Genomic DNA, 72,089 nt, shown 5'->3' on the forward strand with positions numbered 1-72,089 from the left:
AGGCTGTTTGCAGGTGCTGTGCATTCTTGAACAGCTGCAGCACAGGTGTCACACACAGCATTATTTTTAATGACTGTCCTCACCACGTACCCACAGTAATAGTCAAAGCTATTCTCTTCAGGATGTGACAAAGTTAATTCCACTTCCTCAAGCAAAGTGTCAGTGGGCACAGTGGGCAGTACATTTAGGTCTGCGAGGTCTGTCAGGTAGAATGAAGCATCGTCCAGTTCGTAGGACCCTGCCTTAGAAACCTTAAGGTACTGTGACAGGGTAATAATCTTAAGGGCCATCTTAAACTCCAAGGGAGTTGGCAAAGGATTTCCCTGTCGTACCACTGAAAACAGGTTTTCCAGGCAATCCTGCGTGAACCTGGATGTCAAAATAAATGAAAAGGAGTGCCTCTCAATGAGGTTCTGCTGCAGGTCCAAAATGGACTTAGTTGACAGCATTACGCCCGCTTGTACAGGTTTGAACACTCCATCCCCGATTGTCACACGGAGCAGCAGGTCCTTAAAATTGCTCAAAAAGTCCAGTGTGTCTTTGTAGCGGGCCTCATTCTGTCTACTGATTGCAAGGACCGGGTGCCTGCTGCTCATGAGGTCAAACCACTTATTAACCTGTTCGAAGAACCAGGCCGTGGTGAGGAAGTCCTTGCTCCATCCATGGTTCTCCACCAGGAAGCGAAGGGCGGTGGCTGTCGAGTGGCTCAGCACCCGCAGGGCAGTGCTCACCTACAAACAAAGAAATGCAGAGTTTTAGATTCTCAAGCCAATGCAATGTTTAGTAAACTCAGCTGAAGGAACGAAGTCTGAGGACACCTAAGCACTTCTTATGAGTTGTGAATGCGAAAGTATGAATGTCGTTCTTCTGCTCCCTTGGTTCGTCTGCGGCGTAGTGGCCTAGACGGCCGAGCGCGTGCTCTCGTGAAGTGGCCGCGCCGCGCTGAGCTCGGCCGTGGAGCCTCCCCAGGGTTTGCCTGAGCAGGCTGCGCAGCCAGGCCCGCACCGCCGCACCTCTTACCAGCGGCCGGGCCGCTGTGTGTGCTGCACCGCCATAGAAAGGGCTTTTCTGGTGGCAGCCCTTGAAACTACGCCGTGCCAGGGAAAATGGGAGCCTCGTTCATTGATGATGCGCAACAGCTAATGGCAGCGTATCCATCAGATTTCTGTTACAGACGACAGGCTTTGCTCCATTGGGACAGGGGAAGGTGCCATTTGACATGGCTTCAAAGCTGATGACGTCGGTTTGTCTATGGAACAGTTAATGCTTTTGCATTAAAACCTAAAATCTGGAAACTGCACCCTCAGCCAGTCGAAGAACTGCAGGAGGACATATGGAGGTAAAGGTCAACAACTTCTGCTCGTATTGTTCAAACAAATAGTTTTTTGCACTTATTATGAGTTCTTAAGATACTCTTAAAGTTGTTGTCACTTGATGAGGACAACGCTTTTGCATTTAAATTAACAGTGTTTCTCTGTGATCAATGCCCACACTGCAGTAAAGCACACACTCCATTGTCACTTAGCTGGTTGTAGTGCTATAAATGTCACTGACCTCGATTTCAAAAGCACTGTTTGATTTTGTTGAAATCATTTTAAAGGGATAGTACAACGAAATTTTGGCGCTTACTTTTTGGTCTATACATGTTCAAAGGAGCAGTATCACATTGGACACACCAATATCTTGTTAAAAAAGATAAGAAAATAAATTTTAAGACAAATGAAATGATTAGCGAAGAGCACCTGGTGGATGTTGCTAAAGCCTTGTTTGTAATTCCCGTCTAGGAACCTTGACAGGTAGTGACGATAACTGTCTCGCCTAGAGCTATACACATACATGCTTTGAACCTGACATCATCCCAACAGCCCTAGAAGATTAAACCGTCACTCAAAATTCGTAGGAAAATAGTTTTGCGGTTAGTTGCGGTGACCCGATCGTGGCGTGCTTCGACTGCTTCGGTGGCTGGAACGGCTAGGAAATCCTGACGACGTCAGCCTCGCCGCAGCTTTGCTCATTTCGAGACAAACTATGTCACGATTGCACCGGATGTAATGTGCTCTTTGCTGGCTGCTCTCCGAGTGCTTTCCAGAGTGGGCCGTTTATAACGATAAATACAGCCATCAGGCTCAAAATACAAACGAGCAATTGTCATTTACGGATAACGTAGATCATCATCAGCCGATTTCTGAACACGACGGGTATATTTTCAGTTTCGTTGAAGTATCCCTTTAAGGGTAGCCCAGCTATTTTAAATGTGATAGCATTTGCAGCCCCCCGATTTCTTGGCCTTGAGCGTGCCAGTACAGTCGCCATCACCAATACCGGCGGGGACATGTAAAGCCATGTCAAGATACTAAGCATCTGATTAATACAGGCAAAGGTATGTTGTAACGCATCTCTGCAAGCGTTTCACGGGTTGACGCATGTAGAAAGAATGCTCCTCGTTTGTCTACCAAAAAGGTTTGCCTCTGCTCTGCACGGAAAACTTGTACATAGTCCCCTTCTAAAGGGTCACCCTTGCAAAAGCTCGCAGATTTTACAGCAGAATACATTATGATGAATCCCGAAATGTCTGCAACCAACGAGCCGACCAACCAACCCGAAAATCCAACTGCACAGAAAGTGATGTACCGGAAGGATACGACGTCATTTTTGGAAGTGATGTCACTGACAACGTCATGTCGACAGGTGACGTCGCCCGTCACGATTTCAGTTGCGCCGGCGCGACCTTGGGCGCCACGAGCTTTATAATTATGTCGTACGGCTTCATTACAAAAGACGCTGAGACGCCATGAAGCAGCAGGCTGAAAACGTCGTTCAACGCGTCAAGTTCATAGTCAACGTGAATCATCAGACCCGAGTAGGAGCTCGGTCGGAAGCGTTCGAGTATGCCTCCGAGGAGAAGGCGATGCCAAGCGTACTTGCCGGGCTGCTATGAGTGTGTGTGTCAGTGGCGTCGGAACAGGGGGACTTTGTTCCCCCCTGCTGTCTAGACTTTTCAGGCATTGAAAAGTAACGGTGCTGGGGAAGAGCGACCCGGAGCTCTTTCCCAGCACTGTTTGCATAAGCGTCAAACCAGGGCCGACTTGCTAGAAACAGCGTCTCAGCCGAGACGGGGAAAGAAAGCACTGCCAAAGCCAGTGCACAAGCTGAGCAGGTCTCCGCGTCTCAAGACGCTCGTGCGCCCCACCCTTTGCACTGTTTTCTTTCAGTCAGTCTCAGCTGAGACACTGTTCTAGCAAGCTGGCCCAGAGCAAACTGTCAGTGGGAGGCCGAGATCGAATGCTTCTATTTCACGCTTTAAATGTTGTTCGCAATATTGTGACGTCGCGGTCTGTTGACTGGTCGACGCTGTGTCGCACCTTTAGCTTACGCTCTAACCGCGGGGGGAGTACTCGGCACTGGTGCTGCCCTTTGCTCCGCCCATTGGCCAAACTCTCCTAATATACGGCTCTGGCCCCAACCACATCTTTGAGGGTTTGTGTGGTTGGGAGATGCTTGAGACTACTTAGGGGAACCTCTAGGCTACTTAAAACCTAGCTTGAAAATCCGTGCCTTATAAAACAGCAAGGCAAGACCTGCTCATCACTATAAACATCTTGCTCACCTTCATCTTCTCGAAGTGGTTCGGGTCCAGAAGCTCGGGACGAAGCTTGGGGGCCAACTTGAAGGTGAGGTTCTTCTGGAACTCGACAAGCTGGCGAACCGGCTCGAGTGATACAGCTGAACACGTCAGCCCGTTAACGGCTACAACGTCTGGTGGCAGTGTTATTGTCTGGCCACGCACAAGATGCCCATTCAAATTCTTCATAAGGTGGGGAACATCGGCCAAGAAAGCGATCTGCTCCCCAGGAACTTGTGGGTGGGGAGTCATGTTGATGACTCTGCTGTGCCTGCCAGCGTTCACACCAAACTGTTTCCACATTGCACGGTTGCTGCTTCCCATATCACTCGTGACGGCCACAACCTGAAGCCCAACATTATGGCACCGCTTGATCAAAGTCTTCACTTCGGCAGCAGCGTCTTCTCCACTGAAGGAGCTGCCTACACCAAAACAAATATAACAAAAAAGTAAAGATATAGTTCAATATACAGAATCAAAAACTCGAAGAAATACAGAAAGGTGGCAGCAGTTACAGTCTGTTACAGGTTAAGAACAGCAAGAAAAGTGTCTCTCCCTCTTTCTTCACATTAGCGGAGCAAACGCCATAGAGGAGAAATGGAGATGAGCAAACCATCAATCACAAAGACGGAAAGGTGGTTTCATCCTTCCCTCCCTACTGCTCTTGACCTGCAACACACTATTGTATACTGGTGTGTTGCAACCCAGAGCTGTCAAGAAGTTAGAAGAGACAGGCAACAATTAGACCGTCCACTTCTCAGAGGTGAAAAACAATATAAAGCTGTTTCCAGGTTTAAAGTGTCACAAAAAACCGTTGCAAGATTACTACTACTCATGGTGTGCAGCAACTAAACCAACTGACAGTAAACAGTATATAAAGAAATGCATAAAATAAAAGTAATAATTAATTTAGTTGCATTTTAGTCACTTATAACAATACAAACATCTGTTTTTCACCATGAGTCTAACCAGGTGTCTTGGGCTCATGGGCCCAATGCCCTGTGCCTGTTCCAGCAGAGCGATGAAGGAGAGCTATGCTATAGACGCTTTGCAGCAGCTGCGCATGGACGCCGCCATAACTGACCTTCAGTTTTTGTTTCCTCTTATTTCGTTTATTTCACTTCATCATTACCATAGCAGGCCAGGTTATTGCCACATTAGACTCAACGGTGTCCTTTTCTAAAGCATCGGCCTTTGTAGAGGATCGTCAACTACCGTTTCAGTTGCTCGGCATCTCGGTAAGACAAGAGAAGGTCAGCAATGGCGGCTGTAATTTGGCGCGTGTGTAAATCGTCTATAGCTGTACTGGCTGTATGGTTTGGGTTAGGACTAAAAAAGGATACCCATATAAGAGATCACGCCACCTCTAGTCAGGGACGCTGCGACTGTGGTCTTCGATTAAAAAAAAGTCTTTAAATGTACCATGATATTTCGAAATAAGTCGGTTGGAATGAGAAAAACATAGTGCTTGCACCAGCTTGTCAGCACACTCAAAACTCGCCGTACCACTACATTTCGCAAACCGTGTCGCGTGCAAACCGACCAACAACCGTGCAGGCTAAGTGTTTGCTTCCCCAAACATTTCACATGCATGGCACGAACGTAAAACAACTTTCACTGTAACTTCTTTGCTGTTTGTGGGCAAGAAAAGCACCATCTTTTGTCAGTTTCTACACGTCGATCTGTGGCCAAGGGGGGGGGGGGGGGGGGGGGGTGTTCTGACCCCTTGAACTTACCCCTGGCTACACTGCTAGATCTAACCTACTTTAATCGGTTTTCTTAACATACACTTAAATTTCATTTCAAGGATGGTGTTTTTTTTTTTTTGTTCCAATACCAATAGATGAACTTAGCTCAATAAAAAAAAGAAGCAACATAACCGCTGATTAGCATCTTTGTAATCCAAGGCATTTCTTAAAAACGGATCAACCACAAAACCAATTTTGTCCTAACTCCTTAACTGGGGAGTTTTTTTCCACACGTCTACACACCTTGAGGCTTTTTTCCAATACTAAATCTTAAAAATTGCTTATTAAAAAATTCAGACGTGTTTTAATAGGAAACTTTTATCCCTGTACTTTAAATAGGAATTAATTCCTAGGCTCCCCTGTCGTGCCACGGCAACTTAAGCACGCGGATATGCTCAGCATCGACAAATACCATGTAAGCCAATACTGGCAACTCCCGCGGATCGCGGGCGAAAAGTGATCGCAGCGCCCCTGTCGAGCTCAGAGTCTCCGCTAGCAGACAAACTCTCCACAGTGCATTGGTTTTGCCCATCTCCGTGCGTGGTGACCAATGAAAAAAAAAATTGTCACGAGTATTCGCTGCTTTGAATGTTAAAAAATAGGTTCCACCTCATGAGTAAAGGACATTTTCTTTGCATGGGAAAGATATTACAGCTCGTAGGGTGCAATTTTCAAGGTCTCCTCAAGAAAACAATCTGTCAGAATGTATGTATGCCAGGCAAAACACGAATGCACCTTCGCCCTGTTCCTTTAAAAAAGGAAATGTAAAAAAAAAATTAATAAAACATTGCTACGTTTCAATTTTTTTGTTCATATCAATCAATTCGTTCTGTCGTTGCAATTTCAATTTCTCATGAATGTATTACTTAAAACCGTTTCGTTGAATAGCCAAGCTGGCTAATCTCAATCGTCTCCGGATGAAGAAGCAAAAGGCAATTTTGAACCACGTACGTTAGTGCGATGTCAGCATGCTCTAGAAGAAGATGATTGTTCATATACACATCTGACGCTATTACTGAAACTAATAAAAGCGGAGTTACAAAAAGGACACCCGATAAACGGTCGTCCACCTCCTTCAATTTTTTAAAGTCTACTTTCTTTTTATGTTTGAGGCGACGCTACGCCACTGTGGTCTTTCTTCCTCCTGCGTTTATGTTTTTTTGTTTGATTTTTTCTTTCTTGTGTTTGCGTAACGTTCGAACCATCACGTATTTTGCTTTGTCTTGTTTGGCTTAGTTTTTACTTTCTTTCCTTCGCTTTGTCGCTTACTACCACCGGTTTGTCTGCTACGCTATGCCCGGACATTTGGAGGGCCGTCTGCAACTTTGTTGTTGTTGTTTTTCCACTGTCGTCTGTGATAACATCCTATGTTCGCCTTCGATCGAGGTTCTGACGCGAAATCTTCATATGTTCTTTTTGATAGTTAATAAATATATTAAAGGGCAACTCCGCTCAATTCCGAAGATTTCAGGATAATGATTGATTTCAAATTAAAAAGCCCTGGTAAAACACACTACGTCCTTTGCTTCGCGAAAAATGGGATATATATTTTTAAATCTAATTTTAAACACGAGCGGAAATCGAAACCGAAACTTCGGCTCCGCCCGGCAACATTGGCCTCGGGTCGCCAAGTACATGGCCATCACGTAGTACGAGATGTCACGTGATTCTCGGCCCAACGACGGGCGGGATTGGGGCGGGCGCGTGGCAGGCGCGAGTGTCGTCTGCACCGCACTCTTCGCCACGTTTTGGTGTCTACGGCATTCGACGACGTCTGCACAACTGCGGCATAAGTCTGCGCACGTGGTGTCCGTAGTGTGGACGAAACTCCGAGAGACAATAATCACAATCGGTGAGACGACGACAGCGGTTGTGACGCGGAAGACGGCGGTAACGGCGGGACCACGGCGGGCGGCCGGACGGCTCCCAAGAAACGCGCTGCGCAGGCGCGTTACGCCAATCACGTGGACACTGCTGAGCGCTGAGAGGCAGCGTTGCTGAGGTCATGCGCTACGCTCACCCGGAGAAGTGAAAACAAGCAAAAGGGGGCCATGTAGATGGCGTTTAGCTCAATGTTGGCTCCGCCCATGCCGTAGCCTTGACTGCGCTGTTGGTTGCGCCTGAATTCGCCCGCTTAAGTCAGTCGATTTCGGCAACTTGGCGAGTTGCAAAGTTTGCCGGACCGTTTAAGAAACATTTAGACAGAACTGCGTCGTAAGATTTCACGTGTGGTCTTCCTAGGCGATACTGAAGAGGACTGCATTGTTTTTTCAAAACCAAAAATGAAGCGGAGTTCCCTTTAAGGTGCTTAAATTGCACGGTTTGATTCTTATTTACCAGGCAGTGTGAGCTGGACTACGTTATTCCTTTCCCTCTTTTTTGTTCTTACAGTCGAATCTCTTTAATTCAAACTCGAGGGGGACCGAAAATTTGTTTGAATAAAGCAAAGTCTGAATTACCAAAAGTTTCCTCCCATAGAGACGCATAGGATGGGACCTGCATGTTAGTTTGAAATATCCGCAAGTTTGAATTAATGAGAGTCGACTAGTTCCTACCAACGCCGCAAAAGCAAATGAACAAACGTGCAACGTGCAGCTAAAAAAAAAAAAAAGCGAAGCCCTTTTTTTTTTAATAGTTTTCTCGTGTTGCTTCCACTTTGTTTGCTGTGGACTGAACACCAACAGCGGGCACCACCTGCTCATTTTCTATGCTCCTACCTACGCCCCATGCGATCGTCGTCGTTGAGGTAGGTCTTTGCTGGGAGATTTGTAGGTTTGTATTGTCTGCTAACTTCTTTGTTTCATTCGCCATTGTTCGCAACTGTTCCCCGTTTCTTTTTATTTTCGTCTGGGATTTGGACCCCATCTTTTCTGCAAAGTTCGGAAAGTGTTTGCACGGTCAATCTTCTCGTTACATTTTGTTCTTGTAATGCTGCAGAGGATGGTGTGCTTGCTCTGGTAATTTTAACATATTATTTGTGCACGTTTTATTAATCACCTATTCAGGTAAGAAAATCTGAGAACACAGTTTGTAACGGATAGACAGTAACTTCTTACGACGTAGTTCAAGTAACAAAACGCCTTTTTCCCGCTTCCCAGATGCGCTTGAAATGCGAGTGATCCCCCTGAGTGGCGTTTGAGACCTCTAAATAAACTGCTCTCTCTTTGTTTATGCGCGCGTTGTTGTTTGTTTGTCGTAGCAGTTGCGATCAGTGGATTCCGCTTTGCAAACGGACTGACCGAAATGAATTGTTTCAGCTGTTAGGGTGAAAAAACGGGTCTCGCAAAGGTCGTGGACGTTGCGGAGCCTATACTTTTCCATTGCGCCGTCTGCTCCTTAGACTCTGAGTCCGCTAGAGGCACCACTGTCACGTTCGCCGTCACTCCCAAAGGTTTTCGGAGGAGTTTCCAGTATTGGCGAAGCTATATCGTATTTGGCATCGACACGTCAGGGAGGTCCACTTCATTCTAAATGTTAAAAAGCGACGAGGTTATCATTCTCGCCAAGCATGTACCCATCAGAATTTTTCTTGTCACCTTGCTCAAGTAATGCCATAATTTGTTTGTCCGTCAAAGCTTTATACATGGTAAAAAACAAGAACAAAAACAGAGATGTTTCTGCGAGAAAAAAAATTAAATCATTTCGCCATCTAGCAAACGCAAAGAAAACCCAACGTTATCATACTCTAATCGGCAAATGACAGCACCTCCATACTCAGGCAAAATTAAGTGACGCGTGTTTAGAGGTGTGCGGCTCCACCCGAAAGAAGCTCCGTGCATCCAAAGACGCACTGCTTAAATGCTTTCTTTAAAACTTTCATGAGATGTTGGGGGAGACAATGGGGAAACTGCTATACACAGGGTGTCTTTTTTATTCTTTATAGAATATTTGAAAAAAAAAGAGGTGATACCCAGATGGATGCCATCTTCACTGCATATTTGCGGGGCTCGGCGGCCATTACATGGCTGAGCAACCGTTGCAATACATTCATTAATTAAGCAAAATCTGTTAATCATTTTCTTAAGGAATGGTTTGATTGCCCTTGTGGTAATTGCAGTTTTAAAGCCTAACCCAAGTGAGGCAATTTGCAATAAGGCAACAAGCTGTGAGATATTCAGTTTTAATTTTGCTTTCCCTAGCCCAATTCAAAACCGTGCAATGAACAGCGCGACTGAGCAAGAAATGATGCGTCGAAGAGTGACCAATGTTGCTTCTCTCCCTCCATCACTAACTTGGAAGTGTGATACTGGCGTTGCCACCAGAGACACGCTGTCGAGAAAGTGACAAGGGGCTTGAAACACCTGTGGCACTCTTCTACGCGTCGTAATCAGGCGCGTCTTCAGCTAAGAAAGGCAAAATTGTAACGATGAACATCTCAAAAGTTGTTTTTAGAGCGCAGCTTTTAGGCGCCCGTTTCTGGCTTGAGCAGCGTCGGCATTAGCATAACTGTATTGTGCATGATGGGAAACGTCCCACAATACACCGCGGTGACGCGCGCGTTGTATTATTATGGGATGTTTCCCATAATGCACCATGCAGGAGGGAGGAGGGGGAGGATGGGAAGGAGGAGAGAGGATGAGGAGCAGAGAAAGGGAGGAGGAGGAGGAAGAAAAGGAAGAGTGGGAGGAGGCGAGGAGCATGGGAGGTGTAGATGAGGAGGGAGAAGGAGAGGGTATGGATGAGGAGGAAAGGCATCCCGTCCCCTCAGTACCCCCCCCCTCCTCCTCAAGAGCTGCGCTCTAACTCGGTGTTACAGGGAGTTGTAAACGGCTTTCACTTTTTTTTTCACAAACTGTCTCATTTGGATTCGCCTTTAAAGGAGCACTCCGGAGCTTTGAGAGATGATGTCTTTTTTATGCCTGTATCCCAATCTACCTGCTCTAAGCATTCCAAAGATCCAAAAGTTACAATCACGTGCGGCCTACTTCACTTCTAAAAATGTGATCAAAGATCATTCATCTCGGACCTACAGATGGTGCGCCACTTAACCCGGCCGAATATGGTCAAACGATGAACTGCGCTCGTCAGCCAATCGCAAATGATGGCTTCTTGCGCAAACAAGCAGTCGACTAGTCCTGCTCATCTACACAGGAAGTCATCGCTCGCAAGTGACTGATGAGCGCATTCGATGTTCAACAATATTCGGCTGGGTTCGGTGGCGCCATCTGTAGGTCTGAGATTCGTGATCTTTAATCACATTTGTGATAGTGAAATAGGCCACACAAGATTGTAACTGTTTAATTTTTGGGAGGCTTAGAGTAAGTTACGGCCATAAATATGCCATCTTCAAAAGCTCTGGAACTACCCTTTAATAATGGCTTCCCTTAAAACTGCAAATATGACATGGCCCATTAAACCTTTAAATAATAAAGTTAAATAACAGATTTTGGTTGATTAGTCAACACACTGGATACTTTATTCATTCACCTAATGTTTGCAGAGCCCTACAGATGTCTTGTGAAGACTGCATCCAAATATCTACCACCTCCTTTTTTTAAACTTTGGAAAGGATAAAAAATAATGCCCAGTGTGGTGCACTTTAGGTGATTTTCTTTGAGACACTCTGTAATGAAACAACACACAGTAGAGGCCTATGGATGCTAAAATAGCTGTCAAACTTGCCAACTGCAAGGTTGTTGATCTGTCTCATGGCAACACACACTATGACACTTTCATGACGTGTTGTGAAGATCACCCTGCCACTGGCTAAGCAGATATGCAACACCTACTTCAAGAATTTGGGCAGTAGTTCATTCTCCGGCTCCTTGATATTGAAATCTACGACTGTGATGGGCATGTCGCATGAGTCTGTCAGTCTCATTGTTCACTTGTTACACCTGTGACAGTTACATAGTGCAAGCTGTATGATATGTCCAACTATAATCTATTACCTTCTATGAAACAATGTTGGGATGCTTTTTTGCAGAAGTAAGACGGGCAAAGAAAGTGCACGTGTACTGAAATTGTTCTCAAAAGCTACTGGTGATGGCCAAGGAGAATGTATGGTCGATCTCACAAGTCGGCCTCTCTGTCTAGTCAAGCTTCGAGCCTACCTCGGCACCATTTTTGTCCAAAGATAGTCAATTTCTATGCTGCCAAACCAACCGTACAAACTATCCAACTGACTGACAAAATCGGAGGTGGGGGGGGGGAAAGGTTGTCAAGAAATGTTTTGCAATTCAAACCTGCTTTTGGCAATGCACAATGCCAGTCAGCAGACAGTGCTCACCTTATTGAAGGTGCTGCACACAGATGTAGGAGGCAATCATGCTAAGGGTGTGCAGGGCGCATGGAGCTTCCATTCCCACAGAGGGCTGTGGGTGTGGGCTCTATACTCACCCTAGCATTGACTAACTGCATAGGCTCTGGTAGCGCAAGACGGTACTGACCTGACTGGCACTTGCACTGTACGAGCACTCGTGCAACCGCCGAAGCATCATCCAAAGCAATTAGCCCTGCTTTTAGCACATGCGGCCGACATTAGTTCATGCTAAGGTGAGACGAAGTATTGACAACTTGTACGGCCAAAAGCTTTGCTGCAATCGGCCCACTATTACTGGTCGAGAGCTGACTGCGATGTCGTTAGTAGGATCTAATTGAAAATAATAAGTGTAGCTCCTGACCGTCAAATTGCACCATGTTGCATTGAGCAGTTGATGACTACAAGTTTCCACCATACTCTTCATTTGCACTATTAGGCTTGTAGTGCCCAATAGGTGACCAGTAGCCACAATCTCCATTTCTGAATTAAATCCAAAGTCACTGGGTACGGAAAAATTAATAAAAGTGCCATCAGCCTGGCGCACTTGATCAACAGTTGCGCCAGGCTGAACGTGAAAGTTTGCGATGGCTCTGGCGGCATTGAAAAATGATATTAGTGTGGCAAAAAAGTGGAGATAAGCTTATCTGTGGAGATAAGCTAGATTAAGAGATAAAGGGTGTCTGCAATGCCGAAGACGCTGATATTGATGATGAACGCTTTCAGTGTACTGACGTATCACAGTGATCTTGTGGTCACGCTTTCAGAAGGACCCTTTAAGTACTGTGACGTCATGAGTAGAAACCATTAGAGAGAACCATTGCGATAAGCCGCCAATAGCAGGAAATTTCCCGAAAATTTCTGATGCTTCCCTCAGCACAGTGCGAGTCTTTGTAATGTACGCTTTTTAGTATTTTTTACCCATTTGCAATGTGGGACGTGATCAATCAAGGTGCCGTGCTGCATCGTCCAAGTAGGCAAAAATTTTCTGTTAATGGACAGACTTTTTTTTCTTTTTTACTGAGGTAAGTTCATAAAATCATATTTTCACTGATAAAATTCACCACTTAGCCACGCCACTGAACAAAATGCAAGTGCGATCCGATGAGGAAACAACATTTCGTAGTCCATTTACACTGAGCAACATCTATTGGGTTCATGTCATACAAACCTCAGGTTACCATTCCTTTATAGCATTCTGAAAGGCTGGAACACCAGTCTGTTGAATCTGACCTACCATGTTCATTATGTTTTCCTTCTGATGCTTAGCACCACCATAGTTGTATGCTAAAATATATGTATATCATGCGGTAAGTATAAAATTATTTGTACACTGAATAAGCAATGGGGGAGTTACCGGTGTACTGGTAGCAGATGACTTGCTTCCATCGTGAAGATACTCCAGCGATCATGTACACGAGGGCATGGGTTGCGGCTGGCGGCTCGGTGGTCGGTGCTTCAGGCACGCCCATAGTCACGTGACCACGGATGGAGCTGGTGCTGGGGTCATACTCAAACTTCTCGACGATGGCCATCTCGTCCAGCAACAGTACGCATTTGCGCTCCTGTGGCTTGAGGTGAGGCACCTTCTTCTCTAGAAGCTGGAATACTTCTCCCAGCACCCCGGGCTCGAAACGGATGCCTAAAATACAAGATTTTGCAGTTTATTCAGATTATTACATCCACTCATACTAGTATCTTGGGAGCTCAAAATGGATTCAACGAAGTTCGAAGGACTAGACACGGCGGTCCTTCATTTCACCAAGCTTTCAATCTGTTTAGCGGAATTATAATCTTCATTACGACATTTCAACACTTAAACTGACAAAGGCAAGGGCACAAAAGGCAGTTTTATCTTTTATACGCACTGAACTCGACCCCAAACAGACAAGCATGCCAGTAATGCCACGCGCGTTGCCGAGCAAGGACGTACGTGGCCAAATGGTTACCGCACTTGGCTGTCACACAGAGGCTCCAGGTTCGATTCGAGGGAGCTGAATGCTCTTTTATTTATTCTTTCAACTTGGCGTTCTTGTAAGTTCGAGAACATTGTCGTCCGATTGAGTTTCAGACGTTCTGCGAGACGAAAGTTCTACGCAGAATGTTCCAGAAACTCACGCGGGTACAAGAGGTGCTCTGCGTGGTGAGCCGGAGTCAGTCTCGACCCAACGCTTGATCCTGCCGTCACGCTGCCATCAACGCTAGGCTTTCTCATATTTGTTTTGGGCACAAGTTCGCCCCATGAAACATTTAGTTTGTTTCAGTTTTCGTCGCCTTATCAATTGTCATTCGTGACAATATAATAAGAACCAACCACCTTGATTTGAAGTTAAAATTAAAAAAACGGTAGCTGTGAAACACCAAGATAGAAGCTAAAGCAATCCCAGAAATATACAATTGTGCTCTCCGGTATTTTAATTTTCAAGTAAACTACATAGCGTATAATTTTAATGGAACAGGATAATGCCATGCAACAATTTTTTCGCTGATGATAAATTCTGCATAAACATAATCCTTGATGCTCTTAACCTACAAAACACAATTTTTCTCTCCACACTATGGTAGTTGCAAAAAAAAAAGACTAAAACAAGCAGCCTTCTCCCACTTAACTTGCAGCCAGTACAAGTTGCCATGCGATCTGCTATTACTTATATGCCGTTCATCAAAGCCATGGGCTGGGGATGGTAAAGCATGTAGCATGCAGCATGTGGTGAGCTCCAAACAATCTTCAACGTTGGCTATTCTTGTGCAGAGGTTAGCCAAGAGCCACTACCCAAATGCACCGATTGTCAAGAGCCCAGCTCGATTGTTCATGCAGTTCTCCTCAAAAACTCAGGTGTCTCATTTAGCTATCGTCACCACATGGTGCTCCCCCTGACTGTAACCAGGGTTATCTTCGGGGCGATATTATATAGCAAATGACGTTTTAGCAAATAGGCTGTTCATAGCCTTCGGCAAAGTAGGCTTCCAGCAGACCATGCTACATGCACTCACCCTTTACTGTCGCTTGGGGGAAATGAGATTATCAAGCTCAAGCGTGAACCACCTAGGGCAGGAATAACCAAACTGCTCTTTGCGGGCCGAAGTGCGGCTCTCGTGGGGCTCAAATTAAAATAGTTTGGCTGAAACACGAAACTTTATAAAAATGTTACAGTGGGGAACAGGTGGAAAACATGACATTAATAATACTGGGTTTGAAGCAGGCACGTAGCCAGGAAAGGGACCCATGGAGTTGCCTCTTCAATCTTCAATTTTGCTGGGGCCTCCTCTCCTCTCTCCCCCTCATACAGGATTTTGTCCTGTATGATGGGAGGGAGTCAAAATCCTGGCTACGAGCCTGGGTTGAAGTTGCGATTTCGTTGTCAATACGCATCTTTATTGGCCTCCTGATCCAATAAAGATCAATATAAATTTTACATTAAGTTGTACTAATGGTCAGGTGGAGGCAAATCAGCTAGAACATAATCTATTGCTTTTATTTTCTAGCTTCTTTGCAACATCCTCGCATGGTAAGATGAGGCAGCATTAGCTTTGTGTGAAACGTTCTGCCCAAAATTGTTTACAACCTTTGCTTATTGACCTACATTTTCATTTCATTTCATTTATTTACCTCAAGGGCGTCTTTGAGGACGCATTACATGAGGGGGGTAGGTGGTACATGCATTTGTAACAACATAGTCACACAATTTTCAAACACAGTCATTGTTATAACAAAATCATTGCAATCAGCCCAGCACAGTTTACAAAAAGGAAGTCACATCGTACGTACACAACTGCAATTTTGAACTGGACGTAACTATATATAAAACAACAATTTCAATATGAAAAAACGGAAAGTGACTATGAAAACAACAAACAAGCATGTACGTGTACTATTCATGCCACAGGCGCTCGCACATTGTTTTAAATTCAACGGGATTTGTGTTAGTAACCATCTCGTCTGGCAAGTTATTCCATTCAGTAATCAATAATATTAAGGGTGAAAACAGGAAGGAATTAGTGTGTGACTGGTATTGCTGCACCTTACAGGAATTATCGGTTCGAGGAGAAATATAATGTGCGGAATGACAATGGGTGCTTTTAAAGCACGAGTTGCTGTAGTACAAGTCATGAAAGTAACATATGCGGTAAATATTGCGCCGGGTAGACAATGGAGCCAGACCCAAATTTATTTTTAAAGCTGAGACACTAGTTTGAGGCGAAAAGTCGTTTGATATGAACCGGGCTGCTTTGCTTTGGACAGATTCTAATTTGGAAGAAAGATAATTTTGATGCGGATGCCATATGATACTTGCATATTCTAGTTTAGGGAGAATAATTGTTTTATATGCTAGCAGTTTTGTTGAAGTGGGGGCCAGGTGTAGGGTGCGCCTTAAGAAACCTAGAGATTTAAATGAGTTGGTGACTAAGTTATCGATCTGTTGTTTCCATGAGAGAGTTTCAGAGATGTTTACTCCTAAGTATTTGTATAGTGAAACACATTCAAGTTGCTGCATGAGTAATGTATATTGGCTGTATGATTTGTTTGATTTCATAGTAACGGTCATTTTGGAGGACATTATGGTCTGTCGGGTCTAAGATTTTTCTATAAATAACACAATCATCTGCGAATAGGCGGATGGTTGAGGTAATCGAAGAGGGAAGATCGTTGATATAAATGACTTATCGACCTACATTTGCTTATTAAAATTGTTCTTTTACAAATGATGCAATGCAGCAGCCTAATGAAGAAACGAGGTCACTGTTCCGGGTATGCACACAATCAGTAAAAGCTACTAAGCCGAGTCATCTAATATATCCTCTTGATGAAAGCGTTTGGTTATAGCGTGAAATCAAAGCACTACGAAACATAATTTCAACATTTTAACCAAACTTTAAGTATGATGAAGAAGGCTTTATAAAATAATGCCAAGAGCACATGAAAGAAACAATATTTCCATCATGTACCTACGCCGCCGCCCCGCCCTGCCCGCCCTCCCCCAAACCATATGTAGAGCGAGTTTGGTCAATAAAAGGAACGGGCAGAGCCAGGGCGTGCGCCAGACGCAGAAAGGAGGCTTGACGTGCTCACCCAATCAGAAACCGAAAAACACCCCTAGCGGTGGTAGCGAGAAACAGTTTTAATAGGCGCATAAGAGTTAAATGTAGTAACTCTTTAAAGTTGAAAATATGGTCCACATGATGTTTCAATTATGATCATGGAAAAAGATGTAAGAATTGAATGTGCCGCTTGAACTCTGTTTTGCTCGGACAAAGTCTGACCGCTCAGACGGCAGATTCCCGGCTCTCGGCCCCTGGCATGTGGATTATATCATTCATTCTGCTAGGTTTTTATTTTGCATGACCATGAACGAAAAATCACGTGCAGCATATTTTCAGCCACCAAAAGTTACTCCGACGCACATATTTATTTTGTTTCTCGTGACCACCAGGGTATGATTGGCGGCTTCTGGCTGGCCTCATTCGAATTTGTGAAGGTGACCTGGAACACACCCAGCCTGCTTTCGATCAATGGCGCCACATCATTTACCTCCTATACATCCTACCTTACGGCGAACTCTCTCTAAATACAACTCTTATCCCCCTCCCCTCCCCCTCCCACCCCGATGCAGCTCTCGAAACATGAACAACTTTGCTTGTGGCTCTTGGACATTGTCAGTGTGGCCACCCCGGACCTAGGGTTTACCGCAGAGGGTTCAGTAAGCTAACCTACCAAACCATAGAGCCATTGCTAACATGAATGCCACCATTAGCTGAAGTGCCGTTCAATGAAATGTCGTGGTTTTGTTTTCGTTTCTTAAAACATTTTTCGATCAAGTGAATGCCTCCTATCATCTTCACAGTTACAACAGTGAGCTTAGAAAAAAATAATAATGCAAAACATGGCTTTCTTTTAACCTTAAATTCATTTCCCAACAGAAACTTCTGGGTTTATCGTGCTACATGGAAGTATACTGAGGACAAACTAGTGCTAGTATGCGTGCAATGAGATAAGCATTCGAACCCGATATGTTTGATCTGCCCCTTTATATCACACGGAACTAAATAAAAAAGAAACCACGACACCACTTCATTACATCCAGAAAGTTTGTGGAGACTGCAAAATAGTAGAGTTACTACAAAGATATTACATCTGCTAACAACCAACAGGGAGCTTTGAGGCAGATGAGTAACCCAAGAACAAACTTGCCTTCAAGTCTCCGCCTCAGCGTTCTGGACGATGGCAATGGGAAGCCCCCCTCCAGCATCAGGTCGTAGCCCGTGCTGCCACAGGCAAATCGCATCTGCAAAGACTTTTTAACAGTCTCGTTAGACCACTTGGATCCCCTGTTGCTAGTTCTTGACAAAGCTAACAGTTGATCCGCAGTGAAGATCTTGCGCAAGTGTGTGTGGAATGTAGCTTCCCGTGTCTTCTGCAAAGCAGCCTGCCTCACCAAGCGGCGGTTCTCATTCTCCAGGTGCTTAATTCTCCTCTTCATCTGAAGAATTACATCTTCGGTGAGTCTAGGTGAAATGAGCGATGGACATACAGGGTGCAGGGTCCTTGTCGACGTCCCGGCCACTGCTTCCTGGAATCATGGCATGGGAACCAAATGATTCTCCACGTCACAAAATCAATCCAAGCTGCGTAGGAACCATGGGAGTACATACCCTGCTGGTGGAGGCTCCGTCGCTAGATGCCTTCGCACCGGTCTGGAGATGCTGCATGGCCTCTGCTGCCTGCTGTAAAAAGTGTGGTGGTGTCATTTCACAGCTACGCAGGTCTCATGAAGACACTTACGTAGCACAACCCGCTGGTTGTGGTGAAGGGCGCTGTCCGAAGACAGGCCTGCAGGGTTCCCCTTGAGGTCCCGGCCGCTGCTTCCTGCAACCACGGCATGGGGACCGAATGATGCTCTGTGTCACAAGATCGATGCCAGCTGTGCGAGAACCATGGGACATACCCTGCTGGTGGAGGCTCCATCGCTAGATGGCTCTGCACCGGTCTGGAGATGCTGCATGGCCCCTGCTGCCTGCTGTAAAGAGTGCGGTGGTGTTACCTCAGGGCTACGCAGGTCTCTTGAAAACACTTACGTAGCACAACCCGCTGGTTGCCGTAAAGGGCGTCGTCCCAAAAGAGGCCTGCAGGGTTCCCGAGGTCCTGGCTGCTGCTTCCTGCAATCATGGCATGGGAACAGAATGATGCTTCGCATCACAAGATCTATTCAAGCTGTGCAGGAACCATGGGACATACCCCACTGCTGGAGGCTCCGCCGTGGAATGTTTCCGCATCAGCCTGGAGCTGCTGCATGGCCCCTGCTGCCTGCTGTAAAGAGTGCGGTGGTGCTACTTCAGGGCTAGACAGGTCCCCTAAAGACACTTACGTAGCATATCCCGCTGGTTGTGGTGAAGGGCGCTGTCCGAAGACAGGCCTGCAGGGTTCCCCTTGAGGTCCCGGCCGCTGCTTCCTGCAACCACGGCATGGGGACCGAATGATGCTCTGTGTCACAAGATCGATGCCAGCTGTGCGAGAACCATGGGACATACCCTGCTGGTGGAGGCTCCATCGCTAGATGGCTCTGCACCGGTCTGGAGATGCTGCATGGCCCCTGCTGCCTGCTGTAAAGAGTGCGGTGGTGTTACCTCAGGGCTACGCAGGTCTCTTGAAAACACTTACGTAGCACAACCCGCTGGTTGCCGTAAAGGGCGTCGTCCCAAAAGAGGCCTGCAGGGTTCCCGAGGTCCTGGCTGCTGCTTCCTGCAATCATGGCATGGGAACAGAATGATGCTTCGCATCACAAGATCTATTCAAGCTGTGCAGGAACCATGGGACATACCCCACTGCTGGAGGCTCCGCCGTGGAATGTTTCCGCATCAGCCTGGAGCTGCTGCATGGCCCCTGCTGCCTGCTGTAAAGAGTGCGGTGGTGCTACTTCAGGGCTAGACAGGTCCCCTAAAGACACTTACGTAGCATATCCCGCTGGTTGTGGTGAAGGGCGCTGTCCGAAGACAGGCCTGCAGGGTTCCCCTTGAGGTCCCGGCCGCTGCTTCCTGCAACCACGGCATGGGGACCGAATGATGCTCTGTGTCACAAGATCGATGCCAGCTGTGCGAGAACAATGGGACATACCCTGCTGTTGGAGGCTCCATCGCTAGATGGCTCCACACCGGTCTGGAGATGCTGCATGGCCCCTGCTGCCTGCTGTAAAGAGTGCGGTGGTGTTGCCTCAGGGCTACGCAGGTCCCTTGAAGACACTTACGTAGCACATCCCGCTGGTTGCCGTAAAGGGCGTCGTCCCAAGACAGGCCTGCAGGGTTCCCCTTGAGGTCCCGGCCGCTGCTTCCTGCAACCACGGCATGGGGACCGAATGATGCTCTGTGTCACAAGATCGATGCCAGCTGTGCGAGAACAATGGGACATACCCTGCTGGTGGAGGCTCCATCGCTAGATGGCTCCGCACCGGTCTGGAGATGCTGCATGGCCCCTGCTGCCTGCTGTAAAGAGTGCGGTGGTGTTGCCTCAGGGCTACGCAGGTCCCTTGAAGACACTTACGTAGCACATCCCGCTGGTTGCCGTAAAGGGCGTCGTCCCAAGACAGGCCTGCAGGGTTCCCCTTGAGGTCCCGGCCGCTGCTTCCTGCAACCACGGCATGGGGACCGAATGATGCTCTGCGTCACAAGATCGATGCCAGCTGTGCGAGAACAATGGGACATACCCTGCTGGTGGAGGCTCCATCGCTAGATGGCTCCGCACCGGTCTGGAGAGGCTGCATGGCCCCTGCTGCCTGCTGTAAAGAGTGCGGTGGTGTTGCCTCGGGGCTACGCAGGTCCCTTGAAGACACTTACGTAGCACATCCCGCTGGTTGCCGTAAAGGGCGTCGTCCCAAGACAGGCCTGCAGGGTTCCCCTTGAGGTCCCGGCCGCTGCTTCCTGCAACCACGGCATGGGGACCGAATGATGCTCTGCGTCACAAGATCGATGCCAGCTGTGCGAGAACAATGGGACATACCCTGCTGGTGGAGGCTCCATCGCTAGATGGCTCCGCACCGGTCTGGAGATGCTGCATGGCCCCTGCTGCCTGCTGTAAAGAGTGCGGTGGTGTTGCCTCAGGGCTACGCAGGTCCCTTGAAGTCACTTACGTAGCACATCCCGCTAATTGCCGTAAAGGGCGTCGTCCAAAGACAGGCCTGCAGGGTTCCCCTTGAGGTCCCGGCCGCTGCTTCCTGCAACCACGGCATGGGGACCGAATGATGCTCTGTGTCACAAGATCGATGCCAGCTGTGCGAGAACAATGGGACATACCCTGCTGGTGGAGGCTCCATCGCTAGATGGCTCCGCACCGGTCTGGAGATGCTGCATGGCCCCTGCTGCCTGCTGTAAAGAGTGCGGTGGTGTTGCCTCAGGGCTACGCAGGTCCCTTGAAGACACTTACGTAGCACATCCCGCTGGTTGCCGTAAAGGGCGTCGTCCCAAGACAGGCCTGCAGGGTTCCCCTTGAGGTCCCGGCCGCTGCTTCCTGCAACCACGGCATGGGGACCGAATGATGCTCTGCGTCACAAGATCGATGCCAGCTGTGCGAGAACAATGGGACATACCCTGCTGGTGGAGGCTCCATCGCTAGATGGCTCCGCACCGGTCTGGAGATGCTGCATGGCCCCTGCTGCCTGCTGTAAAGAGTGCGGTGGTGTTGCCTCGGGGCTACGCAGGTCCCTTGAAGACACTTACGTAGCACATCCCGCTAATTGCCGTAAAGGGCGTCGTCCAAAGACAGGCCTGCAGGGTTCCCGAGGTCCCGGCTGCTGCTTCCTGCAATCATGGCATAGGAACAGAATAATGCTTCGCATCACAAGATCTATTCAAGCTGTGCAGGAACCATGGGACATACCCCACTGCTGGAGGCTCCGCCGAGGAATGTTTCTGCACCAGTCTGGAGCTGCTGCATGGCCCCTGCTGCCTGCTGTAAAGAGTGTGGTGTTGCTACTTCAGGGCTAGACAGGTTTCTGGAAGACACTTACGTAGCACAACCCGCTGGTTGCTGTAAAGGGCATTGTCCCAAAACAGGCCTGCAGGGTTCCCGAGGTCCCGGCCGCTGCTTCCTGGAATCATGGCATGGGAAAAAAATGATGCTTCGCATCACAAGATCCATCCAAGCTGTGGAGAAACCATGGAACATACCCCGCTGCTGGAGGCTCCGCCGAGGAATGTTTCCGCACCAGTTTGGAGCTGCTGCATGGCCCCTGCTGCCTGCTGTGAGGAGTGCGGTGGTGTTGCCTCAGGGCTACACAGGTCCCTTGAAGACACTTACATAGCATATCCCGCTGGTTGCCGTAAAGGGCGTCGTCCCAAGACAGGCCTGCAGGGTTTCCGAGGTCCCGGCTGCTGCTCCCTACAATCATGGCATGGGAACAAAATAATGCTCCACATCACAAGATCCATCCAAGCTGTGCAGGAACCATGGGACATACCCCGCTGCTGGAGGCTCTGCCGTGGAATGTCTCTGCACCAGTCTGGAGCTGCTGCATCGCCCCTGCTGCCTGCTGTAAAGAGCACGGTGGTGCTACTTCAGGGCTACACAGGTCCCTTGAAGACACTTACGTAGCATATCCCGCTGGTTGTGGTGAAGGGTGCTGTCCGAAGACAGGCCTGCAGGGTTCCCCTTGAGGTCCCGGCCGCTGCTTCCTGGAATCATGGCATGGGAACGAAATGATTTTTCACGTCACGAAATCAATTCAAGCTGTGTAGGCACCATGGGAGTACATACCTTGTTGGTGGAGGCTCCATCGCTAGATGGCTCTGCACCGGTCTGGAGATGCTGCATGGCCCCTGCTGCCTGCTGTAAAGAGTGCGGTGGTGTTACCTCAGGGTTACGCAGGTCTCTTGAAGACACTTACGTAGCACAACCCGCTGGTTGCCGTAAAGGGCGTCGTCCTAAGACAGGCCTGCAGGGTTTCCGAGGTCTCGGCTGCTGCTCCCTGCAATCATGGCATGGGAACAGAATGATGCTCCGCGTCACAAGATCCATCCCAGTTGTGCAGGAACCATGGGACATACCCCGCTGCTGGAGGCTCCACCGAGGAATGTTTCTGCACCAGCCTGGAGCTGCTGCACGGTGCCTGCTGCCTGCTGTAAAGAATGTGGTGGTGTTACCTCAGGGCTACGCAGGCCTCTAGAAGGAAGACACTTACGTAGCGCAACCCGCTGGTTGCCGTAAAGGGCGTCGTCCCAAGACAGGCCTGCAGGGTTTCCGAGCTCCCAGCTGCTGCTCCCTACAATCATGGCATGGGAACAAAATAATGCTCCACATCACAAGATCCATCCAAGCTGTGCAGGAACCATGGGACATACCCCGCTGCTGTAGGCTCCGCCGAGGAATGCTTCTGCACTGGTCTGAAGATGCTGCATGGCCCCTGCTGCCTGCTGTGAGGAGTGCGGTGGTGTTGCCTCAGGGCTACACAGGTCCCTTGAAGACACTTACGTAGCATATCCCACTGGTTGCGGTGGAAGGCGCTGTCCGAAGACAGGCCTGCAGGGTTCCCATCGAGGCCCCGGCTGCTGGTTCCTGCAATTCCAGCATGGGAAAAGAATGATGCTCCGCGTCACAAGATCACTCCACGCTGTGCAAGAACCATGCAACATAACCTGGTAGTGGGGGTGGTTCTCATTTTAACCGATTCACACTTTTTGTTCTTGTATGTGCCTTCACATTTTAACCTTCTCAAAATAACTCCTTTTCTCATTTCGACTCTTCTCAAAACAAACTTTCTAATTTTATCCCCTCTCAATCTCAGTTTTACAGATTTCAGAAAAACTATTTTATTTTGAATCTTCTTGAAACAACTATCATTTTATCCCTTCTCAATAAAACTCATTTTTACAGCCCTCAAAAAAACTTTTGCGATCGGACCCTTCTCAAAACAACCTTTCACTGTTTATCCACTCTCGAAGCAACTTCTTTATTTCAGCGTACTAATTAATTTATCTTTGTGAATGGGAACTTTTGATACTGCTATTAACCTGGATTTCACTAATCAGGCGAACGGGAACGGCACACATTTGTCAGCAGGGTAGTTTGTTCTGGCGGGAAGACTGCCTGAGGATATCGTACATGCAAACTGACATATCGCATACCGATAAAGAGCATGTTCTTAAATCAACCGAGAGTTCCCATTGACAGCCTAGTGAGAGTGCCACTTTCATTTTATTATGTGGACTGCTGTACAGAGAACTTGTAGAAAACTGGTAGCATTGGCATTCATGCCTCTGAGCAATGCTTAGCATGCTTGGGCATACTTACACCAAAATGAGGGCTCCCTTGTTGTCCACATTATTATATCTCTACTTGTCTTCCTTGAAGCCACGGTTACGAGTAGGAAAGTGCTTCAAAATTGGAATCCTGGAAAAAGGGGTGCTCCGACAAACAAACGGGGAAAATCACGAGACAACAATAGTGTCATGCCCGAGAGGGTAAATATTAGGTTATTTCCTTCATTGTTTTTACCAGAAAAAGTGAGGCCCCAACCCGGATCTATATAGAGTGTCCCAGTTATCTCGAACCAAGATTTTTAATAAGATGACTAAGTGCTCTATGCAAACAGAACTAATGTTCTTAGTAGGTGTCTTGGCAAAGAGTCACAATATTTTTATTTAGCCTAATTAATTCATTAAAAGAAATTAGAAGACCTTAAAATGTTGAATCAAGGAAAGGTGTAAATTTGCAAGTTGTAGAGAGCACCCGCTCGACGTGTTTTAACATATGGTATGCTTTGCCTGCTTTTTATTCAAACCTTCAAAGAATGCCTATTCACGGCCCACCTTTGCGCCATAATTGGGTGTTCAAAAATAGCACGTTGTCTCGGGGTACCATATTTGACGGTCATTTCGTAAGGGCTGGACAAAAGACACACACAAGGTGCACTACGATACAAACACCTCACTTCCAATTGACATTTATGCCCTTTTATCAATATTTTAAAATTAGGTCAATTTCTCATTAATTCTTTAATTAGAATCAATGAAAAATACTGCTTTATAGAAAAGGTGACTACTAAAAACAGACAGTTGGTTTTAAAGCACTCCTTTTTTGAAAGCTTGGTTCGACATAGCTGGAACACCCTGAATATGCGCAGGTATAACAAGTGGAAGTTCCAGGTGTGGCAGAGGCCAGAAGTGGGCTAAGAAGAACAGAAATGCCTCGGACATACTGTGCCACTTGGCGACGCAAATTTCTTTGCGTGATTTTCTAAACAAGACTAGGGCAAACTCTCTGCTCCATCTCACCATAAGTCGACGAACAACAAAGGTTACGGCCCACGTGAGCCAATCAGTGCGACGGAGTGAAGCATGGGCACTGTTTCACAGAGGGGTAATGCTCAGTGACGGCGAATGTCAGTGGCTCGCCTTAAAGGGATACTACAACGAAATTTCGGCGCTCATTTTTTGGTCTATATGTGTTCAAAGGAGCAGTATCACATGGAACATACCAATATCTTGTTAAAAAAGTCACAAAAAGGAATTTTAAAACGAATTAAACGATTAGCAAAGAGCACCTGGTGGATGTCGCTAACGCCTCGCTTGTAATGCCCGTCTAGGAACCTTGGCAGCTAGTGACGGAGGTTGTCTCGCCTCCGGCCACGACGAGAGAAGAGGGGCAGCAGGAACTCCCCTCTTCCCGAGAATGCCTTTTGTGTGTCACAGAAGTCGCTATTGTCCCCCTACAAGATTATAGAAGATTAACCCGTCACTCAAACTTTGTACAAAAGCAGCCGCTTCGGTTGCTGGAACGACTACGCTATCCTCTCGACGTCAGCCTCGCCGTAGCTTTGCTCGTCTTGAGACGACCTACGTCACGATTGCGTTGGATGTCACGTGGTCTCCGCTGGGCCTTCTCCGAGCGCTTGCCAGAGTGGGCCGTTTATAACGAAAAATACAGCCACCAGGCTCAAAATACAAATGTGCGATTGTCATTTACGGATATTGTGGATCATATTCAACCTATTTTTGAACACGACGGGAATATTTCAAATTTCGTTGAAGTATCCCTTTAACGATCAAATAGGCTCGTCTGGGAAGCAGCCTTCATTCTTTGTCAAGTTACACTGAAACAGAGTATATTAGCCAGTTTATTTGTATTTTTGACGCCGTTTCTAACCTCCTTTGTGTTCATTCTATCTAAAAGTTGTGAGGGGAAATGAAACTTTAAAATAAAGGCTGACCGAGCATGCCGCAGCATTGGACAAAAGTACAGCATGATGACAAAAGCACCTTAAAGGGGTAGGGAAACAAAATTCCAGCGCTCATTTTCTAGCTTGAATGTGTTGCATGTTGCACCCTAACCTCAAAAACACTAGTCTTCCGTGGAAAGGCACAAGAAAACTAAATTTAAAGCTAAATAAATCAGTGTGTCGAACCGAAAAAAATACGGGTTCGGTTACGGTTCAGGTAAATTAATTTTGTTCCGGTTCAGTTCCAGTTCGATTATTTCATTCCGCGAACCGGTTCGGAAATTCTAAATGACAAATTGCAACATCAAAATAAATTACAAATAAAACATCTGAAATCAGCACATACGAAACGGGATACATCGTAGTGTAAGGCTCAGGGATTTCTACCAGGAATGGTTTCTTTATGTGCACTCAAAGGTTGCCACACCGACGTTTACGCATTCGGACTTCATCTAATTGTGTCCGACGCAGTAGCTGTAAAATCCGCGACCTCCTTACAAACCCACTTACAAGTAGAACTCGCTAACTATCCCGCCACCTCGGCGTGTAAGCAATTGAAGGAACAGTGGGGAGAAAATACAGCTTTCTTTATTTGAACTAGCCTTCGGTAACTCAAATTAGACCCTTAAAGAAGTTTTCATTAAACAAGATACGGAATATGAAAAACACTTCACCGAACGCAATACCAGAAGGACGTAATAGGATAAATATTATAATAGAAGAGTTCGCTGTCTCACATATATGTTAGCTTCTAAGTGCCTATACGAAACCGGATGCATTATTATCAAACTCCACAGCCTTTTCTTTTCTCATTCCGATGGAAGCAAGCTTCAAGAACTCCCGCGTTCTAGAAACGTGTTAGGAAATGAGCACACAGCAGCATTTAGGCTTTACGAGATTGTAGGAAAATGAAATCCCATGACGCGATTATTTTTTTTTTTTTTGCACAGCCTTCCAATTCTCTTTTCCGTGCAAGCCGCGACCAGCGCAATACTGGTTCCTATGTCAAGATTCATAAATGCAGCGTTCATATTCCTAAGACTGAGTGGAGAAGAAAAATATGTAAGCGAGGTGTGTGTCAGTTGACGGCACTTAAAAAACAAATGGTATTGATAGCACAATCATTGTCAACAGCGCGTGGCCTAACCGTTTTGACATGAACCGGTAACCGTTATTTTTTTCCGGTTCAGTTCCGGTTCGGGTTCGGGTTCAGTTCCGGAAAAAATACCAGTTCGGTTCCGGTTCGACACCCTGAAATAAACAATCTTTCAATGTGCACCTGGTGGATGCTGCAGAACCCATTTGGGAGGTAGTCTAGCAACGTTGTGGAATCTGCTATGTAGTCGTGACGTAGCAGATTCCTTCAAAGCAGCGCCGCTCTTTGGCATTTCAACATCTTCCCTCTTAGCTTTCCTCCTCAACTCACAAGTCGCTCATTGTACCAAACGGTCCAAGAAGATGGAAAGGAAGGACTCCCTTCTTTCTCGGACCCTCATTCGTGCAACCGGACACAGCCACTCTCCCCCTAGAAGATTAGCCCGTCACTCAAAACTCGAACAAAAGTTGCTTTCCCCACCCCATTCAGCCCTAAGCTGACAGTGTTGTGGATTTAAGCTACGTGCTCCTTGGGCCAGCCACATGCTAGTCACCCCACGGGTACTTCGAACGACTTGGTTGTAACGCGCTGATGCTATTGACACCACCACAACGCTGACGCCACCAAGGGCAAAGCTCATAACCACGCCTGCCTTGCTACTCCACGAATGCGGGAAATCTCTTCTTTCTGTTTTTGTTTGCGTCGGATATCCCATGACGCATCGCGCTCTCCGTTCGCTTCTTTTCGAGCACTTGCTCGAGTGCACCGTTTGGAACGACAAATATAGCCAGTCGTTCAAAATACAAACGTGCGATTATCATATACGGTTATTTTCCGTCATGCTTAACTAATTTCCGTACGAAATTTGAATATTTCAATTTTTGTTTCCATACCCCTTTAATGCCTCATGATCTTGTCAAGGGGTTTGAAAGGCTGTAGTGCTCTGCAAAACTGCTGGGATACAGTTGATTGATACAAAGCTTTCTGTAAACGAAGCTGATATTTAAGAAGCATTTGTGGAGAGATTAAAACAGGACCGGTTCAAATGCAAAAATGTTTTTAAGAATAAGTTGAAACAGTAAGGGTCAAAACGAAAAAATTGAGTTTAAATGAGAAAGATTGTAACACAAAGGGAGTCTCTCGAGAATCTGTTGAAACAAGAAAGCTTGAAATGTGAAGGGCGTTTTGAGATGGCCGGAGTTGAGATGAGAATGGTCAAAATAAGAAGGGTACAATTGAGAAGGAGTTAAACTAAAAGTTCAAATGCTTTTGTTTCGTATCGACATGCACCTGCTGGCGGTGGCTGTCGCTGCATCACAAGGCAGCCGAGTGTGAAGAGAACTTTTTGTGTGCCACTAACAAAAACAACAGAATAAAACTTTTCATTTGCATTGAACCACTGGTCGTCTCCACGCCGTAGTTTAAGTTACATTAGGCTGCAAAACTGATTGATGTTGTATCATGCACTCCTCCACGACCATCACTCAGAATTCAAAAAGGGTCTCTATTAGATTGCAAGTCAATCAATGCCACAGTATTCATTCCCAGTAGTTGGTCACCTGTGTCTTTAAAACCAGATCAGTAGAAGATGAATTATTTAATTTCAAAGTTACTCTTATAATTACTTGCTTTAAGTTACTCTCATTATCCAAGACCCAATCACCATTTACACTAATGAACCACACCTGATGAAGGTTAATGCAAATTAACTGGAATAAAAGTTGGGTTCTTGCCACAGGCACTCACTTGGCTTCTTGACTCTGAAAAGATGGTTGGAACAGCTGTTGCCTTCAGCTTCCTCCAACCGTCAAAACGCCTTGTCTGGTACTGCGAGGGTTCGAAGTGGTCCTGCAGCGGATAACGTTTTGGGCGACGTCAAACATGGGCATGCGGAAGCTCCAGTCGACGTATAGTTAGCTGACGAGGCTCGCGCACTCAAAAATGGTCACACTGGCGAGTTCGATGAGCGAGTCACTTGTCGAAAACATTTGCTCCAAACGCCGATGATTGCCTAGGCCGCTCCGCGACTAGATCGGACCGCAAAAAGTGGTCAGCTAGCGACTGCTCAAATTGCGTCGCTTTTTTTTTTTCTTTTTTTTTTTTTTCGCGATGGTCGTTTTTGCAATGAGTTATCGCGTGACTCGATCGCATCGCCGGTGTGAACGCGCCTTTAGAATTCCACCGTAACGCCCGATAAGTACGACGCCACAGGTGGACCGCTCGTCTTTCTGTGGTGCCGCGAAAGTCCACAGACGCTTCGAATGCACCAGACAATGTATTACAAAACAAATACTTCACGGTCTATGTCGGAGCGATTATTTCGCTGCTCTCGCGTGACAATATTAGCAATACCTTACCTGACAAACGTACGTCCAGGCAGAGGGATTCCATCCTGCGCCGCGTCCTATTCTATCCAGCCACAGCTTCCTCCTCCTGGGTGATTTCGGGAGCTTAAACAGCCGAACTCTCGCAGAACTTCTGTTCGCGCACCCCAGCACACAGCAACCGCCCATTTTTTCAAATGAGCGCGGGAGCGCCTGGGAGCGCCGCAAGGCCCGCTCTCAACTTTTTTTTTTTTTCTTCGTCACCCGGGCTCCAGTCGATCTCGCCGCACTGGCCGCACTACGCAGTTCGCTTTGCCCTGGTTTGAAACGCATGTTCGTTTATTCTACCGTTGAATATGGGCGTGACGACAACCTAACATGCGCCAAGTTTTCAGTCACTGAGAGTCACACCTTTTCACTCTAGCGACGCTAAAACGGCTTAAATTAGTCGTGTCACAAATTTAGAGCACACGACCACCGCTAGGGGCAGTTTCGCGGCCTGTGGTTGGCTCTGAGATGCTCGCCTATTCAAACCAACGTATGGCCAAACTCTCCCAATAAACGGCTCTGGATTGACTTGCCCACTGGCGCCACCCTGGCCTCGCTGTTTTCAACGGTTCTCAGGTTGCCGGAGCGGCGTTTTTGAACTGTTTGAACCACAGGCGCCACAGGTTTGAACCACAGGCACCACAGGTTTGAACTGTTTCAACGGGAGTAATGGCAAAACGGACGGAGTAGCACTGGGTTGCCTCGCAATCCCAGCGACCCGACGAGCTCGCAAAGCGGTGCTCGGAAGACGACCCTCCCAAAGCCGACGACGCGCACTCACCTCTGTGGACAGCGAAGAAACATCGTCGCACTGTGACAACGGCGACTAGTACACGGCATTTATTTTTTGTTGGCATTCGTTTCATAAAACCCGTCTATAAGGTATGTGTTCAATCTTCATTATTTTACCTGCGCGGTAGAACCGGCCAATATCTGAAAGCTAAATCAGCCTGCGCGTTAGAATCGTGAAAACACGGCAAAGCGAATCCACTGCGTCCTCAACCCCTTTTACCATGACACAGGATGTCGTAGCAGAGTCTTGCGTGTTTATCGCATCATAAAACGCAAATATGCCGTGTCCGCAATCCGCGGTATCAGTTCCCGTTTTATGTGGTTTGTAGCGGATAGCCCAGTTGCTTATCGCGTTTTTTAAAATAAATTTTTGCTGTCGCATTCCCAAAGATAGTTCACCCCATGTTTTTCCCAATTTATCTCTTCATTTTGGTTGGACATCCTTACGGGATTTTACGGTAGTTTTGCTTTGTCCTCTGCATAAATCAATGTCCTTTCCACTATTCAGGAGCTTGTGACCACCCTGAAAGGCTTGACGAGCTGCGTGCTCGTATTCAAGCTGGTGCCACGAGGTGGGCCTCTCGGGCATGCCAGGGAGGATGAGAGGCTGTCCCTGAACCCCCTACTAGTACAAAAAGGTGTTGCCCTCGGCGTTACCATCGTGAATGTCGACCGACGTAAGTACATGGAACTTTCACCCCTGGTGCACTGTCCACTTGAGTTACATGTGACATGCCCCTTGTGACGAGATGTCATCTTCCGTGTTATTGGTAGCCAGGTATTCATGATACCTCTGGAATGCTGTTCATTGAGAGTGACAAGGTTGGGCGGATATAGCCTAAAAAGCATTTGAAATGACAAATACTGGAATACACAGCAGTGACAGCTAAAGTACTGATACTAAAATACATTTATAAAAGGAGCATTGCAAAACAACTCAAATATGTATGACTAAAAAATGGGTGACAAAGTATCTTTAGATATGTTTTGTTTGAAGGAGAAATCCTGATACTGAAATATGGGGGGCAGTCAGTTCATTGAACGATGTTTCATTGACAGTTCGTTTCATCGACAGTTTGTTACATCGACAGCTCAGATAAGCTTTTTTTCTGTAGTGACTCCCCGGAGAATGTTGCTGCGAAGCAGCTTGAGTGTGTGGGCCTACTGATCTCTACTAAAGGGGGCTGGATGGCGCTTAGCTGCTCTCCGAGCCTGGCGCAAGTGAAGCCACGGGAAGTTCGATTCTTGTCCCGGAAGCTTCCTAGTGCATTCAGTCGATATTTTGGACCATGCTTTTTTGTTTCTTTGATTGGGTTTTAATACTCCCGTTCTGGATTAAATTCCGAGAATGAGGCATTTAAACTTGAGACATATTCACAACTTGATCAACTAGAATCTCAAAATGTTTACATTGAATGGCTTCCCATGATACTTCTCGGGTCCACATGCACTCTTACTGCGCAACAAGCAGGCTCTCTTGAGGGAACAAGCGAAAATCCAGCGCCCTCGACACTTTTCGAACCAGCACTCGGAAGAGTTACAAAGCCTGCCAAGCACTCACTTCCGGGACAAGCCGCTCACCTCCGGTGGCTTCATACTTGTTTGCTCAATGCGCATACATCTAGCCCTCTCTAGTGGAGATCAGTGGGTGGGCCTTGTCGTGAGGATGACGCCAGGCTCTATGCCGTTACATACCGAAGGCGAGTTCCTCTTCCACTGCTCTCACAAGTGGAGAATGAATTGGAAAGGATGAAAGAAATGGGAGTCATCAAGAAGGTGGAAAAAGCAACGGAGTGGTCCGGCATCCTGCGGTACAGTGACACGGCCAGCAGCCCAACCAAGGTCCTACATTGTAAGCACATCGACAGGACTAACACAACGCAACGGGACTCACATGCAGCCAACGGCGGTCACTAGGAGCGAATGACCAAGCAGACCACCGGGCAGGCTGGACTTCTTGGCTCCCTACTCCTAAAAAAGGGGGGTGTCGTGAGTGGCATCGCGAGCGACCGCCGACTGCAGCGCCGCGACGCGCCTATGCGCGGAGTACTCTCGCTCCGGGAGGCCACCGGACGGGGGAGAACGGCGCAACCATGCGAGGACATGGCTGTATGTCGCGACTACACGTATTGCCTTTAACCCGCAATAAACTGTTCTTGTTATACCCGAACAACGGCTACGACAGGCCTGGTGTGTTAATATTTCTGCAGTGAGCCGCCACAGACGGTCGCTGCAAATGACGTAGACGGGCGGGCCGGGTAAGTTAATGCATGCCCCAGTGACACACACAACGAAACATCACAACATCGTATAGTTAGCGTAACGATTGTCGATGGCATGTCAGTGTCGACCAGGAGCGGATTTAGAGGGGGGTTCCGGATGTCCTGACCCCCTCTTGATTTCTGCTTGTGTAAATTTTAGGGCGTAAAATGAAGGAGAGGGGGAGGGGGTCCCTAAACATATGGTACGCTGACCGACAGCTGACCCCCCCCTCAGGAAATTCCTGCATCCGCCCCTGGTGTCGACGAAATGTATGTCAATATGTCTTTTGATTAAAAGTTGTCGATGATATGTCTGTCGATGAAACAAAACAGATCCCAAAATGTAGGTTGCCACAGTAGCGGAGTTTGCTATAAAATGAAGCAAAAAATTATAGTCTGGGTGTAGCAAGCTTCATATTTTGTCACAGGTGTATTGCAGTGGTGGATGTTACCATGTGAAAGTTAAAGGCACTAATTTGTTTGTGCGAAAAATCGGAAGAATATATGCAAGATTTTCAGTTATGAATGCTGATGTTGACTGCCGAGGGTCGTGTTTCGTTCTCATGTTGAGAGACGGCAGAGCACATCACGGAAAGTAGACCGCACTGTTGAGCAACAGGTCTACGGCAGGGTGTCTCGACCCCAGTTGCGTTTTTCTGTTGTGGCTTTTATGTCTGCGTGCATGGCTATATTGTCACGAATAATAAATGGTGAGGCGGCAAATAACTGAAGAAACTAAACGTTTAATGGGGCGAACTTGTGCCCAAAACAAAATAGAGAAAGGCTAGCGTCACAGGCGTCAAAACAGCAGGATTGAGCGCTGGGAAGAGTCCGACTTCGCTCGCCATGCGGAGTCCCTTTTGTAGCTGCGTGGGTCTCTGGAACATTCGGCCTAGACATTTCGGTGCGTAGATTATTCGTAGCTCGGCCAGACAAACAATTTCTCGAATTTGCGAGAACGCCAAGTAGAAAGAATAAATAAAAGAACATTCCGCTGCCTGGAATCAAACCCAAATCTTCTGCGCTACAATCAAGTGCAGTAACCATTTGGCCACGTACGCGCTCGCTCAGCGACGTCCGTGAAAATATTAGAAGAAAGCTGTGTTACAGCAAGATTATCTTCAGCCTCGTCGGACTCGCCATCACGGGTTTTTCTAATTGCAGCACGTTGCTCCATCTCCCAACAGAAGCACCAAACATTGCTTTCGGCCATCTGCGTCCTGACACAGGTTGCTAATGCTTTGCAAAAACAAAGCTGCACCTTTCGATTCTACAAGGTAACACCCATCACTAATGTAGTTTGACAGAACCTTCAAGCTTGCCTTGTGCAGGTGCCACTCTTTCCAGAGAAGTATGTATAACGTGATATCAATAGCTCCGCTATTGATATCACGTTATACATACTTTGAGGTATTGTAAATGTCGTCTTCTGTGTTATTGACAACCAGGTATTACGATATCAAGAAAGATCACTCCAGCCATGTATATTACTTTTTACATATAGTATGCAAGCAGCACAGACCAAAAGAACAATTGCTAAACTCACTTGCATTTGTGGATGAGCTTTTCAAGTGATGTTCAATCAGTTAGCACCTGTCGATTTGGGCGGAGGGCCGTGGAGCATTATGTTAGCGGCTGTAAATATGCTCTCGACAGGTGCCGATAAAAATGGTGTTCTGTGGTTTATTTGTCTTCTAATCTTTGTCCATGCTTTACGCATTGCTTCTTTTACTATGGTCAACCAGCTTGCACAATTTTTAATGCCAACTTCATCTCCACATCAGTTTTTGGTCCTCCTAAATTATCTTGAGGTGCCTCCATGCTCTGATTTGGTGAGGTCGCCTTTTCAGTAATGATCTAGTGACGTCACAATGGAAGGAATCGCTGTTCTCTTATCTATTGATAGTATTTGAAAGCATGAACTCTGCTCCCATCCATCGATATGGCACGAAAGTGCAGAGCACACCTGTAAAGCTTGTGCTTGCAGTTCCTTAGATGTTCAGAATCTAGATGAAGCTTCAAGGAAAACATTTGAATGAATGAATTTAGAGTTCTCTGGCGCAGCAGCAACATAGGCCATAGTGCGCCAAACACAGGGTAAGGAAATATCACAAGGCTAAAAGTTTATTATTGCAGCGGGTCAAAATATCAAATATCACTTAAAGAAAACTGTAGTTTAAAGTCGATGTAAAATATTAAACTTTTCTAAAAAGTTAAAAACTTGTCTGTACGGAGTAACAGGCTCGTCTCCAAGCAAAAGTGCCAAGTGGAAAGGGATTTGTTTTCTGAAAAAGATTGAAAAGCAAGAGCGACGTTCGTTATCAAATTGTGGGCACACCAAAAGGATGTGAAGTACACTTAAAGTTTCTGAGCAGTAGTCACACATCGGTGGGTCGTCGTTTCTTAGAAGGTAGCTGTCAGTCAGGTGTGTGTGGCCTATCCTCAGTCGACATAAGATGACCTCATAGAACCTTTCTCGACGTCTGGCGCTGCGCCATTCACTCAAAACAGGTTTAACTTTATATAGCTTATTGTGAGGGTCAGAGTCCCACTCTACTTGCCAAGAATCTTTGATTTTATTTCGTAGTGTGGTTCTATAGTCTGTCACTGGGAGGGTGTGAATTTCAATGGACCTGTTTACACATGCACCTGCGGCTCGGTCGGCTTCCTCATTGCCGTGTATTCCTGTATGGCTAGGAACCCAGCAAAAGTGAATAGTGATGTTTTGCTTTATAGCATTCATTAATTTAACACGAAGCAGACAAACCAGGGGATGCTTCCAGGATCTTGCAGAGTTAAGGGCAAGAAGGGAACTGAGCGAGTCTGTAAATATCACAGATAATCTGTATTTTTGTTTGATTATTTCATCTACAATCACTAGGAGTCCATGAAGCTCAGCTGTAAACACAGATGCATTCGCGTTAATTCGAATAACACGTTGGTAGGACTGCCCAACCGCAGCGCAGCCAGCATAGCCAGCACCTTTCGTCCCATCAGTAAAAAAGCTTTTGTCCGTCTCGTAACGACTAGCAATCTCAAAAAATTCTTGTTTTATAACACTAGCGGCGGACACTTTCTTGTTGTATTTTGTCAAAGAGAGGTCGCATGTTATAGTAAGGTCATCCCAAGGAGCAAGTCTTTGTTCAGTTTCCATGACAGAACAAGATATGTCAAAACTATAAGTCGCTGCAGCATCCTTTACACGAAGTGCAAAGGGACGCGTTACGGATGGCTTGTTTTGAAAGGCCTGCTCATATTTTATGCTTTCAATCAAAGAAAAATTTGGGTGCTGTGGAAGAGTACGGAGTCTTAAATAGTACTGCATGCTAAGATAAAATCTACGTTTGTCAAGCGACCACTCACTTGACTCGGCATACAAGCTGGGCACGGGGGATGTTCGAAAGGCTCCGGTTGCCAGTCTGATTCCCTGGTGATGAATTGGGTCTAACATTTTAAGTGTAGAGGGTTTGGCAGAACCATAAACAATACTTCCAGAATCCAAAACTGAGCAAACACAGGCCCTGTAGATTCGCAAAAGGCAGACACGGTCGGAACCCCAAGAACGGTGTGCAAGGACCTTAAGAAGATTCGACTTTCGCTGACATTTTAATCTTAGTTCCTTTATATGTGAGCCAAAAGTTAATTTACTATCGAATATTAGGCCTAAAAACTTATGCTCCGATTTAACCGGAATGGGTGTACCTTTAATATACAATGATGGCTCCGGAGACATTCCTCGTTTTCGAGAAAAACAAACAGCCACAGTCTTCTCGGCAGAAAACCGGAAGCCATTCTGGTCAGCCCACTTACTCATCCTGTTTACCGTAAGTTGAACTTGTCGCTCACAGATGGCTAAGTTACATGAAGAAAAACAAATCTGGACATCGTCGACGTAAAGAGAATGAGTGATTGTGGGCGGAATTACTTGAGATAGAAAATTTATCTTTATAATAAACAAAGTGACGCTTAAGACACAGCCCTGCGGCACGCCATTCTCCTGGGGGAAAGGGTCGGAGATTGTAGCTCCCAGGCGTACCTGAAAGCTACGATCCCGCAGAAAGTCAGCAATGCAGTTGAACATTCTCCCTTTTATGTTCATCGACATAAGGTCCTGGAGTATGCCGTATCGCCAGGCGGTGTCATAAGCTTTTTCAAGGTCGAAAAATACAGACAGACAAAATTGCCTATTTATGAAAGCCTCGCGAACCGTCGTCTCAAGACGTACAAGGTGGTCAACAGTAGACCTGGAAGTGCGGAAACCACACTGGAAATTGCTCAGTAGTTTCTTGTTTTCTAGTATGTAGACTAGCCTGTTGTTAACCAGCCGCTCAAAAGTTTTCCCCAAACAGCTAGTAAGGGCAATTGGCCTGTAGCTCGTTGCTTTACTTCTGTCCTTTCCTTGTTTTAAGATGGGATGACAATAGCCTGTTTCCAGGTGCTAGGAAACTTTCCTTTCGCCCAGATGATGTTAAAAAACTGAAGGAGAATGACTAGAAATGTTTCAGGTAGATGAGAAAGCATGCTAGGGTGAATTGCATCAAGCCCAGGGGATGTAGGCTTTGCAGCAGCAAGGGCTCGACGAAGCTCGACGAGGGAGAAAGGACAATTATATTTTTCAGTGCAATCTTCTGACCTACGAATTGGAATTCTCTCGCGCTTGAACTTAAACTGCAGAAACTCTGCAGTGTAGTTTTCAGAACTAGAGACTTGTGCAAAGTGTCTACCCAGTGCGTTGGCTTGTTCATATAATGATGAAAATGCTTCTCCCTTCTCGTCTAACAGCAAGGGGATTGAGAAAGGATGGTAGTCACCATCCATTCTATTTACTCTGTCCCAGACAACCTTCGCTGGTGTAAACTATTAATAGAAGATGCATATGAGCAAAAGGATCTCTTTTTCGCCCGTTTCCTAATATAGCGGGCTTTTGCACGTAATTGCTTAAATGCCAGGAGGTTTATGGAAGTGGGATACCTCCTAAATCTTGCCCAAGAACAGTTTTGGCGGTTTCGGGATTCTTTACACTCATTATCCCACCACGGTTTAGGACGTCTCGGCAGCTTGCCGGATGTCTGTGGGATGGACCGACGGGCTGCCTCAACAATTGCTGTTGTTATGAGAGCATTTTTTTCGTCCACGGAGGCCGCTTGCGAAAGGTCCAGGGAAGAGGGGATACTTGACTGAAAAAGGTTCCAATCTGCTGAAGAGATCTTCCAAGAGGGGGAACGACAAGGCAGCCTGGGCAGGACTTCTAAGGGAGTAAGATTCACCGGAAAATGGTCGCTTCCATAAGGGTTATCCAATACATTCCAAATAAAATCTGTAAAAAGTGCAGCGGAACAAATAGTGAGGTCAATGCAAGAAAAGGAGTGATTAGCAGAACTGAAATATGTTGGTTCGCCTGTATTTAGTACACATACTTCTCCGAGAGATAAAAACCGCGCCACAACAGCCCCTCGAGTGTCAGTTCGGACACTACCCCAGAGGGGATTGTGTGCATTAAAGTCGCCCATTAAAATAAAAGGTTCAGGGAGCTGATGGACTAAAGTTTCAAGTTGGGCGAGCTCCAGGGCAAATGAAGGGGGGATGTAAATGGAGCAAATTGTAATAAGGCGTTGCTGTAGTAACCTCACCGCAACGGCCTCCAGGGGCGTGTCTAGGGGGACCTCATATGCAGGAGTGCCACTGTCTACGACAATAGCAACTCCACCGGCAGCGCCAGAGGTAGTCACGCGGTCCTTCCTGTAGACTTGATATGATCTAAGAAAGTTGCTGTTGGGTGGTTTGAGGTAAGTCTCTTGGAGGCAAAATGCAGAGGGTTCATGCCTCTGCAACAAGAGCTTCACATCATCTAAATTACAAAAAAGACCTCTGCAGTTCCATTGCATAAAGCAGGCCATAATTTAAAAGAGTGAAATCTAAAAAGCTAAAAACGTAAAAATGAAGAAAAGATTAAATACAGACAAGGAATATATTTTCAAGTCTTAAAATCAATCTTTATACGAGGTGTGTTTTTCTTTTTAGTGGCACCCTTCTGCTCACTGGTGGATCCACCAGTGCCGGGAAGGGAACACTCCGACCCTGACATGGACCTGTCCTCGTCGGACTTGAGCCCACTTTGATCCATTGGCTCGTCGGTGGTTGTCGCCAATGGCTGACCCTTGGATGTCGCTGGCTTGGTTGGCAGGCCAGGGATCGTCTGGGTACCAGAAGGGCGGGGTGCCATACCCCGTCCTTTGGGGGGCAGAGCAGTGCGAGGAGCAAGGGTCGCCAAGCCTTGCTCTTTACTGGGTGTGGGCACGCCCACATCTTTCCTAGTGCTCGGAGGCGGTGTTTGCCGCACCACTCCCGAGGTGGAGGGGGACCCCGACGGGACACGCAGGTCATCAGAAGATGTCTGCGTCCCCGTGGACACCATCGGCCGTGCAGGTCCCCTGTGCACGGCCTCTGCATATGAACCACGTGAGGCAAACAAGACACGCTTCTTTGCCTCATGGTATGGAATGTTCTCTTGGACTTTCAATGTAAGTATTTCTTTTTCTTGCTTCCAGAGAGAACAAGACCGAGAATATGCAGCGTGCTTCCCTTCGCAATTGGTGCACTTTGGTTTGTTCTCACAGTGATCTGCGAGATGCTCTTTGCTAGAGCACCTCGCACACGTGTCAGATCCGCGGCAGCTCCGTGAGCCGTGGCCGAACCGCTGGCACTTGAAGCAGCGCAGCGGGTTCGGTACGTATGGCCGAACGCGGCAATGCAGGTAACCTGCCTTGACAGCTTGTGGAAGGGTGGTCATTGCAAAGGTCAGAACGATGTGTTTTGTTTTGTGTTCCACGCTGTCGCGTCGAAGTGTGATGCGCCGTGCGGCGATCACACCCTGGCTGGAGAGGCCCTCTACGATTTCCATTTCTGGAGTTTCTAATAAGTCGTCTTCAGAAATTACGCCTTGTACTGTATTTAGTGTGCGGTGGGGGGTTACGGTGACTTTGTAATCAGAGATTGAGTTCAATGCTAGTAGAGCATCACTCTGGATCTTTGTATGAACCTCTACGAGGAGGTCACCTGATATCATCTTCTTAGCCTGAAAGGTCTTTCCCACAACACCCTCTAGAGTTTTTGCGACAAGAAAAGGGGACAGTTTACTTAGTGGTTTCTCAGTCTCTGAGTGCAGCACCAAAAACTTTGGATACTGCGGAGTAGATACTAATGGAACTTCAAGTGTACGTGCTTCGGTGCGGACTCTTTTCAGAGCCCGATCGAGGAAAGTTTTGTTTTGCAGACCCATAAAGATGGGAAAGAAAGTTCAGTGCCCGGGTGCACCGCCAACCACGGAGCCCAACAAGGGGGTAGGTAATGTGCCATAGCAAGAAAGGCTTGGCTGACACAATTACACTACCAGTGCTGCCCGGGCACTATACCCTAGTGTGGTTGCAGGGACAGGTCCTGTTTCCACTCAAGGTTGGCCCTTGCCGCCTAAGAAGGTGAAAAAGGAAGGAAGAGAATGTAGAAGAAAAGAGAAAGAGGTGGGAGGAAAAGTGAAAGAAGGAAGAAGAGGGTAGAAGAGGCGACTGACTGAATCATCCTGGTCGGGCCAAGCCAGGACACCCGTCTACGAGAAGCAGAGGCCGAAGTGGTGTATTGCCTCGCCCGGGGGGCCCCGAAGGGTCCAAACATACCCCGGGCTCAGCTCAACCACCAGGGTCCCCTTTTCCCCGGACACGGGTACGCCACGCACAGCCAGACGTGGGTGGGCGAACCCACATGGCTCGGGGTTCGTAGTGACGCCACTCACCAAGCACCTAGCACCTAAGGTGCAGGCGCCCCCTGCGGGGCTCGGGGTACGTGGAGACGCCACTCTCTAAACACCTGCTTCCACAGGTGCCCCCTGCGGGGAAGGAAAACATTTGTTATTCTTTTAAAATAGAAAATAGCATCGCCTGTTGATTAACCTTATAATGCTTTACATTTTTTAAGCAGACCTTATACGAAACAGTTTCTTTTATTTATTATTCTATCATAAAGATAATTCACACTGTTTTTATTCACTGACCTTGTTGCAAACCTTGCAAAAGGCACAAAGCAGTACATGATGAGGTGCACTCGTCATAAACCACAAAATGGCACATAACTCATGGCAAGCTGAGCTTATCATAGGCCGTTAAGAGGTTACATGATCAATTAATTATACCCTGAGGGTCCTCACGGACAATGACAAAATGCTCTGATCAGATCCTGGTCCGCAAGGTACCAAAGCCTCGGTGGCCTCTTCGCAAGTCTCCACTCATGTAAAGCAAAAAAAAAAGGCTTTATTTTTTGTTTCTAGTTTATTGATTAATTGAAAACATTAAGGAGCTACATTGGGTTTTGATTTTATTTTAATACCACAAACACAGCAAAATGAATTTTACTTAGTAAATATAAATAACATATAACTAGGCCGTATATCCCCCGGTGTTTGTTTATGAGAAAAATCGGCGGATGTTTTTCATTGTTTATTTATTTTTCAAACATTGGTGTTTTTCGACCAGGGTTGGGTCAAAATACTTAATGTACTTGGAAATACAAATGCTGGGATACATAAAAATAGCTAAAATAGTGATACTAAAATATATATGTAAAAATGTATTGTGATATGCATCGGAAATACATTTTAACAAGGAGCAAAACATATTTGTAAATACAAATGCAGGAATACCTCATAGGGATGGCAGAAATACAGATATTAAAATACATTTTTCCAATTTGCTTGAGGTGCCAACTGTCATATCATAGGCAACAAATTAGTTGGGAGGTGCAATAAAAATCATTCTTGCTTTGTCTGTTATTTTACACTGAAGCGATACAAAAGAAAAACATGCAAGTGCTAAACTCAGTTACACTTGAGGAGCAGGAGCTTCTCAAATAGCCCACCTGTGAGCCGTTGCCGATTCAAACGCAACGTCATGTTGGCAAAAGAAAAAAAAATAGCTGCTCAACAGTTGTTGAGGAATACAGGTTCATATTAAATAAAAAAAAAACATTGCTTTCACAGCTGGGAACCACATTTTTTTATTAAGAAATGTGCCACTCACAGCACATTTCTTATCTTCGCAGAATAGAAAAGAGGTCGCATAGACAAATATTTCTGGGAATTGGAATGAACCTTGGTCAGCATAGTAACAATGCCCCAGCATCCCCTTAAAAAAAAAAAAAAGAGACGTCCAGACTTTTTTTTTTGTGTGTGGGGGGGGGGGGGGGGGGAAGAAGCATGGTGGAAAACATTCTTCAGTTTTGCAGAATACAGAAAGGGGTTGCTAAAATCCGACACAAATAGTTCCGGTCAAACCTAGGTTCGCATAATAGCAAAGGCACAACATACCCCTCATAATGCCCTCTGGCCTTCTGTAGCAAAACAAAAAAGTTGTCATCTTTTTTATCCAAAGGTGGGGGTTATTTCTCAAGAAATGTAACGAAATACATCCCATCTTGATTGTACTGCGGTACCGAGAAACATCCCAAATGCATTTCGATACAGAAATACAGATACTGGTGAAAAAAAAAGTGTTGCAATACAGAACTGCAGACACTAAATGTATTTCTGAAATACTATTGCAATACATTTGTATTGCGATACTGCACAACCCTGCTTTCGACTTGTTGTCTGATGTAGACGCTAAAACAGAGATGATCGGTGAAAAAAAAATTGGTTTGGGACAAGTTGCTTCCTTATCTGTCGTCCTCTGACATGAATCAACAAGGGCGTTGTGACTGTTGGTAATAACCTTCTGACTGACGAGTCGGGCCCTTGTCCTCCAAGGTCAGCGATCCCACTGATTGGAAACCCCAATTTGCTTAATTCTTGGTAACAAAACAGGCTCAGCAAATGCCTAGAATTCGGGGATTTCAACCAAAATAGTAATCGCCTCGCGCCAAATCGTCCCCAAAAACTGTGTTTTTCTGTTATAACCAATTTTGCATTTTCGTCATCGGCGGATGTTTCTCAGTATTTTTAGGTTAAAACTGGAAAGTCACAACCTACCGATAACTTGGGTTCTGTGTTTTCTGGGCATTTTTTTTTCTCAAATTTTTTTTTTTTTTTTTGGGGGGGGGGGCGGTAATTTTTTGTGCAGATTCGTTTTTTTTGTGTAAATTGGTTATGACTTCAACCAATTTATACAAAAACACAGAATCTGTGGGAAAAATTAAACACCGAAAAAGAAATACCCCCAAATTTGAGCAAAAAAAATTACCTTCGAAAACACTGAACAAGATCAGCGTTTTCGGTTTTTATTTTTTTTCGAATTCGGCATACATTTATCGGTTTTTATTTCAAAATCCAATATTTGGTTTTTATCAGTTAATATACACCAGAAAATTACTTTTTTCTTTTTTAGTGAAATGTATTCTATTACATCTGTTCTTTTATAAGCACTCAGCGATGGATACAGTTGTAGACAGTAAGTTCCTTGAAAGTTTGAAAATCCAAAAAATAGGTAATTATGTCAGGAATATAACAAGATAGATTAAAAAGGAGTATACAATTTGTGAAAGTAACATGTATAGAAGGCAGTTTTAAACTCTGACTGAGTTTGAAACTGCCTCTATGCATTGGGAAGTTCTGAAACGTTTTTGATAAGAAACTATCCAAATCACTTCTTAAAATCACAGTGAACTCGGCACACGAGAACCGGTCCCGAAGGAAAACAGAAATTTAACTCGGAAGGCGAGCCCAAGTACTGCACCTTAATGTCTGTGTTTACAGTTAGATCCTCCCCTGACTAAACGAAGGTGGACCCCAATAATGAGCAACCAGCCCCATAATACATCTGCAATGAGTTAACAACCCCCACCCCCTGCACGCACACACCCGCACACAAAAAAATAGCTGCACAATTAGGTCTAAAATACTGACCCCTACCTAAACCTATAATGTTTATTGACTGCTTCCAAGTTAGACACATGTGTCCTGTGTGGTTCCAAGGAGTGGTCACAACCCAGCTTTGTTTTATGCTATTAATTAATTCATTCGCTGATGTTTCAGCACCTGTTCCTCAACCGAGGCAACATTGTCAACCTCGACAAGCTGGCTACCGACCAGTACAACGTGTGCCGTGTCCGCGGCATCCAGCGCCTTGAATTTGCGCTCGGCAAGGCATTTGCAAAACTTTATGGTAATTCTATCCTTGGTGGGTGGTGTGCCCCATTCTGACGTTTCGAAGTCCACAGGTGGAGCCTGTGGCCAGTGGGGAGGTGTATGTCTCCAATTTGCCGGACCTTAGCACTAGCTAAGTTACCGCCGAATTCACAAACCTCATTCCAATTGAGGCGCCCCTCCACTTCCTCAAGGAAGGTGCGAGGGCCGGTGCTGGCCAGTCGCGACGACGGATAGGCGGCCTAGGCTGTTTAGCCGTCCTCGCGATTGGCCAGTGCCGTCCCTTGTGCCTTCCTTGAAGAAGTGTGGGGGGGGGGGGGGGTGCCTCCATTCGAATAAAGGTTTGTGAATTCGGCAGTTAGTGTCCCTTTTCCCCTATGTGCAATCCCAGCCAATATGAGCTAGAATGAAGAGCTTTTCTACAAGAACATTTCTGATGCGTTAATTCAGTTGGTTTATTTCTAAAGAGCATCTCAGTGCCTGCATTTTGATGTGTCACAATGCTCTACTGTAAAATCTCAAAAGGTAGCTCACTCCTATTTTTGGCTTGATTTGCTTTATTTTTTTAAACTCTGAAAGATAGCCCACTTCTAGCAATAGTAGTGTTGGGATCAGTGATGGCCTCGGCACAAATGCAGCTAGTTAGCTGTGGCGGGATACAAGTGAATGTTGCTGACTGGGAAGTACATACCTCGGGATTTTGTGGTATATGCCAAATAGCTTTAGAAATAAAGGAATCTGCAGAGATGCTTGAAACATCATCACTTTTCTCATGGTAAGGAACGAATTCAGGGCCATAGAAGGGCTGCAACAAATTGTGTAGTTGGGCTAGTTGGTTGGTCATTTTGAAATGGTATCTATCTGCTTCTTTTTATGTTTACTTACTGTACCATGCAAAAGAAAAATTTTCAGTTGTAAGTGAGTGCTGTGTCTGTGTTCTCTTCATTTTTTTTTGTGCTGTTTTAATACTATTTCAACTATAGGGGGCAGGGATGGCGCCAGGATCTTCATAAGGGGGGGGGGGGGGCAGTGGGGAGGCCAACCAAATGGGGGGGGGGGGGGGTTGCTCTGAGGTGCCGTCGCCCACGGGCTTATCGAAGATAGCTTATAGCTTATGCAGTGTGCTCATTGAAAAGGGAAATGAGGAGACACGAGAAGGAAGAGGCGGGGGGGGGGGGGGGGGGTGTTATTACAGCATTGACTTCTGCCCCCTGTGCTCATGACTCACAACCAGGTTTTGCTTCCTTTTCTTAGACAGTCCGGAATTCCTCATGACCTCGACTTTAACTAAGCTCCCCTTCGTTCACGTCTCCGGTCTCCGCTGAAGATAAGCGCCACACAGCGGAATGCGGAGCTAAGCCAGCAGGCGTCACAAAGGGGAGCTGCTTTTTCTAAGGCGCTAGATAGCTTACTCGCCCACGGTATGACTTGCAGTGGCTGGAAGTTAATAGAGAAAAAAAAATAATAAAAGGCATGAACAGCTCTAAAGTCTGGACATTCATTACATTGGGTTTTCAAGCCGACGTCATAGGCCATTATTTGTGTACCAAGCGGCTTCATCTTGGGGTGGCAGAAGAAATTTTATGGGAGGCGCCCGCCACCCCTCGCCTTCCCTTGGCGCCGTCCCTGATAGGGAAGCTTGCACACCATTGGCTGGGTAGCTTGCGAACCATGTCGCTGAGTGTCATTGTTGATGTGCACTTTTTCCCATAAGAAGAAACAAAGTCAATCAAAGCATCAAGCGAAAAGTTCAGTGCCTAATTATGAATGCTACAAACAGAATATTTGGAAGCCTTTTTCAGCTTAGGCCATTCTAGATGGTTCAGTTTTATTTTCTTAAAAATTGCTTTGAGAAGCTCTTTACAGACTGGTGCAGATTACATACCCGGGGTTCCCAAACCGGGTTCCATAGGCTGATCTTTTGGATTCCGCAAGCACCCAAATATATATTTCATTTTTTTTATGGGAAAGTGAGGAACTGTATATTTGTACTCAAATGCTATGTATACCATGAAATACCGAGCATCTGCCGATTCCACACTAAGCGCCCACCCCTGAATGTTGTAACATCTAAAAAAATATGGACAGTGGAAATATAGATAACATTGATAGCATATCAAGTGCCCATCTCCCACTTTTTTGCGATGATCTCCGGATTTGTAGAGAGTGCCTGAGCGTTACTTTACGACATATTTTAGGGTTGTACAAATATTCTAAAATTCAGAATATTGAAGCGAATGACGCCATATTCTACTCGCACTTTAAATTGGTGAGGAGTATTCGGCAACTTTAAATATTTTCAAAGTATTTTTTCACCGCTATACACCGCCGCAACGCACCGGTGTATAGCGGTGAACCGCGATGCATGCGTGGCGGAGCAAAGCACTGAAACTTTTGTGAGCACGATGGTGCGAAGCATGACGTGCTTGGTGCAGCACCTTTTGAAGATTGCTAGGATTCCTTGTCACCAGAAAGTTTGAGAACACTTGTTTGTAAAGATTGAGTCAAGGTGCCGGATAATGCATTAAAATCAAACGGAACAATTGGCGCCTGCATGTAACAGGCCAGCATTTCACCATATTCCTTTCCTCGCTTCAGGGGCAAGCCGAGATTACCCATATTTAACTGCTCAAATGCTGTCAGGGGGGGATCAAATGATCCCCCCCTGACAGCGGGCATGTTCCAAACCTTACTCGACTGGATCCCAGCTACTCCTGCGGGTCATATCACGTGACATTTCAAGCTGAGCAACGCTGGATGCAAAAAGGCTTTCGAACACCAAGGTATGACACTGTTACTCTAAAGTGAGATTGGGTAAATTTCGGAACACGGCCAGGTTGATCACAACCGCTGGCCATTGCTGAATCAAAAGCAGCTGGCATTGGCACGAGAGCGCTCGACACAGAATGCTCAGAGTGGTCTGTGTTAACCATTGCGTACAGCGTATATAAATTTTTTTCTGCGTCTACCCTTCGCCGGAATATTCTGCAGGCTTGATTTGAAATGGAATGATACGGTATTCATGCCCATGCGACTCCAAGACACGTGGTGGTCAGCCCGAGCGGATGCTATGAAGCTCTGTTCGCTCAGGAAATTAGGGTCGCCTTGAGGGTCTGAAGGTTAGGAAGAACTAGCAGAGACATGGGTTATGGTTGAAGACTATGGGTATGACTGCAACAGTTGTAGCTTAGTTCATAAACAGGGTGTTGCAATGCTTTAATGCCATCAGAAGAACGCTACATAATCAGCCACTCACATTGAATGAAGCTGTAAACCTGACGAAATTATTGAGTGATTATGTATCCGGTCTAGGAGAAAGATTCAGTGAAATGAAACAGGCAGCGAAGGAAACATTGGGAACTACATACAAAGCAACAATCAAAAGAAAGCAAACCGATCGGCACAAATGGCAACCTTCACCCTCAAGATGCCTCACTGAACTTCCACTGTGGTACCAATATTGGCATGATTGACAACCTTCTGCATTCACTTAAAACTCGTTTCACTGCTTACAGCAAAGTCTGCCTACAGTTTACTTTTTATTGCTGACCACGGCACACTTTCGTTGAAACAGTGGTGATTCCAGGCTATGGATAAATCTGGTCTGTCGGACGATTTCCCCGATGAACTAGAACAGTTTCTTTTATTTGCCAAAAAGGAAGGCTTCTGTAAGAAACATCCCAAAACTGTAGTCTGAGAAAAGCTTCGAGGCTCATTTCTAGGTCTTCATGTACCCATTTTAGATTTTTATTTTGTTATGGTTGCAAACTTCAGGGGTGAACACTCTGTCAGTAGGCCCAAAATGACATAACACAGACTTTGATCAATGATGGCCAATGACCGCCTCAGTGAATTGTCCTTGCGGAGTGTGCAGATGGGTAGTCTCCATTGGGTCAAAGTCGAAAAGTTTAAAATCGCGATTTGAACAAAAGACCCCGGAAGATCCCGTGAAATGTAGACATGATACCAGCTTCCTTGTAAATTGTAAATAATGCTGAAGACTACGGTTGTGCAAATATTCATAATTTTTAAATATCGAATAGAATAATGCCGTATTCGATTCATACTTTGAATCGAATAGGATTATTCGGTAATTTTGAATGTTTTCGAAGTCTGAAAATAGGTCTGCAAAATGTTGAGCCCCCCCCCCTCCCCCCCTGCAAAAATTAAGATGCTTTGCCATAGTGCTGTAGCGTTAAAGTATGAAGCTTCATACAAGCATGTCGGGCGAAGCGGTGGAGCTTTGTGCGAGCGTGCAACTGCAAAGCAAAGAAACCTGGCATCCCCGACCGAGCTTGAGGGCTACACAGTGGAGGCATACTTGGTTGATATGATAACCTTATGTTATATTGTCTAAAGGAAACTGGCTTAGTAGTATCACAAGCCGCCGTCCTGCCATTTTACGAAGTATCTCCTCACAACCTTTTAGCTTGTTCTCAACTGGTGTCAGCTGCTTGTGCAAGCTGATGAAGCATTTGGAGAGGATAACTATTTCGGTAGTTGGGACGATGACATGGCAAGCCCAGTTGAAAATGTAATGGGATACATTATTCCCTTGAATGTATTGCGAGACCAGGAACATATTTTTACGTGTATTTTGATGCTGAAATACAAGTACTGACCCAAAATCTGGTGTCCTGTATATTGTTACAAAGGGAATGGAAGACCTACATATCATAGGTAATCTGGGCTCGTGTTGCTGTACCGGTTCCTTGACCACCGCTATGGTTCTCTCTAAGAGTAGACCGAGGCAGTTGTTTTCAGTCCCCAGATATCAAGTAAAGTCACTGCCCGCACTTTGATGGTCTCACACAGTTCATTCATGAGCGTGCATTGTTACCATTTGAGACAACACCATCAATTTTCTGGCAATGAAATGAACTCGCTAGCATTCATCTTGCCATTGCAGATTCTTCAAGTGTAACTAGTCCCCCATAATGAGCTGAAGTAGGGTGGTAGATTGGGCTAGTTGGTAAGAGCGAAACTAATCATGATGGAAAACAGCCTCTGCTACAAAACGAAGTTAAAAAAAAACTTTATTCATAAATTGGAGTTTAGCACTGCCACATTGTAGGGCTCTATCCCTGTGATTGCCAGCTGCCTGGTTGGCATGCGTGTTTGTGTTAATGTAATAAGATTAAAATGCTTCCTTTTCATAAAATAAACTACACTTGAAGGTCATCCGTTGTTTTGTCGTGTTAGTGCCTTTACTTCATCCTTGTGTCTGAGGCTGCTTTCCATTATTTTTATCCCATAATAATCATTTTCAACTGACCCTGTGTGCCTTTCTGGCCACAGACAAGCCACCCCCCCAACCAGTACCTTAACAGTGCATATTTACTGTATTGTCAAAAGGGGTGTTTGGACAGAACATTTTCACCTGTGCAAATGCCAGCGAGCACCTTTCCCTGCAATACAGCGGTGCCTTTCGGTGAAGCAAACCTATGCTGATCTGCGAGAGTATGAGAGTGTGCTTCATTGCGAAGTCATTAAGCTCTCAATTTAACTTAAAGAAAAAATGGCAATATATATACTCAAATGATCAAGCTATCTACGTTGCGAAAATAATTTTAACTATGCTAAACGCATTTTTGTTTCGAAACCGGGGAACCAGCGCACGGTAACGAGAGTATGTTTACAAACGTCCCGGCGCCATGTTGTAACGGTTCACCGTGGATTTTTTCCTTGCGTTCTAAGTTTTGATGACGCCTTTCCCCGCTGTTATCTTCGTCGTCGCACCTACAGCCCTCAGAGATGGGTAAGTAGACCCGTGTCCCGCGAATGCAGTAAGCATGTAACATCTACATGTGTGTAGGCGTTGTAAAAGAATATCTACACCGTCGTATGGAACTACTAGTTTCAAGAAGCCGAATTGGGCATTCCACGCGTACAGGCCTCGGAGCTTGTGCGAGGAACATGGTTATTCGAAACGTTAAATTAAAACTGAAGATAGTGAAGATCTCTTACCTCGATTCGGCTACGTGAAAGTGCTTCGCTTATCACGTTACGATATTGAGCTACTATCCGGTCGTAGCTACCAAGTGCGGGAGGTGCGCCGAGATTTTCTAACCGAGTTGGGCGCCTATTAGGACGCAGACGAGTTGGATATGATCACTGTTCTTTTTCAGTTACTTAGGTACGACGGGTGATAGGCGTTTAAGCGTTCCGACACGTTAATACCGGTGCTCAGGTTCCCGGTACCTACCGTCTTTTCAACCTGATTGACGCGTGAGACGTAGCAATACTTTTAACGCTGTGCCTAAAGCTACGTGTCGAACGTGCCCGGAACGAGGAGTCTAAAGGTACATTGGACGTATCCGGAACGAGGAGTCTAAAGGTACATTGGACGTATCCGGAACGAGGACTCGAAAAGTACGTCGGGTGTGTCCGGAACAAAGAGCCTAAAGGTGCATCGAACGTATCCGGACCCTGGAGCCTTAAGGCCCGTTCACAGTCTTGCAACCGAGTACGACCGAGAGAGACGAGATCTCTTAAAATTTCTTAGGACGAGAGAACACACTGGCACGCTGGCGCCATCTATGCGGTGTCCCTGGAACTGCATTTCACAATAGCGAAGGTTTTTCGGGATTTCCGAGGTAAAATGTGTGTAATACCTAAGAGAAAGGCTTGTTTATAGCATTGACAAAAGTTGTTCAGCCAAAAAAGAAAGGATAATGTGCGAGCGAAATAGAAAATATGCCGGACCGCCGAGCTTACACTGTTACCCAATAGATGGTGCCAGTCTGGTTTCTCGTCGTAAGAGGTTTCAAGGAACTTGGTTCTAAGAGGTCGCAAGAGTGTGAACGGGCCTTTAAGATGCATGACGGACATGCGCGGAACCGGGAGATGCGTCGGACGTAGACGCGGTAGGGAAAGGTCGTATCATAGCGGGTCATAGCATTCCTCACTGAGACCCCACTGTCAATTTTCATTCCAGCTTTATTTCTCATTGCTACCGTAATTAGTTCATTCTATGTACTCCCTTCGTTTCACACCCGCGATGTTCAACGAGGGGGGGGGGGGGTGCTTACTTTCGTGAAATGCTCCGAAATTACAACATTTGTGCAAGAAATATCAATTTATTATAAGAAATTCATAAGAAAAAAGTCACAGAACAAATAAAAATAACCCTGACGAGAATTAACCTGCTTGCCGTCAATTCTCACCGCCCACCACGGACAACCAGTTGCTCTCAGTACGACTCGACAAGTCCTCGGTGGCCCCGTCCAGTTAGCTGCAAACAAACTCACGAATTTTCTTCTCAATTTCCAAATGTCGACTTTTGCATTATTGCGCCGTCCCGAACACTTTTTACGGATCGCGACGCCCTTGAATACCTACACCTGCTGTCTTTTCCACCGTATCACACGGTATCGCAGATGCTCTGCAGTGCCGTGGTTACCGTTGTCTTTCGCATACCTGATCACCGTCTGCTCTAACTTCACTGTGTACAAAGTCCTCTTCGCACTCATGGTGGACAGCAAAGTTATGAACGCCTGAACATATGGGCAAAACCACGTAAACAAAAACAAAAACGAGGTGCGCTTGCAAGTCAGACGACGGAGTCGAATGAATGGCGACGAAACAAAAACAGAGCACACAACGCCTTACCTGTGCCTATATTCTAAAGCGCCTGCGCGGTAGCGCAAGTGCCGTTGTGTGCCGCCATCTACCAACTGATGACGAAACCGAGTGCTGGGGACCAGACGGTGGTGTGCTGCCGGCACGTGAAGGTGGGCACAAAACTAAAAGATACGTCGGACAATATGTCCGACGTATCTTTAGACTCGAACTTGCGGATATGTCTGACGTACCTTTAGACACAGCATATTTTTAATCCATTTGCAAGGCGATCAGGAAGCTTCAGTGCAACAGCTCCACGTTGGATGACACCTCAGCGTGCTGCAAGTTGGTGAAAACGACCGGTTTTTTTTTCGTTTGAAAGGCCTCCAGCGTCTGCGGGGTAACTGTCACAACATGTCGTCTGGGTTCAAACAAACCGTTGCTAGGGGCGTTGCTCTAGACTAATGCATGCAGACTCCACATGAGGCTAAACTTTTGCTTACAAGTAAGTCAATAATTTTTTATAAGCAATCTAGCTTCTTGATATCTAATTATGAAGATGTTCTTCTCGTCTCTGTGTCGTATTGCAACGAGGAAAGCCATTTCTGAAGTATCACACTCCGCTTTGATTTGGTAGCAGACGACACGATAGATTTGCTGGCCTACCTCTGTTGCAGCGGGCATCTTCATTGAATTGCTTCTGTAAACCAGTGACAAAAACAAGTGCATCATCATGACCGTAAAAGCTTCAGCGATGTGTCTTTTTTAAAAATTTATTGTGAAGAATATAGCTTTGTTCGGAGGGGCGAAAATGCCGTAAAATCAACCCACGTCATGCAAATCAGTTACGACTACGACCCGAGGTGCATTACCGGCGTAGTGCAGGCCAGCAATCTTACACCTTCGAGGGAAATCATTTATTATTATTATTATTATTATTATTATTATTATTGAGACTTGTACTAAATTAAAAAAGCTAGTCCAAACAGGAGAACACATGAAGAGCACAATGAAAAAAAAATCATTGAAGGTAGATTTATAAGCATAAACTAAATAACCGGATAGCACATGGACACAGGTATACATCTCAACGCCGTTTTACCATAACATTGTTAAGGCCCGTTCACACTCTTGCAACTTCTTAAAACTGGGTTTCTTGAATCCTCTTACGAGGACACACTGGCGCTATCTATTGGGTAGCAGTGTAAACTTGGCGGTCCGGCATATTTTCTATTTGTCGCGCATTATCGTTTCTTTCTTGGCTTGAAAAACTTTTGTCAAAGTTATAAACGTGCCTTTCTTATAGGTATTACGCACATTTGACCTCGGAAATACCGCAAAACCTTCGCTCTTGTTAAATGCAGTTCCAAAGTCGCCGCATAGATGGCGCCAGCGTGTTCTCTCGTCCCAAGAAATTTTAAGAGGTTTTAACCAGTGTGTCGAACCGAAAAAAATACGGGTTCGGTTACGGTTCAGGTTCAGGTAAATTAATTTTGTTCCGGTTCAGTTCCGGTTCATTAATTCGATCCGCGAACCGGTTCGGGGCGCTGAACCGGTTCGGAAATTATAAATGACAAATTGCAACATCAAAATAAATTACAAATAAAACATCTGAAATCAGCACATACGAAACGGGATACATCGTAGTGTAAGGCTCAGGGATTTCTACCTGGAATGGCTTCTTTATGTGCACTCAAAGGTTACCTCACCGACGTTTACGCATTCGGACTTCATCTAATTGGGTCCGACGCAGTAGCTGTAAAATCCGCGACCTCCTTACAAACCCACTTACAAGTAGAACTCGCTAACTATCCCGCCACCTCGGCGTGTAAGCAATTGAAGGAACAGTGGGGAGAAAATACAGCTTTCTTTATTTGAACTAGCCTTCAGTAACTCAAATTATACCCTTAAAGAAGTTTTCATTAAACAAGATACGGAATATGAAAAACACTTCGCCGAACGCAACGCCAGAAGGACGTAATAGGATAAATATTAAAATAGAAGAGTTCGCTGTCTCACAAATATGTTAGCTTCTAAGTGCCTATACGAAACCGGATGCATTATTATCAAACTCCACAGCCTTTTCTTTTCTCATTCCGATGGAAGCAAGCTTCAAGAACTCGCTCGTTCTAGAAACGTGTTATGAAATGAGCACACAGCAGCATTTAGGATTTACGAGATTGTAGGAAAATAAAATCCCGTGACGCGATTTTTTTTTTTTTTTTGCGCAGCCTTTTAATTTTTTTTCTTCCGTGCAAGCCGCGACCAGCGCAATACTGGTTCCTATGTCAAGATTCATGGATGCAGCGTTTATATTCCTAAGACTGAGTGGAGAAGAAAAATATGTAAGCGAGGTGTGTGTCAGTTGACGGCACTTAAAAAACAAATGGCATTGATAGCACATTCATTGTCAACAGCGCGTGGCCGAACCGTTTTGACATGAGCCGGTAACCGTTATTTTTTTTCCGGTTCAGTTCCGGTGCGGGTTCATCGCGATAACAATATAACGGTTCAGGTTCAGGTTCAGTTCCGGAAAAAATACCGGTTCGGTTCCGGTTCGACACCCTGGTTTTAACAAGTCTCGTCTTTCTCAGTTGTACTTGGTTGCAAGAGTGAACAGGCCTTAAGCTCCGTTCACGGTCTTGCAACCGAGGAAGACCGAGAGACCAGGCCGGTTTTTAAGCCTCTTGTGATCTCTTAGGACCGGATGCGTTGCAGCGGAGCTGGTCCTAAGAGATTGCAAGAGGCTTAAAAACCGGTCTGGTCTCTCTCGGTCGCAAGAGTGTGAACGGGCCTTTAAGACTACTGAAAGTTTGATCTGGATTTTACTCTCACTACTACTTGCATGCAACTACTTTATCAATATTATAGTAATAAGATATAAATATACCGCCATATTTTCAAACAATATGACCGAACAGAGTATGGGTTTTACATGCTCTTGGTTGGTTTGGCCCCTTTTTTTACATCGTGGCAACTGTCCACCAGTGCTACATGTACTCACCTTATGGTTTTTATCCAGTTCTCTCACGCTTTGGGGTATTGCGGGAATCTGAAGAAACTGCAAGAACCTTTCTTCATGGGATGGTTACAACCAGCTATGAAGCACTTTCACATAGCGCGAGTCCGCAAAAAAAAAAAAAACAAATTTGGGATCTCAACCGGCTGCCTGAAGTGCTTTTCTCACAGGTGCAATGCAATCTTTTAGCAGACGATAATCTCGATCGACGACCGGACTTTCAATAAACCATATTTTGCATCGCACCCCACTATGAATTCTTATAAGTGTCTGAAAGTCATTATATTTCAAACAAATACAATATCAGAATATAGTCTTTATTCACACGATTCAAACGATGGCGCCAGCTTGCGGCAGACGGCATACTTCTTGTATTCGTAGTCCGCTGCAGGCATCTTGAGGACCGGAAGTTGCAGTTGCAATTATTCCAGAAACAAGCGATTATTTGCACACTTCTGCTTAAACATACAAGCTTTCTATATCTGTGAATTTTAGAAGTTTAAATCCTACTCCTGATTTTCGTAGCGAAACCTAGCCACATGTATTTGTCAACATCGACCCTAGCAACGGTTTGTTTGGACTCATGACGTCACACTTACGGAGTCAATTGCTGGCGTCCGTAACCAATTGGCCCATTATTTATTACTTGTTCTACAAACCCAATTTTTAATCGTACTTTACTCGCTCAATATTTATCGTAAACATACCCAAATCGAGTGAAAATAAAGATGTGGTTTTTCCACTGGTCAAAATATGACTCATTAATTATTAAGATTGGTTATATGCGTTTGCAGTGAACAATTTTATGAACCTTTTACAAATAAAGGGTGGTCCAAGCCGCCAGGCTCGATCTAAAATGGACCGTGAAAATCGACGCCTGCACCTAGCAATCTAAACTTTTCGTCAAAGGTGTATTCCACAGGTCGGTTTTTTCTTTGAAATTACAAAGCGTGTTCTCTCGTCCCAAGAAATTTTAAGAGGTTTTAACAAGTCTCGGACCAGCTCCACTGAAGCGCATCCGGTCCCAAGAGGTCCAAAAAGGCTTACAAACCAGTCTCGTCTCTTTCGGTCGTACTCGGTTGCAAGAGTGTGAACGGACCTTAACATGATTCTTTTACCTAGACATAAAAAAAATATGAAAAAAAAAGAAAGAAAGAAAAGGTGGTACTGAAAAGACAACATATTAGTTCACATTTGAAGACGTGCCTCGATGAGGCAAGCAAGTTGTTTTATTCCTGTGCCCCATTTTGAGTTTTAAAGTAAAATCTGTTACTGTGTTGATGCGTTACCATGCTGCCTCTCAAGATAGCAGAAACACTGCCACAGTTTGACTCGGTGAAACAGTTGTCCATCAAAGGTCACAGCACCCCATCACATAGCCATCCGCAACATCTCCCAAACTGTGACCATCACCGGCACAACTTTCATCAGTCTTCTGGCCCCCCCTTGCCATGTCTCTATGAACATAGCTCAAGACAAAGCATAGGTATTTTTTGTGGGACCCCATTACACACCTGACATATCTTTTGCCGCACAAGCGAAACGTCCCGCACATAAATGTCAACAGTAACATTGGTTCACCAAAATATAGACAGGATATAAATATTGCATGTTCGTCTCCTGGAGTTGTCCCTAGAAGTCCTCTGCGCCACACACTGACGACTAATGCATCCATGTCCCAGTGACTTAGCAGGCTTGCCTCTATTGCATAGCTAGTTCGGCAGATGAACCTGTCATGAATGTTGATCACCATGGCATGACAAAACCTTCCAATAAACTTCTTGCCCCACCAGCCTTACACTGTTCACTCGCCATGGAGATCTCCGAAATGAGGCACTAGTTCCATGCCACTAAATTGCACAGCCTCGCGGTGAGCAAATCACCCCGTAGCCTTGCTGACATCTCCAAGGCCACCGGTCTCGAGGTCCAGGTACCTGCACATAATCAATAATTGCTGTAGCAAAAGGTCACAGAATCCACCAGCAGATGCTACATTTTCTTGCAATGGTCAGTGAACTGAATTACACAGGACCTTGACCTTCCCATTCCCATGGCTCCAGCTCTATTCAATCACATATACTTCACTGGGTCCAGTACAAATAGCTTCATTGTTTAACACAAAATCAAGGTAAGGTTTGTTGCAAGGGCAGCCAAATAAAAACCTAATAAAAATGTTTCTCTCGATTTCTACTCCAAAAACATTTTGTCCAGATGAGCAATCTTCATCACTTGTTACCTGCTGCTCACCTGTCATACTTTGGCATTTTTAACAGATTGAAGGTGCTTCCCTCCTTGAGGGTTAGTATTAACCTATGATGAGTGTTCAGGGAAAAAAAGGCTCAGGTGGCAGGCACCAAAACGGCAACACCCCTGGGTGGCTTAAAAGGTTATTTCAAAACAATGTACTATAGGTAAAGTTCTAGGTTTTTGGTATGACGGCAAACACTGAAAAGTAACCCTTAAAAAGTGTTTCTCAAAATCGGTGGAAAAAAAGCAAATAAGAAATTCAAGTTTTTTTTTTAACAAGAAAAACACCAATTTTACAACAAACAACCTGTTTTGACATGTTCATTTCGTGTTCTCTTGAACACAGACTACACTGATCTGTTTGCAAGGCTGCTTCCTCCTTTGAAAAGTGTTTCTACATGTGCCATTTAGCACTCCATGGGTCTTATAGATATGCTGTCACTCCTATGACACAAGCCCTGAGAAACCCTGCATACATTCCGGTCAACAGCAAAAATAGACAACGAATAACATCAAATTTGCAAGAAAAGAATAAACAGCAACCCCCCCCCTCTTTTTCGGATTTAAAGAACATGGAACTTGGCTTTAAAGAACATCACTTTAAAAGTTGCAGTTACCCAATAAAAAAAGTAAGTGTTACAGTTACAAAGTACCGCTAATAAAGAGTAACGCGTTACAGTTCAAAGCTATTGGAAAAAGTAACAATTGACCGGTAATGCATTACTAGTAATCACACTCCATTTCGCATGAAGATGGACCGCAGCTGATGCTAGAAGCCATCACGCCCGGCCAGAGTGTCACGTGACATTGCGCATTGCTGCGCCAAGCCGGAAGGTCGCCCAACACACTCTCAGCACAGAATTAGTTGTGCTGGCTCGTAGCATCTGCTGCAATCCACCTTAAAGGGCCCCTAAGAAGAAAAAAAAAGTTAGTTTTGAACAGTCTGGCTGGGACACGCGTGTCAAAAGATTAGTTTATGCGAAAAAAATTTGTTTAGACCAATAATTACGGCACAAGACGCCATTTAGTCGGCAGTTACCTCCTTTCCACTTGTTTTCTCTTGGCATTTTGGGCACATGGAATAGAGATGGACCGGCTTTGCCTACACGACCGAGATGGTTATTCCGGAATGACCCGTGACTTCATGGGCTTTGCACACAAAATTTAAAATAAACTCCCACCGTCAATAGTGCTCTAAAAAAAATTTTTTTTTCGCATAAGATTTGATTTTTGACTTGCGTGTCCCAACCAGACTGTTTAAAAAAAATCTTTTCTTTTTAGGGACCCTTTAAAGGGACACTGAGACGGTATTTATGCTCGCCGAGGTTTTTAGTTTTATGCGACATGTGAGAGCCGAACTACCTAGAGCAAAATTTGCAGCTCGAAATTCGGTTTCTTTTTGCTTGAAAACTACCGATCAAGTCGCGCTCACTCTCTTTTCCAAGGCAGTTTTCTAAGGTTTAGACAAGACCACCAAATTTAATCAAAGTCGTGGGTCATTGAAGGCACAGTGAATCCTAAAAGTAGAAAAAAAAATGAAACATTTTTTGTGGCTTCCAAAAAACTGCAAATACGTCAATTGAAAAAAAAAGGTTGCACAGACAATTGGAAGCATTCTGTGCGTTCACTGCATAATTCTCAACATGGCGTCGTTTCACGTTTCGTGGGACTCGCGGACAACGGGCGTGGGACCTCTACTTCAGAACTGTCGTTCACGGTGTCAGTGAATTCTGTCTTCTCTGTAGCAAAATATTACTTATATAGTATTCAAACGCCTGGCAAAAAAATGAAAAAAAAATGGGGGGGGGGGGGGGGGGGGGCAGTGTCTTTTTAAGGTAAGCCCGAGTATAGCTACTGCCCATGACTAAGTAAGACAGTTAAAACAAATTCTGTACAAAATTTTTGGAGCAGCTCAAGAGGAGAACATGCACATTTTGGAGCAGCTTAGGAGCAGAAAAGTCCACATTTAAGTCCACATTAAAGTAAAACATGTATCGCAGCAAGAACTTATTATATAAAAAAAAATTGAAAAAAAAAAAAAGAAAAGTTCTGGAGGTATTTTGGTGCAGTTTCGGGCAGTTTTGAACAGTTTAAGGGTGATTTTGGGTTAAGACTGACCGAAGGATGGCTGGTCAACATTTTCAAGTCAACTGATATTTTTATATGTCATTGCGTAATGTCCGGTGTAAATAAACATGTTTATTTTTCATCAGCAAAAGAATCTGGGCGCACGAGAAATTTTAGATCACATAAAGGTAGACGGTCGCATTCACGCGCACTATTGGAGCAGGCATTTTTTGAAATTAAATAACTAAAACAATAACACCAGGAGAAGACTAATACTTTTTAGAAACAATCTATCAGAAACAAAGAAAATTATTTAGACATGGTGGGTGTAACCACTACAAATTCTTTTATTAAAGAGACACTCAAGTGGATTCTGATACCGTCTATTGTCGTAACTCAATCTATAAGCTCTAAGCATCCTAAAAAACCCAAAATTAAATTCAAGGCTGGCCGATTTCCCCATTGAAAGTCCAATCAAAGATTGTGCCACGCCCCTCTTTCTGCGCCATGGCGCAGAACACCAGGGGGTGCCACCATGCGCGCCTTCGAAAAGTCAGTTTGCGGGGAAACCGTCACTCGTGATTTACAGTCATGTGCCTTCCCCTGCTGCCTTTCTGTCTGGTAGCACCCTCTAGTGTACTGCACCACAATGCAGAAAGAGAGGCGCGGAAAAGTCTTTGATTGTACTTTTACTAGGAAAATCGGCTGCTCTTGAATGTGGTTTCAGGTTTTTTTAGGATGCTTAGAGCCTATAGATTGAGTTACAACAATAAATAGACACGGCTGCTATGGTAACTGCAGTGTATTTTACAAAATACATGCGTTTTGAAGCTCAGCGTCTAAATAGAGCTCCACAGCACTCTATGGAGCACACAGTTCGTAAACGAAAATCTAGATGGCGCTTCGAATAATGACGGGAGGCGGATTGAAGCGAGTGAGGGGGAGTACCCCCTTCTACGAGAGTTCCGCAACTGAGGTAATCTAGTAACGTTGAAGAGAGCTTAGGATGGGCAGTTTTGCCGAGGGACAGCAACATTGCAACACGGTACAAAAAATGTATGATAAATTAAAATATAAATTTTTGATAGAGCAATAAATACAACCCCTAAACAGCCCAATTATGTTAATAGACAGTTTCAGCATAGCGTTACCGCATGCTACCGTGAGCACGGCCACGCTCCAGGCGTGAGCTGAAAATTGTTCTTGAAAGGCGCAGTGCGAGCTTCCGGTTGCAATGCTACACCGCAAGGTAGCCTGCGGTAACAAACTTCCTATCAATAACCATACAGCCGTTTGATCCATGTGTTGCAATGCTACACCGCAAGGTAGCCTGCGGTAACAAACTTCCTATTAATAACCATACAGCCGTTTGATCCATGTGTTGCAATACACTAAAACCTAGAAGGTGAGCAGCAAGTTGCGAGCCTGTGACACGAAGACATCAATATTGTGAACGCTGCTCTTCTGGAGCTGGATGGTCACCGTGCACGGCTCACTTTTTAGAGCACTAATGGCCAGGCAAAGCGCAAACACAATATCTTCATCACCCTCCAAAATATGTTGCCACAAACAGTGACGTGGTTGGTGTCTAAAACGCGCTCACACACCACAAAGCTCCGGAAGTTGGGGTTTCTGCAACTTTTAAATATCAGTATGCTCGTTTTTCTACCACGCATCAATATCTCCATCACCTGTAATATGATCCTGGCCTAACTGCTTCACATTTGTACACAAATGAGTCATTTTTAGCGCAGTGACAAGCGTGAACAAGCAGGTGCACATGAAATCCTGGAGAATCTATCTTCGTCTCTTCTGCCATCCTGGAAGTACCGCCTTGCCACGTATGGGGCGTTGGAGTTGCAAATACGGGATATTAAGCAATGACAGAAAAATATCAATTGAATTAAAAATGTCGACCAGCCACCCCTTGATCGATCTTATTTGAAATCACCCTTAATGTTTTTGGCACAATTCAGCAACAGCCAATATGTTTTAGTTTTGTAGAAATCTTCATCATATAAATTACAAATTGGCAGAGTGTATACAGCGACGTGCGGTGTGCTTTGTTTATCAACACAACGGGAAACCCGCGCATGAACAGAAGGTATGTGGACAGAAGCGGCCGAGCTCTGTGTTTTTGTCATTGCAGTATGTGGTCTACATTTGTTGGTGAGGCTGCACAAGGTGCCTGAACTTCATTTGTTCTTGCATTTTCTGCCAACGAAGCTCGTATGTGATGCTAGACTATTTGGGCTAGCTACCGGACTTTGAACGGCAGTGGTACAGACAAACTGCATTGATGGCATTGCAGACAAACTGCGTTGATAGCGTTGCCTTTGACAATTCTAATGGGCACTTAGACAAAAAGTTGGTGCCACTAAAGTCAATGGCTTATGTCGTCATTTATGTGGCGCCTTCAACAAGTTAGTACACAGCTGGCATGATTCAGTCATACAAGTCTCTTGATCTGTAAAAATACAGCACAAGTATAAATGCACATAACCCTTTGAAGGAACCGCATGAATTGCTATCTTGACCTATCGTGCTACGATATACTACAGAAGTGATCTAGATGGTGCAGTAATTATATAAAAGTTTGAGCCCCCCACACCTAAGGAAACAACACTTTTTATGGGTGATTGCCCACTCCTTTTGGCGCAATATCATCAAACAGCCTTTTGGGCCACCGTGGCATTTATTACGACTAAAAAAATGAGGGGATGGGAAGGAAGTAAACTTGGCTTATGTATTATCTGTCTCCCTTTGCCAAAATAGACAGTGGCCTAAAATGTAATTTGGTTTTCACACATAAACTACAGAAAAAAGTTTTTTTTCTCTTATTTTTTTTACTAAGGTGAGCTCTGTTCAATAACATAGCTAGAAATGGCCAATTTTATTGAAAAAGAAAAAAATAAGGTTCATGTGCAGGCAAGCTGACAGTTGACACTTTGGTCAAAAAAGAGGAAAAAAATTACGAGCTAGAAAAAAAAGGGACAGACAATGTCACAATTATATTCCACCTGTGTGCTAAATTACATTGGTCCGAGCTGTGCACATTGTTAGTTTGTACAAATATCACCAATGACGAGTCACATTCGTCCACCCTCACGCTGTGCTGCTCTCTGCGTCAAAGACAAGTTACGTTCAAAAATTGGTTTCGGTTTCTATTTTCAACCTAAAAAGGTGCTAGAAAAAAAAAAGCGTTTTGCACTTTTGCAATTTGTTTAGCCTGACAGTAGTTGTTGGCCTGGCAACATGAATTTAAAAATGGCGACACGCATGAGGAATGCTAATGGCGGTGATGGTCCCCAGAAAAAGAGCTGTTTCTTGCAGCAGTTCGACGGCAGCGATGCTGAAGATTCCGAATTTGTCTTCAGAGTGAGTCTCACATTGCCTGTGAAGACAAGACGGCCCCAGACGACGACGAGAGTGACCATGAGAACGTGCTTCTGAAGACTTCAGATAAAGTAGGTCGACTCTTTTCACAAGAGGTAGAAAAAGTTTGCGGGGAAACGCATAGGAATACTGCCACTGAATGTCAATATGGTAGTGTTTATAATATTCCTTTGGCATCTGGGTTTTCATACATAGTTTAAACTGGATGTTATGTTAATGAGCAAATCATGGAGCACAAAAGGTGTGTTCTCCTGCAATCCCCAAATTCAGAAACTGTAGTACATTTACAAGTTTGCAACAGTTGTCATCCGAATTGGATGGCCACCACGGTGATAAGCCAAGCGAGATCAGTTCAAACGCGTGGTAGAAGAAACTCTTAGTATTGGTTCTGCTGGTAATTGTGTAAGTGTCTCGTCGATGGTGATTCACAAGCAAGTACAAACTTTTTGACCAATGCAATTTTTTTTTGTCAGTTGCTTGACCTTGGCACGTATGGAAGCGTCGAGTGCATTTCTTTTGTTTGCTCTTGCTGACAGTCTGGGTGTGTGACTTGGTGTGAGGGTTCTTGGCGTTGACTGTGGTGTACCGTTATAAAAGGGTGTGGTTTTAGAATAAACCTTCAGCTGTGTTCCAGACGGTGTGTGTGTGTCATCCTTTTTTTCGTGTCCTTTTTCCTTCCGGTGTTTCAGTTTTTCTTCTGCAATTCACCAGCTTGCTTGTACTTTTACTCTCCTCAAAGTTAAAATGCTGGCAATTGAATCTCACCTAGCCCGTTACGAACTATCCCGTGCACACAGGGCTGACTTACATGATTATGCTTCCTGTAGCAGACCCTCATGCTTGGGTCGCCAGTGGTCACTCCCTCTTTGCTCACAAAACAATGAAATAGTGATTATAGGCACTTATTAGCAAGAAAACCATTATATCCTAAAGCATATAAGTCACATACTAAAATAATTTGGTATGTTGCGGGAACTGCAACTTTCACATTCCCGTGCAGCAGTATGCAAAATAAAAAATAAGCATGTAACAGGCAACTTGAGGTATTATGGTTACACATTAACTTAGAGGTAACCTGTCTGCATAAATTTGAAATTACATTGGCAAGCTCTGGCCATTAAAACACTTTTCCAATTAAGACCAGCTGATAACATAAGCCAGCTGTTGGAGAATGGCGAGCTCGAGCACCTCTTGACATTCTCCAAAGCAGAAAAAGCTGCACATTCTCGTGCAGTAATACTATCTAAAAAAAAAAGTGCCGGTTTTAGCGAGGGGCACGCTTATAAACGAGCATTTCGAGGCACTATGGCTGCCCGTTAATTTAGAGACAACCGTTCCGTATCAACTGAAATAAAATTGCCAATCCCTGGTTGTTAAAAAAGCGTTACGATTAAGGTCAGCATATAATGCCTCGCCCAACGTAACCTGTTGGAGGATGGTAAGAGATGCCCCTCTTGCCTTTAGCTGGAGCCTCTGGTGACATTCTCCAAAGTGGAAAGAAATCCAAGCTGTCCAACACGCCATTTCTTTTTGCAAGAAGAATACTGCCCCTTTTTGTAGTCCAATTGTCATGACTACTGATTTGCAAAGTAGTCATGCTCCTTGAGGGCCAGCAAAGACATGCTCGGAACATCCACATGGAGCTGAGCGGATGCTGCTCCTTCCGTAGGAACTCCCCTGGCTACAAGGCCCTACATGATGTGCTGCTGCTCCAAGCTGGTGGGAGGTTTGCCATGCATGGGACCAGAACCAGGGCGTTTTTTTTTTGGATGAAAGTACCGTGGTTGTTTTTCCATCTTTTTGTTGTGAGGGATTACCCTAGGTTTTGGAGAAGTCTCATCTGGAACAAAGTCAAGTACTTCTTGGGCCTTGGTACGGTATTTCAACACCAGGGAGCTTGTCAATTTCTTCCTGGAGAGGGACTTGTTCAGTCCACTTATTGTTAAACATATGTTGTCCTCTGAATTTGGTTGAGTCTTCTCCATCCCTACCTCAATACCCTGCCGAATGTCATCCAAGAGGGACTGTGGCTCATCATCTAACGTAAAGCCTGTTGCTTCACGTGTTGTTGATGGCATTTCTACACCTGGCTCAGTGTCGGCCTCCTCCACGGTCGTCACATGAAGCCCCAGGTAAGCTACTGCGTGAATATGCTTGCACATTGATGATGAAATCAGGCTGTCATTGCAAGTGCACTTGCAACTGTTGATAAAGATGTCACAGTCCCTGCAACAAAGCACGCAACTCTGGCGGGGGTCGCCCTTCTCAACATGGTAGCTTCTCTCTGTCTGGGACTGAGACTTTACAAGCGAACCATTGCCATTTTGCAGCTGTTCTACATCTGATGCTGGAATTTTCATCCCCTCCTGGTGCCTCCGAAAAAGGGCTGCATCATGCCGATTCGTTTTTCCTTTTACGAGCGACTTTGGACGCTTGTAGAGCCGGTCACGGCTCAGTTTGAAGAGGATCATCAACAGCTTGTCGAGCCTCTGGTTGTGAGTTCCATGCATGTAGCGTGACTTCAGGTCCTTGTACATTGCCTCCAAGTGGTTGGTAGTATTAAAAGGAATGCCCTTTCTGAAGCAGAGCACCCACTCTTAGGCTCTGCCACCGTCGTAGTGCCCAAAGTACTGAAGAAACTCCTGTACTTGTTGAACTAGTTTTGCATCAGTCTCTTCACTTAGTTTCTGACACGGGAAGCCTGTCGGAGCCCGTTGGAATTGACCCTCATCTTTGCAATTTCTCAGCGCCCACAACTCGTCGCAAAGATGGTCACGGGTTTGCTTATATCTTGGCCTGACTGCAACTTCAGAGCCCAGTTGTGGCTTACATGCCACGAGCAGAGCATCCAATGTTGGGCACAGCCCATCACTTCCTCCCATGCATTACCTTTATGGCCTTAAGGAGCTTTTCATAGCCTTGGTGCCTAGTTACTTTGAGATCAAATATGTGCATGGCATGCCTGACTGATCTTCTGCAGCTGTCCTGAGTGTTCAGCTGCAGATTGTGGCCATTTATATTATGAGTGTAGTCGATGCACAGAAACTTGGGGCCAAGCTTTGTGAGGCGTTCTTTCTAAGGGACAGTCATCAGGGCAAGCTCAAAGCTCTCTTTTTGTTTTCCTTCCTCCATGTCAGTACAGGACTGGGGAATCTGACTTTGTTCAGTGCCGTAGCTCTTTCGTCAGAATTTCATGCTTGACGGAGATGTTGCCAACGTCTTTCATTGAGAGTAAATGTAGCCTGCCCATCTCACTGCCAGCAGAAGAATGTGCGTCTACCAGATCTTTACGGGCGGGGATGCCTTGCTTTAGTTTATCAGCTAAAGCCTCCTTCTCAGTCGTAAAGAGGCGCTGGTGCTTCAGTTCCTTCGGGTGGCCGTAGTGTTCTGCCTGGCGCTCTACTGTCACCTTGCCATCTTTCTCTGTAGCTTGAATTGTGGCTAAGCATTGCACATTAGTCTTACAAGTGCCCTGGGTTCTCAGTTGTCATTTACCTCTTGCTCTAAAATGATCCAGAGCGGTGGCAGTATTAATACCTTTTCAGGACACCCTCATCTTGTCCCTTGGGTCCGTCGTGAAGAATGAAGCGAACGTGCTCTCTGCCATCCTTAGCCTCCCTCCAGTCCCTGAATTCTGGCAGGCAGAGAAGAAAGAAAGCTTAAAATGAAATGGCCTGAATTAAGAGTGGTATGTCAGTCACATCATATACTCCCCTGCTTTAAACATCTTCATGTTTGTTTCACTAAATGTACATCCCAATCAGACTTTTAGCTGTAGCATGCAGTCCATGGTTTTTTCGTGCTCCCAATGCCCACATAGTAGGTGCACTCCAAAACACTACGGTCTGCAAGAACAGGTTCACTGTCCCCCACATGTGTGGTGTTTGCAAGTGCACCTGCTATGTGAGTGACGGGAGGACAAAAAAAAAAACACAAACCAAAATATGTTTTGCATATTCATAAGTTCAATGCAAGTGCGCACTACAACGGAGAGAGAGCACAAGTTTCTTTTGCTCCGTGTCGACCGCGCATCTTCCACGGAACATTTTAAATCTACGGTTAACCAAACACTAAGAATTTTATTCGCGAATCGATTTATCCGAGAGCTTACTATTTGATTTGTATTCCGATATTAAAGTATTCATACGCCCCTAGAAAAAAGTCAAGTCTCATTATAGTGGCAGTCACAAGAGCAGCTGAAAAACCCCAGTGTGTTGGTACCATGTAAACTGTAGACGTGGGATATATGCTTACCGTAAAATTCTGAGAGATGCCCCAGCCTCGAAAGGTAAGCCACCCCAGTTTTTGGCTTCATTTGCTATTTTTTTCTTTTAGTTAGCTATTGGGGATATAATGTGTCTAGTTAGCTATGGCAAGATATCATGACCCATTGCCGACTGGCAAGTAGAGCCATTATTGCTTCACACTGCAAGTGAGCCCACTCCTTAATTTGAGCCATTTTTTAATTGATTTTAGGTGGGCTATTTCTCGGGATATTAGGGTAACACTGTGACCCCTCTGCTTCACTCCCCAGGTAGCCATACTCCCATCATACATACCTGTGGCAATGGCCAAAGCCGCTACAATCAGGTGTGCCAGGTTTGTGCTTAGGCTTATGTGCTTAAGGTTATGTGCTTAAGCTTACACTGAGCAGCTGAGCAGAGAGAGCTCCACGGCTCGTGCGCATGAACTCGTGCCTTGCGCCCGTGGCTACAACGTCCCCGGCTCTGAGCCGATCGCCATATTAAACCTCTTCTTCTACCTTGCTATCGTGTCACCTTTCCTGGCGCAACTTGCAACACGACTTGCAGCATGGTGTCAGAAGTGGGATGCGGAAGTTGTTGACAGCGAAAATGCTCAAGAGCCACGTACAGAATGTGAAGGCAATCTTCATTCACACACGGGAAGTGGCCGATGCGTCAAGGCTCCCCAGAGACTTTGAATCTTCTGTATGGGGGAGATGTTGGCTACACTGAGCAGCCGAGGAGATAGAGCTCCGCGGCTCGTGCGCATGAACTCGTGCCTTGCACCCGTGGCTAGAACGTACCTGGCTCTGAGCCGATCGCCATATTAAACCTCTTGTTCTACCTTGCTATAGTGTCACCGTTCCCTGGTGCAACTTGCAACACGACTTGCAACACTATCCGCAAGCTTTAGCGTCAGTGCACGAGAACAAGTGTTGGCTCGAGGAATAAAAATTGACATTCTATTTTGTCTTAAAAAGGGCTCGGACATCCATTCAACTCTTTCTTGACCTAACGTAACGAGGTAGTATGTTACCGCACAAACAATTCAGTGCTAAATGAATTGCATGTGGTAAAATACTCCTTCAGGACGTTATAAGGTATATACACTGGAAGTATGGCTATTCCCATGCACAGGTGTGCTTTAGGAGGCGATCCTGTTGATGTCCTGATGTGAAATTCATGCTTGTAAAGTAAAATGGCTTAAAGAAAGCTGAAGTGGTTCCTAAAATATAGTTGGAGGTCAATTCTTGCCTGGTTTTACCTTATGAATCCAAATATTACAATTATTTGGTGCAAAATTGTTGGCAAACGCAAGATATCCATGTTTCATATTCACCGTTTATGACGTCAAATATGGGTTTTCGGCTACACAGTTCATGCCACTCCATAAAGGGTCCCTTTCATTTCATCGAAACTCGCTTCATAAAATTATGTTTTGTGGACAACTTTTCAAGGACACACGTTTCGTCAACACAATCGTTTCATTAACGCTTGTTATGCGAATTGCATGCTGTAGGGACATTTCGTCTTGCGTGTATCACTAGGCTTTGCATTAACCCACCCACCCACCCGCCTGCCTGCCTGCCTGCCTGCGTTCACGCCGCTTCGCGGCGGCTCATTACAAAAATGTTAACCCACCTTACCGACACTGCATGAGACTGTCGCAGTGACAGTCTCATGCAGCTTATTACAGAAAAAAAGCTAATCTGAGCTGTCGATGAACCGTCATGCAATGAACTGATTGCCACTTCTCCAGGAGTACTCTGAGTTGCATAGCTTTGATCAGTGCAGTTGGTGCGCAAGCTTTTTGAGGACCGTGCACCTGCAGAACAAAAGAGCTCTGTATACGACATCACAAACTACCACTTTGAAAGCACTTTTCAGAGGGGAACGAAATAATAAACTCGTACCACACAGCAAGTTTTAAGCATCTCGAAAACAGTTTGCACGAAAGACGAGAGAGGGACAGGACAAGTGGCACTATCGAAAAGAATGTGGCACTCTGAGATTCAAAGAAAGGCAGTGTTGCATTTTGATGCTCTAGAAAGATGAACAACCTTCTAGAAGAGAAAAGGAAAGAAAAAAAAAAATAACAAACCGACTTTCTTCTTGTACTTCTCTTAGCACGCATTAAACAGTCAGTCGATACTAGATGGTAACGCTTGTTGCCATTTCTGTTCTTATCCTCTTCTTTTGCAATGTTTTCGAGATGACCAAACTGGCCCAACAATACACTTTTAATTAATTTCCGATACGACAACATATGCTGGGATTTCATGTGGCAGCTCGTGCTATTAGAAGAACGAGTGTATTTTATCCCTCTGTGCAATAGCAATAGTCACCATTGGTGCGGATGCAAATTTGTGGTAATGAATTGTCGTCTCTTTTCAGATTTTTTAGTCTTTAAACGAGAGCTTGAATCATATCTTTTCTGGTCTAGGCCCACACCGTATTTTGTAACAGTGGTAGGCATTGTTATTGATTTTTCTTCTGTAGAAAAGGTAGAAAACTAAGCGAGCGCACTTACCTTTCAACAAATTGAACTTTAACTTGTCACGCCTCGCGACGATCCCGTGTTTCGCTTCAAAGTGGCGCAGCAAGTCCCGAATGGAATACAAAAGCTGTTGGACACAGATCGCATGCAAGGCGGCAGCGGACAGTGTGATCCAGCTCGTGTCAGCGTCCCCGTTAACCTCCTTTAGGTGCCTCTTTAAGTTGTAGATTTTCCTGAAGCACATGTCACAAATCATGCACTTGTACTTATCTGGGTCGGCGTTATGCCGCTAGCATGCACAAAAGCAATGGAGCAACCAGCAACCACATCCGAAGTTCAAACTGAGAACCGTTGAAAACAGCGAGGCGCCAGTGTGCGAATCATACGTGACGCTATCATCATCATCACCACTACGCGAACCGCGAACGAATTCCCTACGAGCGGTTTTCCCTACGCTGGCGTTGTCCCCAGATCTAGGCACGGGCAGATCTCTGGATAGGCGCTCGCCGTCCGGCTCGGGGCTGCAGGAGGCAGCGGTGGTCGCGCGTTTCGAAGCTGTCCGACGGGCCCTAGCGCTGTTTCGTTGTTGGCTGCTGCAACGACAGCAAGCGTTGTCGCGGTTTAAGCTTCCTTGGGTTTCCTTCTACTAGCCTGCACTCGACGAAGCGGCAGCTCTAGATTCGGGAGATCCAGCGAAACAATGCGGACGGCTCGTAAAGGCAGCCTTCTAAGCACACGCCTTTGCAGGTGCCGCTTCAAGGAAGGTTTATGTTTTTGTTCTTTTATTTTTTTATTTGTAGGTGAATACAAGTCAGCAGATTGGTTAGGTATGCTGTCGTGTCGCTTATGTGCGACGCAGAGCGAGTGCCTTGGAGTTGGCGTTTCTAGGATAGTGCGTTTCACTGGCACTTTTTTATTTACCGATGTGACGGTCTCGCCTTGCTACGCAAACTGCCTGTCTGTTTTTTGGTTGTTGCAAATATTGAAATAACCCGCAGTTTTCAAATATTTATAAATCACTGAGGTAAAGTGGCTATGCTGCACAGTTTGTTGCTACGTGCTCACCCAGAACGTAAAATGGGAGCATATCTATCGCTACCACGACCGCATCCGCTGGTCTTGTGGCTAAATAGGAGGAAACAATCATCTTGATGTGTTGTCCTCGTGTATGTATGGAGTGAACAAAAAATAAGTTTGCAACATTGTCTACAGGCGCTAAACTAAAAATAAAGGAAAAAACAAACAAACGTGTGTGGCCGATTTTGTGTTCTTTCTTCAGGACGGGTCCATATCACATGAGGGAATGACGTTTTAGCGAACAGCAACATTTGAGCGAATCGACGTTTTAGCGAATAATGGGGGCGCGCGTTAACCCATCCGCCGCGCTGCGCTTAAGCCGCTTCGCGGCGACAGTCTGCGGCGGCTCATTACAAAAATATGAACCCATATGGCCCATTCGAAAACTCCACTTCGCGGCGTCCGACTATCCGCTAAAGTGTCATTCGGCGAAACGTGGGCGTTCGCTAAAACGTCATTCGATCAAGTGAGTGCCTCCCCTTCAGGACCTACAGTCACACACAGCTGTAGACTGAAGTGAAGTGACATCAATGACGAGGCTCGCTCAGAAATCGGTGGCTGCACGTATTAATCTGAGATATTTATTAAACATATATTTTAGTGGTGAATTCGAGCTTGTGAATTTTTAAAGTGGTGTTCTTTCCAGGAAAAAACGAGACCAACAGACTCGCCAGGGTCAGCGGCGCTCGCAAACGACATTCAATATAGTCGCTGGACAAGTCCGCCGCTGACCCGGCCAAGTTTGTTGGTCTAATTTTATGATAGAAATGAAGCTAAGCATTGAAATTTCACAAGGTGAAATCCACCACTAAAATACACCTTTGATGAGAATTACATTGATACGTTCAGGCGCCGGTGTTTTTCGGGCGGTTTAGAGTAAGCTTTCACATTTATGAGAATACATCTTGTCAATTAAAATTTTCGAACAAATTAAACAAGTAGCTTGCGATAAAAAAAAAGGCTTTCCCTAACTGTAACTTGGTCTTGAATATTTTCTTAATCTACTGCCAGTACTGCATATGACATGAATCCTAGTTTAATGTAACCGTTTGTACTTTCTCGTAGGTCGAAGAGAGCTTCGACTGTGTCGTCGGTCACAACGGGCGCCAAGGCGAAGTCAGTCGTCCATTCATTCGGAAAACAAATGTACAAACGGACGAAATCGTCCGTAGTTAACGCATTAATTGAAAACAAAACTGCTCGTCGATTGTGCTGGATAGAGGGAAAACAAACGCTGAGCAGTGAGCGCATTTCCCGACCGCGTTCAGACAGCCAACATAGCTTGGAGAGGGCAGAACCGGAAGCAAGGCAGGCCATCAAAAACGCCTCTCCTGCTTGCCAATAGATGGCGCCCAACATTTGCGGAAAAGGCCCATTGAAGGTCCCACTTTTCCATACCGCTTCAAAACCCCATCTCGCTCAAATCACTTGGCAGCGGGACAGTTTAGGGCAGGGGGCCTCCAGTTGGGGATTATCCGGTACATTGTCCTCCCAACAATGAACGTGGGCGCGACGCGCCAGAGGGTGAACACGTGAAAGGAGGGGCGTAAGAGTGGAGAAGGAAACTCAAGGTCGGCCAGCGACGGGAAAAAGGGTTTCGAATTTGGCGCGCAGGTTTTGCAGCATTTGCTCACACTCGCCTCGAGATCAAACCGTGTCGCCACCGTGCGGCCGAAATTGGAAACGCGCGAAAGCGGGGATACCGCCGTGCGTCGTCTGCTACGGGCGCACGCTCAGAAGCACGGATCTCGACGACGCAAGCCCGTTTAAGGCCGAGCTTCACATTCCTCATTTAATGTTTTATGTTTTTGTTGCCGGTTCTTCTTACTAAAGGTTGTGTTGTATGGTTTCCCATGCGTAGAAATTCAGCAAAGCAATTAATATTAAGTCGGAAGCTTCCATAATCTTAGTGTGTTGGTTTGTATACAATCGCTGGGCCCACATAATTTTGTTATCTCACACAAACCGTGGCTTTCATAAAGCATTGAATGTTGAGGGGGTCTGTGGTTTGATTAGAAAATTAACCCGACTGATCGCTATCCTTTAATAGATTAATCAATCACTAAATCCGTATGTTGATTTTTCGCCGGTCATATTGCGTGAAGGACGTGAAAACCACATTTTTTTACTGGTTTTACTATGTCATAAATGGCATATTGCCTTCCCATTCTAAACTTCACGTCGTGAGTCCTACATAACTATGAACACGGGAAGCCTTTTAAAATGAAGTATTTTTTAGTTATTATTTAAACAGTATAATCACCCTCGGTGAAATGACAAGCGCGTTGAAGTGGTTTACCGTGCAAGCCTGTGTCACAAAAGAAATAAAGATATCAAAAATATTAAAGCAGGCATTTTTTTACTCCTTTTTTACTTTCTCTAGCACAAGACTCGCTTTAACCGGCAAACAAAAAAACTTGCAATTAAAGCATTACTTGAATAATCTGAAAGTTAATCGACGGACTGCTCAGTCCCGATATACGTGATATGAGGGCGGAGGGTG

General features: G+C 45.5%; 2 protein-coding genes across 2 annotated transcripts; one reads left to right on the forward strand and one right to left on the reverse strand.

Moving 5' to 3' along the window:
* Positions 1-18,383: 18,383 nt before the first annotated feature.
* On the reverse strand, positions 18,384-29,407 carry LOC120841048 (nucleoporin NSP1-like). The gene is made up of 25 exons (XM_042289751.1): positions 29,284-29,407; positions 28,673-28,774; positions 23,085-23,168; positions 22,955-23,026; positions 22,795-22,875; positions 22,661-22,729; positions 22,501-22,581; positions 22,371-22,442; positions 22,205-22,288; positions 22,075-22,146; positions 21,915-21,995; positions 21,785-21,856; positions 21,625-21,705; positions 21,495-21,566; positions 21,335-21,415; positions 21,205-21,276; positions 19,577-19,660; positions 19,447-19,518; positions 19,287-19,367; positions 19,157-19,228; positions 18,994-19,077; positions 18,864-18,935; positions 18,704-18,784; positions 18,574-18,645; positions 18,384-18,494 (listed from the first exon to the last, which is right to left on the reverse strand). The coding sequence occupies exons 3-25, from the start codon at positions 23,145-23,147 to the stop codon at positions 18,384-18,386; spliced, it is 1,782 nt and encodes a 593-aa protein (XP_042145685.1). The 5' UTR covers positions 23,148-23,168; positions 28,673-28,774; positions 29,284-29,407.
* Positions 29,408-29,447: 40 nt separating this feature from the next.
* LOC115308767 lies at positions 29,448-43,603 on the forward strand. The gene is given in 5 exon segments (XM_042289752.1): positions 29,448-29,474; positions 29,989-30,180; positions 30,599-30,763; positions 43,366-43,550; positions 43,552-43,603. Coding segments are annotated over 5 exon segments (621 nt in total).
* The last annotated feature ends 28,486 nt before the right edge of the window (positions 43,604-72,089 follow it).

This window comes from Ixodes scapularis, unplaced genomic scaffold (assembly GCF_016920785.2).
Source record: "Ixodes scapularis isolate PalLabHiFi unplaced genomic scaffold, ASM1692078v2 PGA_scaffold13__105_contigs__length_92229423, whole genome shotgun sequence".
In the NCBI taxonomy this organism is placed as follows: Eukaryota; Metazoa; Arthropoda; class Arachnida; order Ixodida; family Ixodidae; genus Ixodes; species Ixodes scapularis.

Bases quoted from the DNA above. Each gene is read 5' to 3' on its own strand.
- LOC120841048 (XM_042289751.1), bottom strand. From the start codon at position 23,147: ATGGGAACCCTGCAGGCCTGTCTTCGGACAGCGCCTTCCACCGCAACC. The intron at 22,582-22,660 runs GTATGTCCCATG...CCATGATTGCAG, and splicing joins GTGGAGCCTCCAGCAGCGGG to GGAGCAGCAGCCGAGACCTC. The intron at 18,785-18,863 runs GTATGTCCCATG...CCATGATTGCAG, and splicing joins GCGGAGCCTCCAGCAGTGGG to GAAGCAGCAGCCAGGACCTC.